The sequence below is a fragment of the Ursus maritimus genome, unplaced genomic scaffold (genome assembly GCF_017311325.1).
Source record: "Ursus maritimus isolate PB19 unplaced genomic scaffold, ASM1731132v1 scaffold_17, whole genome shotgun sequence".
NCBI classification, from domain to species: Eukaryota; Metazoa; Chordata; class Mammalia; order Carnivora; family Ursidae; genus Ursus; species Ursus maritimus.
The window spans coordinates 41,496,056-41,561,336 of NW_024424119.1; the positions used below are offsets into that span (position 1 = coordinate 41,496,056).

The 65,281-nt window shown below is 43.7% G+C and overlaps 1 protein-coding gene and 1 long non-coding RNA gene across 2 annotated transcripts in view; one reads left to right on the plus strand and one right to left on the minus strand.

Moving 5' to 3' along the window:
• Nucleotides 1–24,667: 24,667 nt before the first annotated feature.
• On the plus strand, nt 24,668–27,650 carry LOC103670388. Its single transcript, XR_570569.1, has 2 exons — nt 24,668–24,768; nt 26,401–27,650. It is a non-coding gene; the product is annotated as an uncharacterized LOC103670388 (long non-coding RNA).
• A 19,422-nt stretch (nt 27,651–47,072) lies between these two features.
• The window catches only part of TNFSF8 (TNF superfamily member 8), a 29,117-nt gene continuing 10,908 nt past the window's right edge, over nt 47,073–65,281 (minus strand). Inside the window, exons 3-4 of the mRNA XM_008698846.2 lie at nt 52,390–52,461; nt 47,073–50,933 (exon numbers count right to left, since the gene is read on the minus strand). Coding sequence (XP_008697068.1) covers nt 50,539–50,933; nt 52,390–52,461 — 467 coding nt within the window. The 3' untranslated portion in view covers nt 47,073–50,538. The remainder of the gene's footprint in view (nt 50,934–52,389; nt 52,462–65,281) is intronic.

The window sequence follows — 65,281 nt, forward strand, 5'->3', positions numbered from 1 at the left end:
AAACTCGAGGCAACTATTCATTCATTCAACTGATTTTTTTTGAGTGAATATTGTGGGCCAGGTACTGTCTCAGGGCCTTGGGATCCAGCAGGGGACAGGAGAGATAAAATCCCTGCTTTTGAGGCACTTAGAGACCAGCAGGGGGTCAACTTTAGGCCTGGCGAGGCCCCTTTCCAGTGCTTCCCCAGAACATATTCTGAGGTTCTAATGCTCGGAAAACTGGGTGATAATCACGCACTCTCCTGCATCGGCAGGCCTTGCCCAGACTTGGCAATCCCTGCCTTTGGAGTTAGCAAAAGTCCCTCTTCCTTCTTGTAAGACAAGATGGGTCACTGCTTCAGCGAAGGAAAAGTAGCCCTGGACCCTGTCTGCAAATTGTTTCCCCTAGCAGGCAAGAGGACTAGGAGAAAGGTACGTACGTACATGGTTTCCTCAAATTGTGGTTTCCTATTTGGGTTTGTGGTTCAAATCCCTATTTTTGGCAGTCACCTCTGCTGTAGACCAGCCAATCCCAAGGGTGGGTCCCTTCTATACCCTGTGGGACAGATTTCGATGTTAGAGGGGAGGTATCTGATCTATTATTATTCTGTCCTCCTTTTGGGGGAGGGGAAGCAAAGTTAGTAATTGGGGGTTTTTGTTTTGTTTTGTTTTTGCTTCTTCAAGGGCAAGGTTAGACCATTCTGAATGCTTGACTATAGCCACACTCAAATTGCCTAAGGGGGATATTTTCTGAAGCCTCTATTTTGGCTTGAAACAGACAATAGAACCCTTCGGCAGGTAGAAGAGGTGCAGTCCGCTTTGATCTTTGTCGTGTTGATTTCCTTAGGCCAGCTAGAGTTATTCCCTCTGTCATGATGGTGGTAGAAATGTCTTGAAAACCTGTCTCATTCGAATGTGGTTGATTTTCAGTTACCTGAATTTTGGGCTTTCCATGGCTGTCTTCTCTCTCCCTCTTGCTGTTTGTAAAGAGAGGTGAGTGGTGATTCCACTTGAAAAGCATGCCTGGAGGATGGCATTCATTCCAGCTGGATGAGGAGAGTGGCAGGGGCACTGGGACATGGCAGGCTGGGAGTCTAGAAATGAAACAGAGGAAAGTACCCAGCAGAGCTGGTGAGGCGTGAGCAAGGAGAGTCCCAGCCTGGCAGGGAGGGGCTGCACAAGCAGGTGCGGTCTGAGCCAAACTGGTCTTCCAACTCGGGCTGCGTCCTTCTCCCTTCCATCAGGGACATGGCCAGATCCTCTTCTACAGCCCCTCCCCCACCCCACCCCAAAGATGGGCCTGTTTTGATCATTCAGGCAAATGGTGCTGTTTGCATTTGCTGGAATCACACACCTTTCTGTCCTCCAGAATTCTTGACTTTTGTGTTGCTTTTGATTGCATCTACCCCCTCTCCTTTGAAAGCCCTGCCCACAAAGAGCTTCAGCTCTTCCCCATCAGAGGTGGTCTTACCATGCTACAATTCTGCTGCCTGACAAAACTCTGTTTTGAAAGATGTTTCCTGCTAGTAATTTATTTTCCTAGTCTGCACAAACCAAAAACATGGGAGGGGATGATTAGAGCTTCCGAAGTGCATGAGATAATCAGATTGACCGCAGCAAGTTCATTACTTAATAACTGCAAAATCTTGGGCATCTCTTTCCGTGTAAGCTGCTGTTATTTAGGCAAACATAATAACAACATAATGGTATACAGCCCAAAGAGTTGTTGAGTAGATTTGAAAGACAATGAATATAAAATGCTTAGTATCAAACCCAAACTTGCTGTGGTCTCTCATTATCTCAAGCATGATGGATTAGAAGAACAATATTCTGGGAGAGCCTACTCTGTGCCTGACCCTGAGTTTGGCATTAGAGATTCAGTGCTAAGCATTCCTGTTCACAGGCTCCCTGTTCTCTTGGAGCTTTGAGTAGAGCAGGGAAGGAGGTAAAATCAGAATAAAATCAGTGGGTAAGACTGCCTTCCCCATGGACTCGATGTGATGTGGTTCGGGTGTCTCTCCCCACCCTCCCCCCGCCCCGCTCCGCACCTGACTCCTTGTGGACAATGGAAGACTTTTCAAAGTCTCTTTTTCTTACTGTGACTTATCTCCTGAGAGTTTCATGTTTCCAACTTCCTAGTGAACGTGTCCTTAGCTGTACAACCATCATTTTAAACTCAATGTGTCTAAAAGCAAGTTTATCCTTTTCTTTTCCCTGTCGTGACATTCCTTCAGAATAGTGCTGACGTTCCCTTGTTTAGCTTGTTAGCTGGGCTCTCTGAGTTATCTTTGGTGCTTTTATCCTCTCTTCTCTCTCTGTCCCAACATTCCTTCTGGAAGGCACTAACACTCCCTGGTTTAGACGGCTAGATGGCTAACTGTCTTGGTCATCTTTTGTCTGTCCTCTGTCTTGTCCCATCTGTCCTCTTAATCACTAAATCTTGTAGGATTCCAAGCCATTATCCCAACCTTCCTGTATATTATAATCATGTCCTGCCTCTAATCCATCGTGCATACCCACTTCTAACAGATTAACTTTACCCAAACTTGACTTTGTAATATGACTTGACAGCTACCGTTTATTGAGCACCTATTATATGCCAGGTTCTATGCTAAGCATCGTATATTCATTGTCTTTTAAATTTCACTGAACGACTCTCTGAAGTGTATATTATTATGTTCACCTAAATAACAGAAGTTTATAGGAAATGAGATGTCTAAGATCCTATAGTTATTAAGCAACCGGTTTTTTTTTTAATGATTTTTATTATATTATGTTAGTCACCATACAGTACATCCCCGGTTTCTGATGTAAAGTTCGATGATTCATTAGTTCTCTATAACACCCAGTGCACCATGCAATACGTGCCCTGCTTACTACCCATCACCGGTCTATCCCATTCCCCCACCCCCCTCCCCTCTGAGGTCCTCAGTTTGTTTCTCATAGTCCATAGTCTCTCATGTTTCATTCCCCCTTCTGATTACCCCCCTTTCTTTATCCCTTTCTTCCCCTACCGATCATCCTAGTTCTTATGTTCCATAGATGAGAGAAATCATATGATAGTTGTCTTTCTCTGCTTGACTTATTTCACTTAGCATTATCTCCTCCAGTGCCGTCCATGTTGTAGCAAATGTTGAGAACTCATTCTTTCTGATAGCTGAGTGATATTCCATTGTATATATGGACCACAACTTCTTAATCCAGTCATCTGTTGAAGGGCATCTCGGCTCCTTCCACGATTTAGCTATTGTGGACAATGCTGCTATGAACATTGGGGTGCATATGGCCCTTCTCTTCACTACGTCTGTATCTTTGGGGTAAACACCCAGTAGTGCAATGGCTGGATCATAGGGTAGCTCAATTTTTAACTTTTTAAGGGACCTCCACACTGTTTTCCGGAGTGGCTGTACCAACTTGCATTCCCACCAACAATGTAGGAGGGATCCCCTTTCTCCACATCCTCTCCAACAATTGTTGTTTCTTGCCTTGTCTATTTTTGCCATTCTAACTGGCATAAGGTGGTATCTCAGTGTGGTTTTGATTTGAATTTCCTTGATGGCTAATGATTTTGAACATTTTTTTCATGTGTCTGTTAGCCATTTGTATGTCATCATTGGAAAAGTGTCTGTCCATATCTTCTGCCCATTTTTTGATTTGTTTATTTGTTTCTCGCATATTGAGTTTGAGAAGTTCTTTGTAGATCTTGGATACCAGTCCTTTATCTGTAGTGTCATTTGCAAATATATTCTCCCATTCCGTGGGCTGCCTCTTAGTTTTTCTGACTGTTTCCTTGGCTGTGCAGAAACTTTTTTTTTTTTTTTAAAGATTTTATTTATTTATTCGACAGAGATAGAGACAGCCAGCGAGAGAGGGAACACAAGCAGGAGGAGTGGGAGAGGAAGAAGCAGGCTCATAGCAGAAGAGCCTGATGTGGGGCTCGATCCCAGAACGCCGGGATCACGCCCTGAGCCGAAGGCAGACGCTTAACCGCTGTACCACCCAGGCGCCCCATGTGCAGAAACTTTTAATCCTGATGAAGTCCCATAAATTCATTTTATCTTTTGTTTCTCTTGCCTTTGGGGATGTATCATGAAAAAGGTAAGCAACCGGTTTTGAATATAATGTTTTCTCTGATTCCAAAGACTGTGTTTTTAACTGTCATGTTAAATGGCCTGTAGATTTTTTTTTTTTAATGTCTCTTATCAGCTAAAAATTATTCAGAGGCTTCCCATTGCTTAAAAGTAATGTCCAAATATCCGGTCAGGTTCTCTTGTTGCACATTCTCTCTTACGATTTTCTGACATGAACTTTCTGCTAGGGCAGGCCAGTGTTCTGAATTCCCCTTCAATGTCTGGTTCATTGCAGCCTTTCCATTTTTGGTCATGCTGAGAGCTATCTGAAAAGTCAAGAGATTGATAAAGGAACCTGATTTAAGCACTGTTTGGAAAGCAAGAGAAACAACTCAACTCTACTTAAATTAGAACAAGAAATAACTGAGTTTAATGAAGATGGTAAATACCATAGAATGAATTTGCATCACACGCCATTGACTTGTGGCCACACGAGGTCAGTCTGTCTTTTGAGATTTGTGAGCTAATAAGATACTAAGGAGTACAGGGGCTTATGAAGTGTTGCTTGAGTGAACAAATAAATTTCAGTGTTGCCTGAGTGGATGAGAAAGCAAAAAGGCAAGACAAGAAGATGGAGATGTGTATGGGGAGAGGGGCTGATGTTGGGGGGACTTACTGTTCAAGTAAAGATGTAAAAAAATATATAGAATTTGTGTTATTTTAAATGTAAAGATTCAACAACTTAGAATTTGTAACACCAAAAATCCATTGCTATGTGTTTGTGCTATTCATAGGATGAAATAGACTTTATAAAACGTGTTAAGTGTGTATACCCCGATATAAGGCAAGGTCTTTACCCGCTCACTCCCTGATTACCCCTAAGGGAAGGGGGTTTCTTCATCCTCAACTCCTCTCCTTGTTAAGTATCACAGATTATGGGATGCGTTCAGAATGTGTTTTACTCCATCACCAATATAATGGTGGAGGAAGACAATTGAAATCGGAAATGACCTCAAACAATGCAAAGTTCAGATGCTTACTGAGCTCATCTGATGTAGTTAGAATCTAACCCAGATTCAAAAAGTTTTCTTGGGTTCTGCTTTCCAAATGTAGACAATGGGTGAAAGTGCAAATGGGCTTTTAACAGATGGCCTCATAAGCAATAGAACTAAGTGGTTATGCTTTGAGTATCACAGATACATACCAGGAGACCAATGAAAACAAAATCTTTGAATGTTTGGAAAATGGGTACTGTTGCTAAGGTTACATTTGCTGCGTGACTATGATTCGTGATTAACTCATAGCCCTTAAGCAGAAGTGTTGATGATATGCTCCAGAAAACTGAGTTAGGTAACGCAAAAAAATGGCTCTAGTGATGACAAAGACACTGATGTTGAAGATGCATGTGGGAGAAAGCAGTCTTTCCACATGAGTAGGATTTTATATGGGAGATTATTTTAGATGTGTTGGTATAACTTAATTGTCATAATAAATATTGTGAACAGAACTATGAATCTTTTTTGTGTATCCCTAAAAAGTTATATATTCATCTTGACCAAACTTATATTTTTTATTGGTATTTTTTAAGGAAAAATGGGGCCTCTCACTTATATTTGACTTACATGACAATCACCAAGCTTTCTAGAAAACACGATTAGGTTATTAGCCAAGTGAAAAGTTGTATAATGAGCACCTTCTTTCAATCCCTACAGCACCAGTCGGTGATGTATAACTGTGATTGGAATTAAGGTAAATAAGTCTACATGGTGGGTCCTTCATGAAGCTGGGGCCTTGATGTGATTTCTGAGAGAAGAGAAACCATAAAAGAGAGTCAGGTGAGGAGATCAAAAAGGTCTTCTCTTTAAAGTTCTAGATCATTCTTTTCCTTCCAGGCCTCCAATATCCAAGAAACCCTCCTTCTTATACCATGTATCTGGGAATCAAGCTCCTCAGTCCTCCCTCTCTCTATTCCAGACTTTCTCAACTGGGAGCCTCATCTGAGCCATGGAACACAGAAAATGATTTGAGTAACTATTTTCTCATTTCTGCCAAGGGTGCTTCATTACTAACCCCATCTGGATGCTGAGGAGAGACGTTAATGGATTAGGTATAATGGATACCTTAGGGCCTCTCTATTGTATCTCTTGGGATTTCCTTCTTTCCCAGGATTCCTATGTATGAAGCCCCCATATCCTCATTAAATGAGAGATACTACTCATGCAACGCTTACTGTGGTCTAGGGCTATGGAGACATTTTACATACATCTCATTTAATCTTTTCCAACGAGACCATGACCTATGTACTGTAAATTGCATTTTGTGGCTAAAGAGACTGGGGCTCAAAGAAGTTAAATAATTTGGTGATGGTAATGGTTTGTTACAGAGCCAGAATTTGATCCCAGGTCATCTAGACTCCAAAGAGAGTTTTTGCTATGGCTCTATATTGCCTGTAACTTGGTACACATGACACGTCTTCTCTTTTGATGATGAAGAGTTAATAAGACTAAAGCTTATAAGAATCATAAGTAAACTCTCAGTCTATTGCTTGGTCTTCATTGCCTGTCTCATATCTCTTATCTGAGTCCCTTCTTACCCAAATCTATCTACATGGCTCCTGAAAATTTGACTGAAATTGATACCTACGGGTACCTGCCATGAGCTGGGTGCTGTGCTGGGTAGTAGCAGAAGAGCATTAAAAACCAGTCCTGAAACTCCCCCCTAGGGAAGGTAACTCTCCTTAAGGAGTATCACCTGGGGTGAGGGAGCCCTTCCCGAACAGTCTAGTTAGAGATGAGGGAAAAAAGCTTGCAAAAAGATTATGTATAAGAAATCANCAGGAATTTGGGCATGGAGGGGTGAGAAGAGAAAAGAGGGATAAAGGCTGTTGGGAGAGAAGTAGCAGTTGACGAATTTGTTTGAAAATCAGGGTTGCCCGCTATAGAATTCTAACCCACTTAGGCTGCTGTAATGTAATATCACCTTCACTCCTATCATCTCCATAAACCTCTCATAAAGTCGGCTTTCTGTACCAAGTGAGTGCATGCGTTGCCAGTAAGATTAGTCAAATGCCAGATCTGCACCAACTTGTAAGGAAGGGAGAAAGCGTGTATTAGATAAAAGGACAAAGTGTAAAGTGAAATGGCTCAGTTGGTAGAAGCTGGGACTCCGAGGTTTCAACTTCCTACTTCCCTGGGAATTGTCCCCGTGCTTTCCTCAAGATGGGTGATGGAGGTTCAAGACGGTCTCATCTAGATCTTAAGAGGTGTAATGCCCGTAGCTCTGAAGCTGTTATTTGGGTTACTCAGAGACCAACAAGGTAGATATTCTGTCCTCAAGAGACTTATGGCCTAGAGGGAAAGGCAATTACATAAAGAGATCATCTCAAAGTCATGTCCCAAGGCTAAGGGGAAGGGAAAATTACTGGGTCCTAACCATGCAAAGGAAGGACAAAAAGATTGGTTGTGCGAGGGCCAAGAAAGTCTCCTTGGAGGAGATAGCAAGAGTCTTGAAGGAGGATTAGAAATTACCCAGGTGAAGAAGAGTCCTTTCAATATTCTGGGTAGACAGGTTAGTCTGAGAATACCACCACCACCACCACCACCACCACCGCTAGTATTATTACAACTTCTACTACTATTACTACTGTTACAAAAACTATTAGTTAACATTTACTGAGGGTAAACTGTATGTACCAGGCCCTGTTCAAAGCAATTTACACCTCATTGGAACCTCTCGACCCTATGAGATAGGTACTATCATTGTCACCATTTTATATATGAAGGATCTAATCAGGTAATTTGCCAAGTCAACGGTCATGCATTGAAACCACACAGTCTGACATGAGAGCCTGGCAAGCTTAATCACTATGCAAGAGTGACTGCCCATACTGGTAGGGACCTTTAGGGAGTCTGGTATCACTGAGAGTAAGGATAAATGCTGGAAGTGGTCGGAGATGAAGCTGGAGTTGGTAATTAAAGGCTAAGTCATGATGTCCTATTGGCCTTTTCCTCTGGGGGTAAGGGTTCCTAGGATTTTTCTTCCCATCTCTACCAAGAAATCTCTATCCAGTTAAGATGGACCCAAATGTGTGTATTAGTGGGGTGTTGTATCAGTCTTCTATTGCCACACAAATGCTGTGTAACCACCAACCACTGACTATTTCTTTAGCTCAGGCGTCAATGGGATTCAGATGATCTGCGTTACACTTGATCTTGCCTGGGCTTGCGCATGTGTTTGTGGTCAGCTGTGAGTCAGGTAGTAGCTCTGCTGATCTTGGACAAGCTTGCTCACATGTCTGGGAGTAAGCCGACTCTTAGTTGATCAAGGCTGGGTGCTTCCGCTCGGTTCTACTCCACATGATTTTCATCCTCCAGCAAGCTAGCTCAGGCCAGGTCACATGGCAACAGTAGATATTACAGTAACAACTTGAAATGCTCAAGCCCTTTCTCAAGTCTCTGATGGCATCCTGTTTGCTAACATCTCCTTAGCCAAAGCATGCAATTAGGCCAGCTCTGATTCAAGGGGTGAGGAAATAAACCAAGAAGCACATGACAAAGGACACAATATATGGATGCACGAATATTGGACCATGAATCCAACCAATCTACCATATATATTCCCCTGCTGTCATCCTTCTGCTACAAGCCATTTTCATGACCACTTGAAGGAGTTGCTTGAGGACTGTGTTTATTAAAGCAAAGAAAGGAAAAAAGAGTGGAGAGAAAAAAAAATAGGATAGCATTCATTTTGGAGGAAAGGGGAAAGAAAAGACATATCATGGAAAGAAGTTGTGATTTTGCATGTTTTTTTAAAAATAAGCCTTTTATTTTAGAAATTTTAGAATGGTTTTAGATTTACAGGAAAATTATAAAGCCAGTACAGAGAGCTCCCATATACCTATTACCAATTTCCCCCTTTTATTAACATCCTACATTAGTATGGTACATTTATCATAATTAATGAACCAATATTGTTACAATATTATCAGCTGAAGTCCGTATTCTATTTGGATTTCCTCAGTTTTTATCTAACGTTCTCTTTCTCTTCCAGGGTCCTATCCAGGGTCTCCCATTACATTTAGTCATCTTGTCTTCTTAGGCTCCTCTTGGCTATGACACTTTTTTGGGCTTTCTTGTTTTTGATGACCTTGACAGTTTTGAGGTGACTCGGTCAGATGTACTGTGGAATACCCCCCCCAATCAGAGTTTGTCTGACATTTTCCTCATGATTAGACTAGCGTTATGGGTTTTGGGGAGGAAGACCACAGAAGGAAAGTGGCATTTTCACCCTGTGATATCAAGGGTACATAAACTTTATATGGAAGAACAAAGAGAATCTCAACCATTTTAAATACTGCTCAGATTACATAAGACCAGATACGTGCGAACTTAAGTCAATGAGTTAACTATTATACGCATGAGAAGTCAGTGTAATTTCTCTTAACAAGCATAAGGTGAGTCAATACAATTTCTCAAAGAGAACAAAGTGTTTTAGTGTCAAGGTGACTACTGAACCATTGTGGTGGAGGGAGTAGCTCATGTGAAGTTTTCCTATAAATAAACAACTTTTCATGGTGACTTTGTATAGGGATCAGGGCTTTAATTTTCAGGAAGATCTTTCTTTTCTCCTCTTGACTAACGCTTCCCTCCAGCCCAAGTTATTTCTAATTGTTGGAAACACGATATGGTCTAGCCAGCACGTTTCATTCTCAAAAGCACTCCTGGCAAGAATTTCTTTTTATTCCTCCAGGAGTCTTCATTTCCGTGCCCTCCTTACTACCCATTACGTATTGCATGGTGCACTGGGTGTTATACGCAACTAATGAATCATGGAACTTTACATCAAAAACCAGGGATGTACCGTATGGTGACTAACATAATATAATAAAAAAATATTATTATACGAAAAAAAAAAAGGAGTCTTCATTTCCTGCCGTAAAAGCATGGGGCCTCCGGTTTTAAGACAATACCAGCCAAAGCTGAAACAAGATGTTGGAACACATAATTCACTATTTCCTTAGCCTAGGGGCACAGGCCAAGAAGGCTGCAGGCAGGGTGAGCAGTCACTGATTCAACAACTATTTATCGAACAGCAGTTAGGTGACTGGCTCTGACCCAGGGGACAATGAGACAGTCGCTGCCCTGAAAAAGTGCAATCAGGATGTGGAAGCAATGACAAACCAGTGCGAAGTGTGATAGGAAGGAAGCCCTTGTGTGGGGGCTACGAAGCAGAGATGCCGCCCTCTGGGCAGGGGGCTGTACGCACCTAACAGGGACGCTTTCTCAGAGCCCTTGACCTCTGAGATACCGGAAGGATGAGTAGGATTAGGGGAAAGAGGCGTTGGCGTGCATGTGTGTGAGGGCACACGTATGTGCATGTGTGTGCACGTGTGTGTGTGCGCGTGTGTGCCTGGGAATAAAGAGTATTTTCAGTGGACAGAAAACCATACTCATAAAACCTAGAAATCAGTATGGCTGTGGCACATTCAGAGAGAGGCAACCCTGTCTCTGTGTTTAATTTAACCTGAAGAGCCTGGGGCGTAGAAGCTTTTTCTGGATGCCCTTAACTGCCCAGCTGGTCTTAAATGACGCGCAAATAACTCAGGCAGACCAGAAAATAGATTGGGGGTGGGGAGCAGTGTCCCAAAAGAGGAGAGATGGGGGAGGTGACAAGAATCCCAGGGCTGCCACTCACTGGGCTTGAGGTCTTGAATGACATCTCTGAGCCTCAGGTTTTTCATCTTGAAGTGGAGATAACAGTAACCACAACCACAGCAGTAGACCCCGCTGCCCAGGTGGTTGTGAGGGTGAAATGAGATAAGCCTGCAGACCACCTAGCAAGGTTCGCCCCTGGAGCTGAGAAAGCGGTAGATTGGATTGTCGTTCATTATCTTTGAATGGCTAAGTCACAGATGAGTGACCATTGTTGGCAACTGGAGGTTTCTGAAAGTCTCCCAAATTTCCCCAGGGTGCTCCTTGGAGAGAGAGCCTCCGCTGGGCACCGTGCCTGGTACATTGTTGACAGTCAAGGGCTAGGCATAGAGGTAAAGTGAGATGATTCTCTGGGTTTCAACCACAGGAATAAACTGCAGTCCTCCCCAGGCTCAAGTTAAATACACGGGAAGGTTCCATAGGGCTTTGGTTCTTTCTCACCGTGCCCGGTACATTGTTGACAGTCAAGGGCTAGGCATAGAGGTAAAGTGAGATGATTCTTTGGGTTTCAACCACAGGAATAAACTGCAGCCCTCCCCAGGCTCAAGTTAAATACACGGGAAGGTTCCATAGGGCTTTGGTTCTTTCTCTTGACCGAGAGATTTCAAGCAGACGTGACTCCTTGAATGCCACGCTGGGTTCCTGTACACATTTTATTCCCCTCTCCCTGACTTTTTATCCCCTGAAATAAGAATGTGCATGTAGGAGGTAGGAAGCGGTGTTACGTGCTGCTTTATCATTTGGCAAAGTACTGCTCTGCCGAAGATTGTACTTGTGGTTTTCCTCTTTCCAGTTAAGTGGCTGACTCTGGGTGTGTAGCACGTTTAATGAAACAGAAAACTTTGCACCTTTAGTCTTCACAAGAGTGAAGGAACCTCTAGAGGGAACTTATCTCCAGTGCACGTGAATGTTTGCGGCCCTCCAAAATTCAAGTTGGAATCCTTAATCTTAACCCCCAATGTCATGATATGGGGGTGTGGGGGCTTTGGGGGGTGATTGGGTCCTGAAGGTGGAGCCTCGTGAATGGGATCATTGCTCTTATAGAAGGAATCCCAGAGAGCTCTGGCCCTCGTGGGAAGATATGGTTAAGTCTTCGACACAGAGGGGGATCCCCACCAGAGCTGGACCACGCTAGCAAACTATATAAACAGCTCCATCACTTTCCTTCCAGCCCTCGCTGTATCATGACAATCTTTCCTGCTAATAAATACTGCTGTTGTAACAGCTGCACCGCACTACAGATGAATTATAATTTATCCAATGCTTCTACGTTTTTCTTTCTGGTTTTTCTTTTTCTTTTTTGCTGTTTTGACTAGTGCCATAGTGAGCATTTTTACAGAGAAATATTTATGCACGTTTATGTTTTTCGTTCCTTCTTTAGAATACATTCTCAAAAGTAAAACAGTGGGGTCAAAGAGTATGCGTATCAGTTTTAAGATTTTTGACACATCTCGTCTCTTTGCTATGGAGGAAGTTCATACCATCTGTATTATCATTGAAGGGACTTCTTGCCAGCGCTGGGCATTCTCCATTATTTTTACTATTTTGCAATTAAGGGAGTAGAAAATGGTATCTTATTTTCAGATGCATTTCTCTGATGATGGATCAGTTCTACATCGTATTTATGTTGGTTGATCATTTGCTTTTCTTCTTTCCTGCTTTATCTATTAATGATCTTTGTTTTCCAAATGCTGGGTTCACCTTTTTTCCTAATTATCGATGATAATACTAATATTTGATTGGGGCACACTATTTGATAAATGTCTTAGATCAGTTCTCTTAGAACTCTGGGGCAGGTAAGAGGCTTTTTTCCTTCTGGCACCAGATACGTGGTGTCTTTTCCAACACCACTTCTCTAACTTTCGTCACCAACGAGGTGTCCTAAAATGCGATTCAAATCTGACACTAGCCACCCGAGTCAGCATGAGACTTAGTAGGTTTAAAAGCTCAGTTCCACAAGGCGGCCTTCACTTCAGACACGAGTCGCAAGTATCGGGTCACTGATAGACCCGCTGTAATTGGGGGTTCCCAATACCACCTCCTCGGGTTGGATGGTTTGCTAGAACGGCTCACAAAACTCAGGAAAGCACTTTACTTACAGTTCCTGGTTTATTATAAAGGATAGAAGTGAACAGCTCAACATTTGCTGCAACATGGACGGCACTGGAGGAGATAATGCTAAGCGAAATAAGTCAAGCAGAGAAAGACAATTATCATATGATTTCTCTTATCTATGGAACATAAGAAGTAGGAAGATCGGTAGGAGAAGAAAGGGAAGAAGAAAGGGGGGGGGGTAACCAGAAGGGGAATGAACCATGAGAGACTATGGACTCTGGGAAACAAACTGAGGGCTTCGGGGGGTGGGGGGTGGGGCAATGGGATAGACTGGTGATGGGTGGTAAGGAGGGCACGTATTGCATGGTGCACTGGGTGTTATATTCAAGTAATGAATCACGGAACTTTACATCAATAGGGATGTACTGTATGGTGACTAACGTAATATAATAAAAAATTATATAAAAAAAAGAGAAGTGAACAGCCAGATGAAGGGGTGCATAGGGTAAGGTTCAGAAGGGTTTGGAGAGCAGGAGCCCTGTTCCTGTGGAGTGGGGGTGTTTTAGGCTCTCAGCACCTTGATGTGCCCACCAGCTCTAAAGCTCTCAGAACTCTGTCCTTTAGGAGTTTTCATTATAGGCGCGATTGATTAATTTATTGGCCGGTGGTGATTAACCCTGTCTCCAGCTCCCTCCCCTCCCTGAAGACTGGAGGGCGGGGCTGCTAGGTCCAAGCTTCTAATCAAGACCTGGTCTATTTAGGGACCAGCTCCCATTCTGAAGCTATCGAGGGGCCCACGAAGAGTTGCCTCATTAGAACAAAAGATGCTTCTATCACCCTCATTACGCAGGGTTTTAAGGAGCTCTGTGCCAGGAATTGGGAACAAAGACCAAATATTTTTCTTATTATACCACAGAAAAGCATTATCCTCATTTTTCAGAGAAAGCAACAGAGACAAAGAGAGAATACGGGGCAAGTCATACATTTGGCAAGAGGCAGCCTTGGAACTGACCCGCTCTCTGTCTGCAAAGTCCATTTCTGAGCAAAAGGCTACCTGGCATTATTAATATTTATTAGCTTTCCATATATTAAATACAATAGCTTATGTCTGTGGTAGATGTCGCAAAATATATTTTCCTTTCGGTATATTATTTGTGTCTTATTCTTTTGACTATAGAAGTTCAGAATTTTGAATTATTTTATTATTTCAAAAGCTAATCTACAGACTTAAAAGAGGACAATGACAAGTTATTCTCATTCTCACTCCTGGCCCCCAGACTTCAGTTCTCCCAGGAGAAGTTAAAAAAAGATTTTTTTTTTTTTTACAGCAAATCCATTTATTATCCCTTTTGTTTTGGGGCTACTACTTTAAAAAGTTCCATATTTAGACAATATATCACTACTCTAAGATGTTATGAATATTCATTTGTATTTTTTCTTACTGCTTTTATAGTTTTCTAAGATCTGATTTTTTAATCTTACAAAATTTATTTTCACTTACAGCATGAAATAAGGTCGTGTTCTTTTTCCCGGGTAGTTAACTAACATTTGAATTTTAAATTTGGAGGAAGACAGAACATTTTTCATGTCCAGTTGCAGAATCCAAGAGAATTAATGATGCAGCAACAGAAACGAGCAGATGCCTCATCTGGAAGGAATGAGAAAGAACTGCTTCTGCGAGAGAAAGTGGATGCACTCATGATCTCACCAGTGGAATCCACAAATTTGAGCAGGACTAGTTTGAACAAACTTATGTGATGAAAGAGGAATCCACAGGGCGACTCCCAGCAAACTCGCCCACTTGGATTCCTGCCACACGTTGTACTGCAACACCCAGGGAAAATGACGGAGGGGATTCTCCTACACATACCAGATTTGGGGACTTTCTCAATTCTCCTGGGTGGAGATCCATCCCCTCTCAGGATTCATGTCATTGCATCCTTTGGCGAAAAGCCAATCCTTTGTACCACGAGGGGAGCCCTTGGCTTTGTAACCTTATGTGGCTCAGCCCATGCCAAATGAAAACCAGGACTTGGGGAGCAGTACTCTTGGAAAGAGTGATGAGTTAGATGGAGAATGGGCTGGAGAAGTCCCAAACCTGTTCTAGTTTCCATCTTCTCACTGATTCCTTGGGTGAATTTGAACATACTAAAAAAATCTATGGGATCTCCAAGACCTTCCCAGCTTGAAGTTTATGATCCCTCTGGGCACTTTCCACTGTCATTCTCTTAGGCGTCAGGCATTCATTCATTCACTCGGCAAATACTTATCAAGCAGCTCCTCTGTAGGTAGAAATTTGTTGTTACCAGAAGCTCAAATGATATTGAGAGCTTTCTAAGAAACTAAGACCCCCAAATAAAAGTGACTTCAATAATAAAACAGAAAAATAATCTTACATAACAAGATATCCCAAGATAAGAAGATTCCAAGATAGATTAATTCTGATGCTGAACAGCAAATACCAGGTTCCTCCATGCCATTCTCATATATTTGTTTTGTCTCCTCATTTTCTCAGTGTAGTTGCAGCAACTCCAGCCATTGCATCCTCAGGCATCTAGGGGCAAATAGGATGGGGATTGAAATGTTTTCAGCTCTCTTTTTAAGCTCTAAGAAACTATTTCTTTTTTTTTTTTTGAGATTTCATTTATTTATTTGACAGAGAGAGAGGCAGCCAATGAGAGAGGGAACACAAGCACGGGGAATGGGAGAGGAAGAAGCAGGCTTCCTGCCGAGCAGGGAGCCCGATGCGGGGCTCGATCCCTGGACCCTGAGCAGAAGGCAGACGCTTAACGACTGAGCCACCCAGGCGCCCCTAAGAAACTATTTCTTAGACCTTTCTCATCCATCTCAACATGTTTCTGTCACATATCATTAGCTAGAATTAAAATATATGTCCCCTCTCAAGCCAACCACCAACAGAAAATGGAATCACCAATTTTGGCTCAGACTAATCAAGGTTCTTCTCTACTGGGGGAGGAGGCCTGGGTTAGGACCTAGAAATATAGAACTAACTGGAAGAGTCTGGATAACAGAAAAAAGTCTAGAGTTTTGCTGGCAAGGAAGGATGCTGTCATGTAGTCTGTCTTACCATTCTTTCTGTGTTTTGCACATCTTAGAGGCAAAAAGTGATAGCTTGTGTGTTTGTTTGCTTCTCAATTCAGCTGGGCATTTTCTTCCATATTTCTTTTTTTTTTTTTTTTAAAGATTTTATTTATTTATTCGACAGAGATAGAGACAGCCAGCGAGAGAGGGAACACAAGCAGGGGGATGGGAGAGGAAGAAGCAGGCTCATAGCAGAGGAGCCTGATGTGGGGCTCGATCCCAGAACGCCGGGATCACGTCCTGAGCCGAAGGCAGACGCTTAACCGCTGTGCCACCCAGGCGCCCCTTCTTCCATATTTCTTGACCATTTTTATTTCTTCTTTTATGAATTGGTTGTTCATATCCATGGCACGTTTTTTTACTGGTATATTCCTTTTTCTTATTGATCAGTAAAAGTTCTTTGCTTATTATTTTTCTAGTGGGATTATTTCCTTCCCTATTCCTTTACTCTGAATCAGGTAATCTCGAGTTCTTTCTTTTCCTCAGTCCAATATAATTTCCAGATTTCCCTTTTTGGAGATGTCTCAAAAATTCTTTCTTTTGTAACCCAGCCCTGGTCTAGCATAGGGTAGCTTTCCACCTACACATCTACTTAGTCCCCAGTCGTCTGGATTCTTTTTTAAAATATATGTCACATCCTCCTTTCCTTTTCCCATCACAAATGCTCCAACCACTTCTCCCTTTGGACTGTTGTCAAGGCTTCATAATTGGTTTCCTCTCCCTTAGTGCCTTCCTTTACACCCATCCTGCAGTAATCAATGATAAAACACCAAGGTGTGGATGACATAGCTTTATACCCATTCTTGCTCATCTCCTTTTTGCCTGTTGAGTGAAGTGTAGACTTCTTGGCCTAGCATGTAAGACCTGCTCCATTCAGTTTCACTCCGGCCTTCCGCTCTTATTAGATCAGTCTGTCATGCCTCTTCTTGCTTTCTGCTAGCATGGTTTCCCTTTCTCTCACACATTTTTGGTGCAATCACACACATCTTTCAACACCCACCTCAAAAGCTACCACCTTGGCAAAGTCTTCCCAGATTCCTTAAGTCAGAATGACCTTCTCTTTCCTCTTTCATGAGCATTTTTGTTATTTGTGCTTGAGTATTTAGGACATCTTTCTTGGATCGCTGTTCCATACACATGGAGCTTTCCATCAGTCCCTGAGGGCAGGACTCTGGTCTGCTCCAAGCTGCTCTGAGGTGTCCTCCTCACCTTCTGGGGTTGATGTGGACTGATGTTCAATGCGTGCTTGTTGAATCTGTTAGTGCTCAGTAAATGCTTGACATTAACAGTTCCTCTTGGTGGGGCGCCTGGGTGGCACAGCGGTTAAGCGTCTGCCTTCGGCTCAGGGCGTGATCCCGGCGTTATGGGATCGAGTCCCACATCAGGCTCCTCTGCTATGAGCCTGATTCTTCCTCTCCCACTCCCCCTGCTTGTGTTCCCTCTCTCGCTGGCTGTCTTTATCTCTGTCAAAAAGATAAATAAAATCTTTAAAAAAAAAAAAAAAATTCCTCTTGGTGCACAATTAACCCAAGGGTTAACTTAAATTTAATCGCCATTTAGTAATTGCTAGAGCAAGGCTGATTGCTACTGTAAGCACAGAAACTTTTGGGGAAGGCAGTATTTATCCACAGTTTGTAATAGTATAGATTTTCTTTTTCTTTTTTCTTTTTTTTTAAGAGCAGTTGTAGGTTTATTTATCTATTCACCTACTGAAAAATGTCTTGGTTGCTTCTGACTTTTGGCTCTTATGAATAAAGCTGCTATAAACGTCCACATGCAGGTTTCTTTCTTTCTTTTTTTTTTTACAACAGACTCTAAATTTAATACTATCATATGCTTTTAACAGAAATTTTACATCATTTCGGATTTTCCCCTAAAACCTGTCTTTTTATTTTATGTCCCTCACAGGATTTGGATCTTTTTTTTTTAATTTTTAATACGTGCCCTCCTTACTACCCATCACCGGTCTATCCCATTCCCCCGCCTCCCTCCCCTCTGAAGTCCTCAGTTTGTTTCTCATAGTCCATAGTCTCTCATGTTTCATTCCCCCTTCTGATTAGACCCCCCCTTTCTTTATCCCTTTCTTCCCCTACCGATCTTCCTAGTTCTTATGTTCCATAGATGAGAGAAATCATATGACAATTGTCTTTCTCTGCTTGACTTATTTCACTTAGCATTATCTCCTCCAGTGCTGTCCATGTTGTAGCAAATGTTGAGAACTCGTTCTTTCTGATGGCTGAGTAATATTCCATTGTATATATGGACCACAACTTCTTAATCATCTGTTGAAGGGCATCTCGGTTCCTTCCATGATTTAGCTATTGTGGACAATGCTGCTATGAACATTGGGGTGCATATGGCCCTTCTCTTCACTACGTCTGTATCTTTGGGGTAAATACCCAGTAGTGCAATGGCTGGGTCATAGGGTAGCTCAATTTTTAACTTTTTAAGGGACCTCCACACTGTTTTCCAGAGTGGCTGTACCAACTTGCATTCCCACCAACAGTGTAGGAGGGATCCCCTTTCTCCACATCCTCTCCAGCAATTGTTGTTTCTCCCTTGTCAATTTTTGCCGTTTTAACTGGCATAAGGTGGTATCTTAGTGTGGTTTTGATTTGAATTTCCCTGATGGCTAATGATTTTGAACATTTGTTCATGTGTCTGTTAGCCATTTGTATGTCATCATTGGAAAAGTGTCTGTTCATATCTTCTGCCCATTTTATGATTTGTTTATTTGTTTCTCGTGTATTGAGTTTGAGAAGTTCTTTGTAGATCTTGGATACCAGTCTTTTATCTGTAGTATCATTTGCAAATATATTCTCCCATTCTGTGGGCTGCCTCTTAGTTTTTCTGACTGTTTCCTTGGCAGTGCAGAAGCTTTTAATCTTGATGAAGTCCCATAAGTTCATTTTATCTTTTGTTTCTCTTGCCTTTGGAGATATGTCATTAAAAAGGTTGCTTTGGCCAATGTCATGGAGGTTGCTGCCTATGTTCTCCTCTAGGATTTTGATGTATTCCTGTCTCACATCAAGGTCTTTCGTCCATTTGGAGTTTATCTTTGTGTATGGTGTGAGAGAGCGGTCAAGTTTCATTCTTTTGCATGTAGCTGTCCAATTTTCCCAGCACCATTTATTGAAGAGACTGTCTTTTTCCCACCGGATGTTTTTTCCTGCTTTATCAAAGATTAGTTGCCCAAAGAGCCGAGGGTCCATTTCTGGGTTCTCTATTCTGTTCCATTGGTCTATGTGTCTGTTTTTGTGCCAGTACCATGCTGTCTTTGTGATCACAGCTTTGTAGTACAGCTCGAAATCCGGCATTGTGATGCCCCCAGCTTTGTTTTTCCTTTTCAACAGTTCCTTGGCGATTCGGGGCCTTTTCTGTTTCCATACAAATTTAAGGACTGTTTGTTCCAGTTCTTTGAAAAATGTCCTTGGTATTTTGATCGGGATAGCATTGAAAGTGTAGATTGCTCTGGGTAGCATGGACATTTTAACTATGTTAATTCTTCCGATTCATGAGCATGGAATATCTTTCCATCTTTTTATGTCTTCCTCAATGTCTTTCAAGAGTGATTTATAGTTTCTAGAATATAGGTCCTTTACGTCTCTGGTTAAGTTAATTCCAAGGTAACGTATGGTTTTTGGTGCTATTGTAAATGGGATGGATTCCCTAATTTCTCTTTCTTCGGTCTCGTTATTCGTGTATAGAAATGCAACTGATTTCTGAGCATTTATTTTGTATCCTGCCACGTTACTGAATTGCTCTATAACTTCTAATAGTTTGGGAGTGGCTTCTTTTGGGTTTTCCATATAGAGTATCATGTCATCTGCAAAGAGAGACATTTTGACTTCTTCTTTGCCAATTTGAATACCTTTGATCCCTTTTTGTTGTCTGATTGCTGTTGCAAGGACTTCTAGTACTATGTTGAATAATAGTGGCGAGAGTGGGCATCCTTGTCGTGTTCCTGATCTTAAGGGAAAGGCTTCCAGCTTTTCCCCATTGAGAATAATATTTGCAGTAGGCTTTTCATAGATGGCTTTTATGAGATTGAGAAATGTACCTTCTATTCCTACACTCTGAAGGGTTTTAATCAGGAAAGGATGCTGTATTTTGTCAAATGCTTTTTCGGCATCGATTGAGAGGATCATATGGTTCCTGAGTCTTTTCTTGTTGATATGATGTATCACGCTGATTGATTTGCGAATATTGAACCACGCTTGCATCCCAGGTATGAATCCCACTTGATCGTGATGGATAATCCTTTTAATGTACTGTTGGATTCTATTAGCAAGTATCTTGTTGAGGATTTTGGCGTCCATATTCATTAGGGAAATCGGTCTGTAATTCTCCTTTTTGAGGGGGTCTTTGCCTGGTTTGGGGATCAAGGTAATATTGGCCTCATAGAATGAGTTTGGTAGCTTTCCTTCTGTTTCTATTTTTTGAAATAGCTTTAGGAGAATAGGTATTATTTCTTCTTTGAATGTTTGGTAGAATTCCCCAGGAAAACCGTCCGGGCCTGGAGTTTTGTTATTTGGAAGGTTGTTTATCACTGACTCAATTTCTTCATAATTAATTGGCCTGTTTAAGGAATCAATTTCTTCCGGTTTCAATCTTGGTAGTTTATAGGTTTCCAGGAAGGATTCCATCTCTTCCAGATTGCTTAGTTTATTGGCATATAGCTGTTGATAAAAATTTCTAATAATCCTTCCAATTTCAATGGTGTTCGTCGTGACCTCTCGCTGTTGATAAAAGTTTCTAATAATCCTTCCAATTTCCTGGTGTTGGTCATGACCTCTGCTTTTTCATTCATAATTTTATTAATTTGGGTCCTTTCTCTATTCTTTTGGATAAGTCTTGCCAGCGGTTTGTCAATTTTATTGATTCTCTCAAAGAACCAGCTTCTAGTCCTGTTGATCTGCTCTACTGTACTTCTGGTTTCTGCTTGATTGATTTCAGCTCTAATTTTGGTCAACTGCTTCCTCGTGCGTGGATTAGGCCTGTCCCTCTGTTGCTGTTCCAGCTTCTTGAGGTGAGAATATAAAAACTGCATTTTAGATTTTTCTATTCTTTTGAGTGAGGCTTGGATGGCTATGTATTTCCCCCTTAGGACTGCCTTTGCAGTATCCCATAGGTTTTGGACTGTTGTATTTTCATTCTCATTGGTCTCCATAAATTGTTTAAATTGATTTTTGATTTCCTGGTTTATCGAGTCATTCCTGAGCAGGATGGTTCTTAGTCTCCAAGTGTTTGAGTTTCTTCCAAATTTTTCCTTGTGGTTGAGTTCCAATTTCAGAGCGTTGTGGTCTGAGAATATAATTTCAGTCTTTTGGTATCGGTTGAGACCTGTTTTGTGCACCAGAACATGGTCTATTCTTGAGAATGTTCCATGGGCATTAGAATAGAATGAGTATTCTTTGGTTCTGGGGTGTAGTGTTCTATATATATCTATGAGGTCCAACTCGTCGAGTATGGCATTCAAAGCCTTTGATTCTTTGCTTAGTTTTTGCCAGGGTGTTCTGTCTATTTCTGAGAGTGGAGTGTTGAGGTCCCCTACTATTAATGTATTTTTATTTATATGTCTCTTTATTCTGGTTAAGAGTTGGCTTGTGTATCTTGCTGCTCCCCTGTTGGGGGCATATATATTTATAATTGTCATATCCACTTGTTGAATACTTCCCTTAAGAATAATATAGTGCCCTTCTGCATCTCTAACTATAGTCTGTAGTTTAAAATCCAATTTATCTGATATGAGAATTGCTACCCCAGCTTTCTTTTGAGGTCCATTTGCGTGAAAGATGGTAGAATGTATCTTTAGGTTCAAAATGAGTCTCTTGTAGACAGCAAATGGATGGGTCATGTCTTTTTATCCAATTTGCAACCCTGTGGCATTTTATGGGGGGCATTTAGGCCATTTACATTGAGACTGACTATTGAGAGATATGATTTTAATGATGCCATGTTGCCAGTAAAGTCTTTGTTTCCATCAATTGTGACTTTCTGTTCTGTATCACTTTGGGGCCTTTTTACCTTTATAGAACCCACCTTAATATCTCCTGTAGGGCTGGTTTCATGGTTACGAAATCGGTCAGTGACTGGTGATTCTGGAAGGTCTTTATCTCTCCATCAATTCTGAATGACAGCCTTGCTGGATAAAGGATCCTTGGCTGCATGTTTTTCTCTGAAAGAGCTTTAAAAATGCCCCCCCCAACCCTTTCTCTCATTCCAAGTCTGTGTAGACAGGTCTGAAATAATTCTGATACCTTTGCCTTGGTACGTGAGAAATTTCTTTGCCCTGGCCGCTTTCAATACTGTATCCTTGCATCTAATATTTGCGAATTGCATTATGATGTGACGTGGCATAGGTTTGTCGTGGTTGAGCTTGGGAGGGGTCCTCTCTGCCTCTTGGACCCGAATGTTTGTTTCCTTTGCTAGATTAGGGAAGTTTTCAGCTACAATTTGTTCAAATATCTCTTCTAGACCTCTGTTTTTCTCCACCCCCTTGGGGATGCCGATGATTCTGACATTGGAACGTTTCATTGAGTCAGTAATCTCCCGTAACCTACATTCGTGGGCGTGGATTTTTTTAAGACCATCTTCTATTTTCATTTTTTCCTCTATTAACCCATCCTCCAATTCACTAACCCGTTCCTCTGCTTCTGCGACCCTGGCCGTCAGAGCCTCTAGTTTTGCCTGCATTTGGCTCATAGAATTTTTAATTTCTGTCAGATTCGCTCTCATTTCTGTCCTTAGGGATTCTATATTCTCAGTAACCTTTTCGTTAATAGTTTTTTCAATTCTACTCATCATTTTGACCATCGTTACTCTGAATTCCATTTCTGATAATTTGGTTACATCCATATCCATTATTTCTGTGGCAGAGGCCACAGACTCACTGTCTTTTCTTTGCTGGGGGGGGCTTCTCCTTCTTGTCATTCTGATGAAGAGAGGTTGCGGGGTTTCCAGAGCCCAAATTATTGACTGGGTCCCAGGCCGTGCCCCTTGTTTTATAGGGATCTTAGGGATGTGGGTTTCTTCTTTAAAGATTTTATTTATTTATTTATGTGGCAGCCAACCAGAGAGAGAGGGAACAGAAGCAGGGGAGTGGGAGAGGAAGAAGCAGACTCCCAGCGGAGGAGCCCGATGAGGGACTCCTTTCCGGAATGCCGGGATCACGCCCTAAGCCGAAGGCAGGCGCTCAATGACTGCGCCACCCAGGCGCCCGGGTTGTGGGCTTCTTGATTTTTCAGCCTGCCTTCTGTGTTCTGGGGGAGGGGCCTGCCGCGCCAATACTCAGGCAACCCTGTTTGGGTAGAGTCTCCATGTCCCCTGCGAGGGGGGATGGGGATGGGCACACTGTGAGCCGGTGTTTCCAGGCTTTGTTCTCTGGTGGCTTTCCCTGGCGGTTTGCTGTGCCTCTTCTGAGAGTCAGAGCAGCAGTGGCTGAATCCCAGCCTGTCTCAGAACAGAGGGATCGCGGACCGTTCTCCACTGATGTTCTGGCCACTTTAACTCTGTTTCTGTTGGTGCTGCTCAACCCTGCAGCGTCCCGGGATGTGCGCCCCACACCCAACGTCCCTGCCCTCACTTCCAGGGCCGGCGCGTCTCTGTCCTTTGTGTTTCTAACGCCGCCAGCCGCCCCGCGCGTGCTCCAGAGCTCCCGGTCTCAGTCTGGATCCAGTGAGCGCACCGGAGCTCCGTTTCAGTCTGGTGGTGCGTGCGTTCCCGGCTCACGGTCTCAGTCTGCTCTCTCGTGGGTGCCATCAGCGAGTCCACCTGCTCCCCCGTGCAGGTGGCTACGGCTTCCCGGCACCCGAACGCTGTGGCTCCCTCCTCCTTCAGTTTATCTTCCGACATCTGTGCGCGGATTCATGGCTCCCCGCTTCGTACCTCAATACTCAGCGCTGGAGATGTTCATTTGTAGAGATCCAGATGCATCTTCCTGCGTCTCAGGCTGGTTCCATGGATGTTCAGGCTGGTCTGGTACCTATCCAGCTCGACTCAGGGGACCGGCTGAAAAAGGGGTCCCCTACTCCTCCGCCATCTTAACTCCCTGATCCCACATCAATAGTATAGATTTTCTAGCCCCTTTTTTGATTTGTTAGCATATGACTCCATAATGGTGCCTCAATTAATTGATCTTTTTAAGGTAAGGCTATTTTAAATGAATTCAGCCTTAAAATTACTACGACAAACAAATCTTTAAAAATTATGCTAAATTATGGGGTAGAAGGTTCACCACAGAAATGTACTTGTTCTTTCTAAGAAAATTTGAAAGATATCTAATAGCCAATAGTTACCGACAATTTGCTACTTGTCATGCACCACTCTGAGCACGCTACATGTATTAATTTATTTAATCCTACTAACACTTCTAAGAGATAGGTCCCATGATCATTTTCATCTTAGATGGGGGAAAACTGAGGCAAGAGATCTTAAGTAATTTGCTTTAATTCACACAGCTAGTAAGTGGAGAAACCCCGGGCAGTTAGATTTCTGAACCTGCATTCTGTGGTGAGCTCTAAGCTATATTTTTACTGACTACCAAGGAGACAAGCAGTCAGTTCGAGGCCATTCATTATAAATTACTTTTTCAACAATCTGAGGCTGTAAGGGACAGGAGGACAAAAAGGAGAAACACTAGATGGTGAAAACTTTGGGCTCCATCTACAGTTATGGAAACTAACAATCCTATTCATTTACCATTTTATGCCATACTTGCTTTCCTTGCTAGAACACCTGCTGCTTCGGGAGTCCCAGGAAAAAATGCAGAAAGATGATAAGGTATAAATTAGAAGGGCCATTGCAGAATCTGTGGTTTCGTGCTGCCACTATGAATATTCTGTTTCATGAAGGTAAGCTTTTTGTGAATTTTATCATCTACGATATTTTTGTCATTTAATGAGAATATGCATTTGAATCTCTCTGCTATGAATGCTAGTGGAGAAGGATTTATCCCAGTGAGCTAAACAGATCCTTTGATTAATTTTCCCTCCTGTGTGTAGAACTTGTATAATGAAATGTGTGGAGCAATGGTTCTCAAAGTATGGTCTGGGGATCCCTGGGGGTCCCTAAGACCCTAGCAGAGAGCCATGAGGTCAAGACTAGTTCCATAATGATATTAAGATGTCATTTCCCTTTGTCACTCTCATATTCTCATGAGTGCACAGTGGAGTTTTCCAGAGGCAACAGGTTGAATGCAGAAACAGACTTGAAAATCCAGGTGACTTCCATTACGTGGAACATTAAAGAGACGTGCAAAACGTAAAATAGTGCCTCTCTTCTCGTTAAATTATTTTTGTTTTGGAGAAATAGCTATCTTTTCATAAAAATACATTATTTTTAATGTATTTAACATGTATTAATGTATTTAAAAAATACATCAATCCTTTAACACATAGTGGATTAATTACTGTTATTTTAAAAGAAATAAATATTCTTAAATGATCAGTTTTAATTTTTAATACAGTCCGTATCAACGGGTATAACCCACATAAACAAAATCTTTAAGATCTTCCATAATTTTTAAGAATGAAGAGAGTTTCTGAGACCAAAGAGTGTGAGGACAGCTGGTATAGAAAGACCAGAACAAATCCAAATCATGAGTTGTATCTAGGTTAACTTCTAAGATCTTAATTTCAACTCTGTATGTACTGAAGTATTTAATTTGAAATATATTCATTTATTTATTCATGTATTCAAAGGGTATTTATTTAACAGTTGTTGTGTGCCAGGGCCTGGATTAAGCACTGGGGGTTCAATGAGGAGCAAGAAATCCTTGGCATTCATTCCTCAGATTTCCCTTTAGCAGCTAGACTCAGGGTCTACTTTTGTCTTTGCACAGCCCCCCAGGAGCTTATAATCCAGGGCGGCAAGACACCTGTATGGAATCTTTAAGCAAATCCTAGTGAATGGAGTTAAGATGTCACCATTAGCCATTCTCTTTTAGCCATTCTCATGAGCAGGGGCTCAGAGAAGGGATAAATTGTGTGGGACGGTAGGGTAAGGGATTCTGGGACTTGACTTAAACCAGGAAATACAGAAAGACTTAAGACAGCCAAGTTGAGTGAAAGGGGGCAGGCCGGTGGGGGAAGAGATGAGCAGGCTTGTGGAGTTAGGTCATTCATTTCTCACTGCATAGGATGTAGGGAAGGGCAAGGGCCTGCCTCCATGGAGAAAGATGCTTATGGTGGGGAACTCCTGGTCCAAGACTGGGTTTTCTTCTGTACTGATGGAAAGCTCCTATGTCTTCTAAATTATTGGTCAGCGAATGTCTCTTGGGTGTGATTAAAAGTCCATGCCATCATTCCGTGTTTCCCAAACTTGCCCGATCCTAAACTTTCCCAAGTAACAAGAATTATCTGTAAATACTTGTTAAGGACACAAATTCCGGGGCTCCATCCAAGATAAACTGATGTGGGGGGCGGATCTGAAGTTCTGTGCCTCTAAGTCATGTCAGATGATTTTCTCTTCTTTTTTTATTACAGGTAAGCTTGGGAAATATAACTCAACGCATTACCAGTGGTTCCAATCCTAAAGCTGCACAGTGGGAAACTCAAACAAACAAATAAACAAACAAACAAAACAACAACAAGAACAACCCACGGCTCAGGCTTATTCACAGTGACCTAATTTAATTAAAAAGGATAAAAGTGAAGATAACTAACAATAATCATAATGAAATTATGAGCAGTTTCTGTCCGTAACTGTTCCTTCAATTGCACCATATTCTCTATAGCCAAGAATCAGCCAAGAAAATCACATCTGGCTCCATTAACAGTGTTTTTCTTGTTCTCAGAGGCTAAGAATACGGCATTGCAAACTAAGGGTGTGATCGCCGGTGGTGGTATAGGTAGGGCTGATACAGCTTGCTTTGGAGAAAAAGAAAAGAACACATACGGTTACTCTGGGCTCTCACTATCTGTTCAGGTCACAGCAAATGTTAAGAGCAGCCCACCGGGACCACGTGGGAAATAATCCTCTTGGTTCCACTTAGCTGGAACCTATGGGAGGAAGCAGAGAAACCAAAATCACACTAGAATTGTCATTGTTACTGAGAACTTTCTGAGTAAATGCAAAGCATGTGCTGTTTCATCCCACAGGAAAATCAATTCTGTTTTTACTGCGGAAAGTGTTTGTATTTTTCCGTTTATGAAATCATGGACTCCAAGTTTTGGGAAGTTGCAGAGCCAGAAGATGTTTCAGAGGCCGCTTGGCTCTACTGCTTACACACCCTCTCCGTCTTTCCTCATGTAAGCTGGACTGGGTACCAGGAGATGTGAACTTTGAGCTGCCTCTGGCACTGGCTTGCTGTGTGGTTTTGGGCAAGTCCCTTGCCTTCTCTGGGCCTTGGCTTCCCATCTGTTCAAAGAAAGATGTGTTTTAGTTTGTTGAGCTCTTCTAGCTGGAACCTTGCAAAAGTATAAGACTCTATCATGGCATCGTTTGGGCACCTTCCTAGACAAAAGACACCTAGCTCATAAAGGTTCTACCACATCTAGAAAGAACTATATTTGTTATGTGGGCCAAATTGAACAAGATCTGCTCAGGGAGCCAGAAAACACTCTTCTCATTCAGAAAACCTTGTCTGATACTCTGAAGAAAGAAAGGATTTGAAGCTTGGCCTTCTTGATTCAATACTCGGTTGGGTTGTATTGTCTTGGGCTTGTGAATTATTCTCATGGAATCCCTCGTCTTCATTCATGAAATGGGAATAAAGATAATAATATCTGTCTCATGAAGTTGTTCTGACAAGTAGATAAAATAATACACTTATAGTTTCAACAAAAATTAGATATCATTATTTTCCCCTTATAATTTTGGTCCCCATGGGTATTTTCTCCTTTCCTTGGTACTGTTCTAGCTTCATTTTGTTCATGCATATTTATTGTCTTTCTATTCTGTTATTATTTAGGCTTGGTTCACCTAAGGGAAAGGAGAAAGGAAATGTTTTTTAAGGATCAGTTTTTAAAGAAAAATAACATACCTGGTGGTAAGCGTCAAAGCAGGTGACAAACCACCAGCATTTTATTCTATCTAACAAAGACAGAGGTAGAGTCCAAGATCTGTGCCAGGGAGCAGGTTTCTGGATGAAGGGTTACCCGCCCCCCGCCCCCCACCAGCACTGTACTTTACGATCATTTCCTGAGTACGAACTTCCTGTTTGAACCGTTGGCATGAGTTAAAGGACATTCGGGTTCTCTCAGAGGCAGCTTCCTAGAGCAGGGCAACAATCAAGGCTTTCTAGTCTTTTCCTTCCACTTCTCACCTGCCCAGCACAGTCCTCTGGAGAGGAGCAGTGGTGGTGGGGAGTTCGCTGCAACAGCACAGCTCTGACACAGCTGCCAGGTGTCAGGGCTGGAAGTCCAGACTTGGGATCTGGTTCTAGTTGTTCAGCTTCTTATTCCCCATGGGTCCTTGAAGGGGTTTCTTGCCCCGTCAGCCCTACTCAGGATCTGCATCTATGAATGGGCAGGTTAGACTGGATGCACAGAACGACCTAAGGGCATTTTGTTAAAAATACACGGGTTCAGACCTCAGTCTCAGAGGTTATGGCTCAGAAAAGCCAAAGATGAGTTGTCCTTGTGAATCACTACTTCTGACCCAAGGCACCTGCACGTAAAATCCTAGATGTCTTCCATTTGTGGTATGTGACGTGACTCACCCACGTATTGGAATATGAGAACTCAAGCAAGTGTTCTTTTTCGCAGGATTGTCACCCAGCCTGTGGCTCTGGCAGTGTGGTCTATAGGTCTCCAGATAGAAACAAGTGTGAGTCCTTTCTTTACGTTCAGGAAGTGAATGACATACATTTTCCATAAGTTGATATCTTTGTGTATGATCAAGGGCTACTTGCCAAGAATCTACTATTCGAATTTGCGCCCCCCCCCAAAAGCAAAGCCTAAGGCAAAGACAGGTGAATTTATTTGGTACTACCGTTCTTTCCTCTGGTTTCATGATATGTGGGTGGAGAGCAAAGATGACAGAAGTTGGAGAAATGAATTTTAGTTCCAGGCTGAACTTTGTCATTCACTGGCTGTGGCTTTGGAAAACCACTTTTCTTCTCAATTTTCACATTTATAAAGTGAATATAACCAAGCCCTGACTCACTGTGTTGCTAAGAGGATTACATGAAATGGTATAAGCAAAAATGTTGTAGGAATTGCTAAGGGGTATCCATAGTTTCTTGTGTTACTTGCATGTCCACTGTTCTCAACTCCGTCTGGGACCGTGCAGATTTCTGAGTTTTAGCCCTCTGACTGCTGAGTGTGCCTGGAGGGGGACCAAGGGAATCTGTAATACAATTCTTTCTAGTCAATGGTGCTAATTAGCCAAATCTGAGAACCACTAAACCACACCGTGAATGCCGTGGAGCAGCGATTGTGTCTTATGCAACTTTGTGTTCCTACCGCTTGACATAGTTCCTAGTATACAGTGTAGTCAATACATATTCTTTGAATGAAGAAAAGGCCAAACCTTTATACTTAACAAAAAAAGAGCAAAAGTACAGCTGTCCAGGCGTCACCCTGTTCCCCTGATTTGCATGTCTGCCTGACCTACCTTCCTCCACTGAATTAGTCTGTTTGTCCCAGAAATTCCTGGGCTAATTTACACCCATTACTATAATACTTGTAGTACCTTATGCTCAGAGTCACCATGGGTGACAATATCTTCTTTTACTATTTTAAAGGTGGTTGTGAAGTATAAGGGGATAACAAATGAAAAATGATTTTCAGGTTGCAGTATGCTATAAATATATGGGGAATTAATGTTATTAAGAAGAATATGCTAAGTAACTTCATGGTTCTTCAAAGCTCAATAGATAATGTGGTTATAGAAGAGAAGATCCTTTAATCAGAGTCTCTAGGCGCACAGATTCACTACTGAGCTCCCTTTAAAGAGATTCAGAGAACAGATTTAAAATAAAGAAACATGGAGAATTGAAATTATAAGACTGAGCAGAGGTATTACAAGCCAAGGCAATCCAAAATAATACAGAAGGATCTCAGTATTAATAGCAGGAAAGTGTAATTCAAGGCCAAAGATGTTGAACAGGTCGAAAAGGAACTCTTTATAATGATGGAGTATGTGGTTCATGAGGGAATATACTGTCATGAATAGTCATGCACCAAAGAACATAATACTAAAATGTAAGAAGCAAAATCTTCAGAAAATACAAGGAAGAAGAAGAAGAGGAAGGAGGTGGAGGAGGAGGGGGAGGGGGAGGTGGAGGAGGAGGAGGAAAGGAGAAGGAGGGGGAAAGAAGAAGGACTGGGAGAGGCAGAAGAAGTTGGAGAAGAAGAAAAGGAAGAAAGGAAGGAAGGGCCCTGACAATCAAATTTGTAATGGGAAATTGTTACACCTCTTTGGAACTTGGGCAGACCCAGCAGTTACAAAGGTAAAGATAAGGAGAGTGTGAACATAATTTACAAGCTATGTTTAGCACAAGTATATTGAATCCTACAAACAAAGAACAAATAGTTATGAAAGCATCTATAGAACAGAACCTCACCATATTTTAAACTTAAAAAGACCCTAATAATTTCTTCAAAGAGAAAGAGTATTGACCTGGGCTGTCCAGTATAGTAGCTATGATTCATATCTGGCTATTGAGCACTTAACATTGTAGAAAATAAAGAAATTAGAAAAATAAGAACTATGCTGTCTTCAAGCTCTACAGTCAAGCTGGAGAAAGACACCTACCACTGTACAATGAATATCTAATTGCTCATAGTATTGAGCCCCTACTGTGGGCCCAGCAGCAGGACCTCCCCTCTATCACCTGTAATCGTTTGAAACACACTACAAGGTTGGCATAATTATACCCACTTCTCAGATGACCAAACAAACTAGCCAGGTTAAGTGGCTTTGTTTAAGGCCTCAAAGCAAAATAGTAGATGTGTGATTGGAATTCTGGTTCTAACGCCCATTGCACTTCCAGGTCATCACTCTGGTTCCATAAAATGTGTGGCGACGTGATTGAAAGTCCACAGGTTAAAGGATAGACATTTGGAGGTGAGAGAATTGAAAAGCCCAAATCATTACATTTGCCTTGATTTGGCGGGCATATCTTGGTTCAGTTTTAGGAACTTCAGTCTCCTCCTTTATAAGACAACAACAACAGGTGATTGTTTAAGGCCCCTTTCAGAAGGTAGCAATGAGAGGCACTTTGGGCACGTGATGGGTGTCACCGGTTCTTGCTAGAAAAGTCCTCTTGTCCGGCATGTAGTCGCACATAGGGGGCAGTCCTGACATGCGTCCCATTAAGAGTCTCCTGGAGTTTGGGTTGTGTCCAAGGAAGACTCTACTAGTGACTTCACTTTTGGATACATTGCAGTGAAATCTTCATCAGCTGCAAAATAAACTTTGCCAGAATTTATTCCCTCTTTAATTTGAAGAGAAAGGGGGAAATCATACAAAAATCCAGAACTAATCAATTTCTTGGAGCTTTCTGGTCAGTTGAATTCATTTCGACATATGCTTTCCAGGTTCCTGCTGTGTGTTGGCCCCAGGGACAGAATTCTGAACAAGACAGAATAGTCACTCCAGGAGGGACCACATAGGTTCTATCAGTGTGTTATTTTTCCAGTTGTAAGAACAGAGACACTCCCAGGTCAATTCAGGAGATGATATTAGAGTACTACTTGGATAGATAACCCAAATTCAGGCAACTCAGGAGATCCCTCAGCCTGCTATAAGGACGTGCATAAGAATCAGGAAGAGTAGAATCTCAGTACACAGCTGACTCCTAAAAGATTGGCTCATCATGAAAGTATTGGAAAGGTCAGGACCTTTCCAGAACAGCACTTGACCACTGCTGCTGTTTCAGCTACCATGTACACATTTTTCTTTAATTATAATCAGGCCTGTTAAGGGCCTATGCCAAACACTTTCTAATTCTGATGATTTCTATTTTTCTTATTATTTACTACTTCTTGCCTGTGATCTTACCTTCCTTTACGTGTGTGCTTTGGTTTCTGGTTCTGTTGTAAATTTCTCAGCTCACTGTGCCTGGATTTCAGATGATCGTAGAATTCCTTGATAGCTCCACTTCATTGATTCATCTAACCAATATTTATAGTCCTCCTGTTAAGTGCCAGTATTGAGCTAGGTTCCGGAGATTCCAAGTTTAATGAGTTAGTGGTGGGTCCTAAAGTGTTTGTGTGTGTGTGTGTGTGTGTGTGTGTGTGAGAGAGAGAGAGACAGAGAGAGAGACCAATAAGCCAACATGATCCAATTGTTATTTTATTTTATTTTTATTTTTATTGTTTTTAGAGGGGGAGGGGCAGAGGGAGAGAGAGAACATTAAGCAGGCTCCACGCCCAGCATGGAGCCAGAAGCAGGGCTCCATCTCACAACCTTGAGATCATGACCTGAGCCGAAATCAAGAGTTGGGTGCTTAACAGACTGAGCCACTCAGGCATGCCAAATCCAATTTTATTTTATTTTATTTTATTTTATTTTATTTTATTTTATTTTTATTTTTCCATTGTCATTTAATTTTCTTTTTTTCTTTTTTTTTTCTTTTGTTCAGTTAGCCACTGTATAGTACCTCATTAGTTTTTGATGTAGTGTTCAGTGATTCATTAGTCATGTATAACACCCATTGTTCATCACAACATGATCCTTCTTCAGGAGTGGAGGATGCATCAGGGGTGGGGAGGAGGCAGCAAGGAGGAGGTGAGAACAGGCAGGAGCCTATTCTAGTAATCCGGGTGAGAATGATGGTTTGATTACAGTGCTGATAGTAGAGATGAAGAATGAGGAAAAGTGTAAGCTCGCACTAGGGGATTGTGGGTAGAACAAACCCCTTGTTGGTTGCTTGGTTGTTGGATATCAGTGAAAGGGTGACTGAGTTGATGGGATAACTCTGAAGAAGTCTAGAGAATGGGAGGTGGGGTGGGGAATAGAAGATGTGAAGGAGTTTGGTACATTTTGTATTTGAAATTCAGGGAGAATCTGTTAACTAGTCAGTTGAATTTGTAAGAGTGGATCTCACAGGAGTTATCTGGAGTGGAGATAAAAATTTAGTAGTCATAGCATTTAGATGGCACTTGTAGCCATGGTCATAGAAGAGATAATGGAAGGAAGGACTATAGAGGGAGATGAGAAAGATCTTCTGAAGAATGATAAGTTCAGGGAGGTGAGGAGGATCCAACCAGGCGACTGAATAAAATATCGTGGTGAAGTGGGAGAAAAAGGTGAGGTGTTATGGAAGCTGAGAGAGAAGCCCAGGGTGGAATTCAGAGCCCAAGAGGAGGGCTGACCTTTAGTAGGCTTGAGAACACTTCCCCCATCATGGTAGGCTAAAAGAAGGAGAAAATGATCACGAATACTGTAGGCTTGAGCATGGGTGGTGAGAAGTTGAGGGGGTTTGCTTCCGGTAATTTGTATTTTTCTCAACTAAGTATGAGGCAAGGTCATCAGAGGAAACTGTGGATGGAGGAGGAGGTGTGGGAGGCATGAGGAGAGAGAAATTATTCACCTCAGTGAGTGGGAAAGTTAGCCTGTGAGAGAAAGATGGTCAGCCCTCTGGGCAGTTGTGAAAGCCCACTGATACCTGGGACTATTACATTCATGGGAACCCTGTCAGCTCAGTTGTGTGATTGATTTCTCCAGAAATCTCTTGAGAACACCATAGAGAGAGGGATGGCTGGTGTGTGTGGGCCGGAATACTGGAGGGCACTATGTGAAAGGAAGTTGAGTAGATTTGCCAGGAAGTAATTAAAACAAATGTTCATGCAATCTAGCATGGGCAAGAACGGAAGTCAGGAGACTAAAGGGTGGTGAGAAAATGGTAGGGATTGAAGGATAAGGTCAAAGAATTGTGGTGGGGGGAGGAGGGCTGCTGTGGAACATGTGATTTGGAATGATGGGGTAGGGTGGTCAGAGTGTGGGGTGTATACACTGATATTTTACGTATGATATAGTTTCTGCTGGTGGGAAAATCCAGGCTGTGACCATGGCGGTGGGTAGCCTAGACAGAGGGGAGGAAAAGGTAAAGGAGTGTAGGAGGCCAAAGTGCTGGATAGGTGCATGTGTGGATGTTGAGACCAGTGAAAATGATACAGGAATTGGTGTGAAGAGGAAAACAGTAGGGCGCTCAGGTCTTGAAGGGTTAAGGGGGTGATTAAGAGGTTAGTAGATAATAACAACAGGGAGGTGTGAGTTCACCAGAGCCTGAGTGTTTTATAAGAGTAAGGGTGAGGAAGGGTGTGGAAGAAGGAAAGGGGAACAAGATGGGGGAACCCCATCTTAAGACTCTGATGGTGTGGGGTATGAGAGAGTAAAGCACCTTCCATTCAAGGGGCTATGGGAGAAATGATGTCTCAGAGAACAGCCAGATTTCAGCTAAGGCAAAAAGGCAAAAAGAACTTACGAAGAAAAGCTGATGATTTACAGATATTTACTGACCCCAGCGTAGGATTTTTAGAGGGTTGTAGTGGAAGGGTTTGTTGGGGAGGGATTGAGTGAGATTAGGACATGTACGATGCAGCATAGAGATGTATACCCAGCCAAACTTGCAAAACATAGGTAACCAGACATCCTGTAGGCTCAACAATGGGTAACCTGTCCCTAGTTAAATCCCCTAAAGCCAAATGGCAATGACTTGGCTCCAGAATGTGGTTCCTGCATGTTAAGATGCTACCAAGAACTATGTTCCTCGGCAAAGGCTAATGACAGGACAGATACTCTTAGGGCAATGAATCCCCATAGAAAACCTTACACAATCCCAGCCGCTTTTCAAAACAGAAGCCTTCTCTACAGCGTGGTCAGTAGCTTATGCTTAAGCATGTTTCATTAATATGGCAATATTTCTAGAGTCTAGTTCGTATTAGCATAGATATGTGACTAAGTTATTTTTAAATGTCAAATATAATGTCAGTGAAAGGTCATATAATGCCCCTTAGATTAGCAAGAATAATACAGATTGGTTGTACTCATGGCTGGTGTAATTGAGGGAGGTGGGCACCACTCTACACTATTGGGTGGAGAGTGAATTGGTTTAAAATTTGTGAATGATAGTTTATGATCTCTTAAAATCTTAAATGCCCATATCCATTGACATTAAATTCCACTTCCAGGAATCTAATCTATATGGGGCAGCTGAGTGGCTTAGTTGGTTAAGCGTCTGCCTCTGGCTCAGGTCATGGTCCTGGTGTCCAGGATCAAGCCCCATGTCTGGCTCCCCGCTCAGTGGGGAGTCTGCTTTTCCCTCTGCCCCTCCCCCACTCTTTCTCACTCTCTCTCTCTCAAATAAATAACTAAATAAAATCTTTAAAAAATTCTCATTGTATTTTAGGTAGCTAGTGATGTATTTTTCAGGGATGTTGATGGCAGGTCTGTTGAAATAACAAAAGCCACAAACAAGGTATTCATCAATGAAGAAATGGTTTGAAAATTACCTTTTTACAAAAAAACACTAGGTGTTATTTAAAAGAATAAAGAACAATGACAGCAAGGACAGATCTGCAAGCACCGCTGTGAAAGGATGTCTTTGCTATGTTCTTCAGCAAAAAAAGTAAATCACAAACCAATATGTATGGCATGATTGCATTTTTGTAAAAGAAAATGTATTATGTGCCGTATATATATATATGGTTATGTGTATATGTGGATATATATGTTTATATGTATAACCCCAATTCTAAGACTTAAATTTTCATTTTTTCTAGTCTCTGAATTCAATATGTATCTTACAATGCGTGGTGTGTTACAGTTTAATTGATAGTGGTATTCCTTTCTTTCTTTCTTGGTGGCACAGAAATTGATGGCACACTTTACAACTGATAGAGATTTGAGTGTGAGGAAATATGGCAGGTAAATAGATGAGTAGAGAGAAAAAGAAAACACTGAGTAAGCACAGGGAAAAGAATACACATCAAATAATTACTAGAGTTATCTTCAGGGATGGGATTGAAATGACAATAGGTGGGTTTTTTTCCTTTCTTCTTTCTACAAATATTTCTTTTTTTTTTTTTTAAAGATTTTATTTATTTATTTGACAGAGAGAGAGACAGCCAGCGAGAGAGGGAACACAAGCAGGGGGAGTGGGAGAGGAAGAAGCAGGCTCATAGCGGAGGAGCCTGATGTGGGGCTTGATCCCATAATGCAGGGATCACGCCCTGAGCCGAAGGCAGACGCTTAACTGCTGTGCCACCCAGGCGCCCCTACAAATATTTCTAAATTTAATTAAAATTTTCACTTGTGGTAAAAATGCCTAAAGTTTAATTGAACACTTCGATGAGTTTTCATAGATGCATATGAGCTGTGTAACCATCACTCAGGACAGATTTAGAATATTCTCATCTCCCCAGAAGTTTCTTTCATACCGCATCAATCAATACTTACCCCTCCTCTCCACAAACTCTATTTTGTCTTCTATCCACAAAGATTAGTTCACCAATTCTGATACAGTCATACATGAATGCGTTCCTTTCGTCAACTGCAATCAAGTGAAATGTACTCTTTCGTATCTGGCTTCTTTTTGTTTAATGCAATGTCTTTGAGGCTCATTCATATTATTTGTGTGGCAGTAGCCTTTCTTCCCTTCGTTGATGCCTAGGATCACGTTGTAGGAGTATACCACTATTTATTTATCCATCCTTCTGTTGAAGGACATTTGAGTTATTTTTGTTTGGGGACTATTACAAATAAAGCTCATGTATTCACGTACCTGTCTTTTTCTGGACATACCATACGACCTTAATTCTCGTAGGACTGACTATGCCTAGGAGTAGAATGGTTGGATCATAGGACAAACATATGTTTAACTTTTGCAGATAATTGCCAAATAATTTTCCAATGTGATGTTACCACTTTCATTTCCCCCCGTAATCAGATTTTCAGTTGCTTCACACCATCATCAACACTTGATATTGTCCATCACCCTAATTTTAGCAATTCTGGTGCATGTACCGTGGTATCTCATGGTGGTTTTAATTTCCATTTCTCTATGAATGATATCAAACACTTTTCATATCCTTATTGGCTGTACAGATATTCTCTTTTCTGAAGTCCTGTTCCATTCTTTTGCCCATTAGATTGGTTTGTTTTCTCAGTTGACTTATGGAAGTTTTTATATATTGTGGGTGTGAGTCCTTTGTTGTATATATATAGCAAACGTCTTCCCAAATATTTGTGGCTTTTCTACTCACTTTCATAATGGAGTCTTTTCATTAACAGAAGTTCTTAATTTAGATGAATGCCAATTTATCATTCTTTTATGGTTGTGTCTTTCATATACTATCAAAATATTTTAATAATAACATTTAAAGACATTAAAAAATATATATTTTTCTTTCCTTATTGCTCTGGCTAGGACTCTGGCTCAGTATTGCATAGAAGTGGCAATAATGGGCCTCCTTGCCTTGTTAACAACCAGTGGACAAATGTTTACTATTTCACCACTGAATATGCACCACCACGTATGCACAGCTCTCTCGTCCTCTGATGCGCCATGGTTGAGGCTCTGCAAAGCCAAATCTCACAGTTATTACAGATGTTCCATCCCCTTTTTTATTAATAATTTTTTATTATGCTATGTTAGTCACCATCCTTAGTTTTACAGTACATCCCTAGTTTTTGATGTAAAGTTCCATGATTCATTGTTTGCGTATAACACCCAGTGCTCCATGCAATACATGCCCTCCTTACTACCCATCACTGGCCAATCCCAATCCCCCACCCCCCTCCCCTCTGAAGCCTTCAGTTTGTTTCCCAGAGTCCATAGTCTCTCGTGGTTCATTCCCCCTTCTGTTTACCCCCCCTTCCTTCTCCTACTGATCTCCCTGCTTCCATCCCTTAGTTGGACATTCCCAGACAGGCCTTAAGGTAAATAAACCTCTCAGGGCTTCGTTTCCATATCTTTAAGTGGGAGCTAGTAATAGGACCACCTTCACTGGATACCTGTGAAGATTAAAAGGGTTATTTGAATGTAAAAGCACTTACACTAATGTCTGGTTCAGAGTAAGCTCTGATTATATGTTAGCCCTTATTATTATTAGCTGGTTTTATTGCATTTGTTGGGCTTTTCAATATATCATTTTATACTTTAATCAGGATGTTTTAGGTATGTGCAGCTTATTTTCCAAATTAGTTTTTAAGCTCTATAAAAGCAAATCTGAGTCTTGTACTTTTCTCGAATTTCCTTTGCGCTAATCAAATTTACTGTCTGCAATAGCACAGCAAAATCATAGTATTGGGATTGTTTTTCTACCTGTATTTCTTTCTTTCTTTTTTTTTTTTTTAAGATTTTATTTATTTGAGAGAGAGAGACACAGTGAGAGAGGGAACACAAGCAGGGGGAGTGGGAGAGGGAGAAGCAGGCTTCCCGCTGAGCAGGGAGCCCAATGCAGGGCTTGATCCCAGGACCCTGGGTTTATGACCTGAGCTGAAGGCAGACGCTTAACGACTGAGCCACCCAGGCACCCCTCTACCTGTATTTCTGAAATAACATTGGCCTGATCTTTTTTGAAGTGGTGATATTTTGGGTATCATGGTTGTGTCTCTAATACACAGAGATTTTACTTTCTTTAAGTATTCAGAGAAAGAGATGAAGAAGGCTTTCAAGAAGTAGAATAAAAACTAGTTTGCTGAAAATCTGGATTGGAGTCCTGGGTTTTCCATTTATTTATTAGCTAGGTGATTTCCATCTCTGAGTCTCAATTTCTCTATATCAATAAGATGGGCCTAGTAATATCTCCTTTTTAGTGCAACATTGAGCTTTCTTCCATATTTCAGTATTCAGATTACAATACCAAAATAATCATATTTCTTCAACGAAAATATTACTTAAATGTAGCTGAACCACTAGACTACTATAAATCCGTACTGTTATCATGTGTGAGTGTGTGTGTGTGTGTGTGTGTGTGTGTGTGTGTGTATCTAGCATTGTCGAATTAATTGCAGAAAAGGGTATAGACCAATGTTTATTACAGAAATTTCCCTGGAGATGCTAATAGATGTTCCTGGGTGGGGGACAGGGTTACAAATAGATGAAAAACTTGCAAAAGTGGTCAATATCCACAGAATGATAATCAGTTACAGTGCACGAGACACAATTTGAATCTTTATGGGTGAGAATTATCTGCATTACTATGGATTTTCTACAATTCTAGGGTGGTAAAAAATCTGAGAGACAATGAAAGCTTAAAATAATCTGAATTCATGAACTAGTCAGTACTCTCTCTAAATTTTAGTCTTTCACAATTGTTCCTTATACCACGTCTTCTCAAACAGAATGTTATTCTTGCTGATCTTTTATTTAAAAGGGGCCTGGAGTTAATTATTTTAAAAATATATGTACATACAGCTCATTTAATGAGTATTTGGATAGAACATCTTCAGCTGGAAAGATATTGAACTAAAAGGGAAAAATTCAACATAGCAAGTTTTTTTAAAAGGTGATTTTAGCTTCTATTCAGATCAACAAATTTTTCATAAGTACCTACTTTGTGATTCAAAGAAGAAGAATAATGGTATCTGGTCTTTTGGGGAACTTACAATGTTCTACCATCCACGATATTGGGTTTCACCCCATGTTTGCATAGGATCCCATGCCTGGTAGTATATTTCTGGAAGTCTAGATTATTCAGGCTAGAAAATAGCCATAAAGAAGTTTCCATAATTCAAGGAAAGTTCACTTAAGTCACCTTTACTAATGTAAATGGAAGACCCTCCAGTTATCATGTTGTCTCTGCTTCCAAACTCCCCTGGGAGGCTGAAGGAAGAAAAACAGACAAATCTAAGAGCGGACCATTGTCCTAGAGCAGTACATTCTGAATCCATAATTTAGAAAGAGACATCTTCATTAAAAATCTTTTCATTATTGTAAAGAAGCTCAGTTCCTCACATTTCAAACCATTTTTATTAAAAACATGATCTTTACTTTGTTTTTGTGTAACTAAAAGGTCAGTTAGTGTTTTTTTAATTTATATTCAATTACAGTACATCATTAGTCTCTGATGTAGTGTTCAATGATTCATCAGTTGCATATAACACCCAGTGCTCATCAAATCACGTGCCCTCCTTAATGTCCATCACCCTGGTTACCTCATCCCCCCACCCATCTCCCCTTCTGCAACCTTCAGTTTGTTTCCCAGAGTCAAGAGTCTCTCATGATTTGTCTTTTTTTCTAAAAACAAAACAAAACAAAAAACACTCTTGTCCTCAAAGGTTAATTTAAGCTTCTGATATTAGAAAGCTCCTGGCTGCTTTAATCATCAAGATTAAATAATAATAATAATAATAATAATAATAATAATAATAATTGTGCAGGAATTTCCTTGAGCTAAGAAGTCCAAGTTGTGATTTTAACATTATTCTGTTTTTCGTGGTTCTTCTGTCCCTTCTGATTGGAAGTGATCCCTTCTCATTGCCTTTGGTTGGACTTGACTCTAGACCTTCTTTAATGTGTCACTTCTTCATATTGTTAGGATAGATACCACAATGGTCAAAGCCCATGCATTTGTCCATAGAACCTCTTACTCAGCACTTACCGACATGGTCTCTGCATGATTCCAAAACACTTCACATTCCCCTCTCACCTCTTGAGAAGTTCAAGTAAAGGCAGGGGCCAAAAGTTCTCTTTGTGGATGAGTTTAGGATGTATGGTATGTAGGTATGTATATCTGAACATATATGGAGCCATCAGTAATATATAGCAGAGTCCACAAACATTTTCTATAAAGGACCAAATAGTAAACATTGTAGGTGTTGCAGGCTATGGGGGCTGTCCTGCATTCTGGCACTACTACTTAACTTGTAGTCATCACAGCACAAAAGCAGCCCTAGACTGTAAGTACATGAATGGACACAGTTGTGTTCCAATAAAACCTTATTTACAAAAACATGCAGACGCCCCAGAGGCTATAGTTTGCTGACCCCAAAATATAGTATAGTCTGGACAAGAATTCAGAATGCCAGGGGACCCCAGCTTTGCCCCGTACCAGCTGAGTGCACAGCTTAGTTCTCTCATGTCACTTGAAATAATCATTTTGTAAGCTCGAAAATACTATACCAACATCTAAGATGGTATTCATTCACTCATTCATTTATTCAACAAGTATATGTCAAATGCCCACTGTGTGTCAGAGCTGACCCACAACAACAAGGTGGTAGTAGGTAAGAATGATTCACATACATTTTGGAAAGGGTACCGATATCAGACTATTGGGTGATTGTCAGGTTGGGGTCATAGGGTAAGATGACAGCCTGGTGGGAGTGGGGGGTTCCCCTGCAAGGAATTGATGTTCACACAGTCACTCGTTTTGGGAAGTGGTTAATTCTGGGCAGGAAATGAGTTGGCACTTTGGGTTGGGGGTGTTCATACGTCTTTCTCTCTCTGGGGCCAGGAAGAGTTGGGCCAAGATCCTAAGTCACAGAAAGGCTTAAATAAATCTCACTGGGGAGTGAGATGTATCTTAGCTATGTGGAGTTAGCCCTCAAGTGATTGGTATCATCAAGTTTATGGTTTTCTCCTTAGTGGAGCCAGCAACCAAGAGGAGAAGCAATCAGTATTTCTGGAACAGCCAGTGTGAAGGCTCAGGGGTGGAGAGTCGCTGGCCTCCAAAAAGCAAGATCCCATCCAGTATCCAGAGCAGGGCATGAATGGTGCAGGATCAAACCAAAATAATTTGGAAGCAAGAATCGTTTTATTTTGTAGATATCGGCAGAAAGTGAACTCCGTGTAAACATTGTTCTTACAATCAAACAATTTTGGTACAGGGTGGTAAGTTTTTAGACAGAAGAGAGGATGTCAAGGCAGAAATTGGATGCCTAACTTAGCCTGGGAATGATTCTTGAGAAAAAAGGTCTGAGTTGAGATTTAATGAATGGGGTCAGGTTAACCAAGCAGAGAAGGGAGGGCAAGGACCACGCAGACAGAGGGATTCGCATGTGAAAGGCAAGTGGCTTCAGAGGGAGCCGCGCAACGTCCTTAGGGATGAGACTCTGGAGTCAGACCGTGGGCATTTACATCCTGGCCTCTGAGCTCCTTAGACAGGTTCATGCATTTCTCCGAGCCTCCGTTTCCTCCTACCACGGGAATGGAAATCTTGATCTCATAAGGCAGTGTCGAGGATGAAACAGACCACAGTATTGAAGGCTTCAGTATGATGCCCGGAACCCGGTAAGGAAGCCCTCGGTCAGAGTTAGCAGTGAGATCTATTTATGTAATACGAAGCTTTTTAAGGAAACACACCAGAATTGATGAAGGAGCAATAATGAAAAGGTCAGATTCCGTGGACGGCTGTGTATTTGAGGGTACGAAAGTCATTTGGGCAGTAGGAATTAAGCTTCCTCAAGCATTTTCTTGCTTTTTCCTCATCTCGATGTGTCAATCCCATGACGGGTCGTGGCCTTTCTTCCCTTGACTAGTTCTGCGCCTGATGCTGAGTGCGCCAGGCCAGCTGTTAAAATGAAACTAGTTGCGAGAGCAGAAGGCAAACCCAGAAAGGTCACGGCAGTTATGTTCTCTGTGCCCCCAGCAGTGGGAATGGAATGATGAAATAGTTCAGCTGGTTTTCCCTTGGAGCTTTTTTGTTGACGAAGCTGGATCAGACCCCCATTCGGCATGTTCCTAACCAGTTTAACGGATACCCTCTGCCGCTAATTCCCTGCCTGGCTGCGAGGGCGTCTACGCATCTCCCGAGTGCGGGCTCTGGGTCAGACCTGCCCTGGGTGCTGGGGCTCAGAGTGGATTCTTGCTTCTAGGCGCTCCACTCTAAGTGGGGAAAAGACACCCAATCACCAGCACTCCAACGTGTGAGTAGTGTTGTCCTGAGGGAGACGGAGGGAGGGGACCCCCAGTAGTTCCATCTCTCAAATATTTATGCAGGCTTGTCCAGGCTAGTTTTCCCTAGAACATGAAAGCATTCATGGGCATTTGCCTCATGAACACCTTTGTTCGTCCAATGGCTGGTTTTTCTAGATGCCCATGGCGCCGGCTTCAGTGAGTCTGAGGAAACATCATTCCTCTCACCTTTACCCTTGAGCGTTTTCCTGCTTCTCTCCCGCCACGAAACTCCTTTGCAGATACGGAAGTTAATAAAAGACCTCCCCATTTGTATACTTTTCAAGCTTATTGTATGTTCTTCCCACAGCTTTGGAAAAGATTATGCTTCTTGTTTTACAGTTGAGGAAATTTGGAGAGTGTCTGTGACTCATCAAGAAGCCATGTTAATCACTGCCCAAGCTAGGATTCAAACTCAGGTTTCCAAACCATCCGTTCCCATCCGCCACCCCCAGACTTGGTTCTCTCTTTCCTTGGCCATAGTAGAGTACATCCCCTCCTCTGGACTACATCCCAAGCTTTCAACATCCTGGCTACAGTCTTGTCCCAGCTCTTGCCCAAGATACCCAAGGGAAAGAGCTGGACCAAAAGCAATTTTTAAAAATTCAGTGATAATTACAAAAGAATACCATCATGGTGACTTAATGATGCTTTTGGTAGTGTCTAGACCCTCATATTTGCATAAAGAGTAGAAGGGGAGGGAGAATCCATTTCCCAAAGTCAGCTGGGAGGAAAGAGGGAAGCATAATGGAGTCAGAGAAATCTACACTTACCAGGGAAAATCATCTGAACCAGCAGCCCTCAAAGCTTTAGGTGTCCATGAATCTCCATCTTGTAGATCTTATCAAAATGGCGATTTTGTTTCAGTAGGTCTGGGTAGAGGTGAGATTCTGTATTTTTAGCAAGCTCTCTGGTGATGCCAGGGCTGCTGAGTTCAGGACGCAGTACGGATAATGAGGATTTAAACCACTGACTCTTGAACTTAAGGTTTGGGAGCTTAAAATAATCCTGATGCCTGGGCTTTAACCCTAGAGATTCTAATTTAATTGATCTGGGCTCTGCGCCGGGGACCAGGGCATTAAGAAATCTTTCAGTTGATTCTAAAGTGCACCAAAATTGCATTTGAACTCTAGGGAGAGTATCCCCACCTACCAAATGATTAGAACTGCATAGAGCTGTCTCACAGAGACAAGAGGGAGATAGATTATATAGCGAATATACTACACCTAGCTCATAGAGGGGGTTCAACAAACCAAGTGAATGTTTGGTTGTTTTCCGTTCCAAATTCTCAGATGGCACAGATGGGTTCTGGCATCTGGAAATTTCCCTTTTCTTTAATAGCTGTCTTACTCTCCTGAGCGCTGAAAAACTTTCCTAAGAAAAAAGGTAGCTTAATTCACATTTCTATACTTTTTAAAGAATTCATAGTCCTTTTTTTTTCTCTTTTGGATGGCTTCTTTGGTGTCTTTCCTCGAATGTGGCCTATGTTTAAAGAGATTTTCTTTGAGTATTCACTTAAGAAATAGTTATTGAACAGCTATTATGTCCCGGGAGCTGTGCCGGGCTGTGAGGACCCAGTGCTGAATAAGATTGATAGGATTCCTGCCTTCCAGGAGTTTGGATGCTGGAGAGGAAGTATAGAGAGAGCCAGAGGGAAGAACGTCATGCACTAAAGGATGGGACAAATGGGGAAGAAGACAGCAGGGAATCAGGTGAGGCCAGAAGAATCAGGAAGACTTCTTTAAGGAGATCAGGGCAATGGCAGGAGTTAACCAGGCAAAGAGAGTGAAGTGAATATTTCAGGCAGAAGGAAGAGCACCTGCAAACACCAGGTGGCAAGGCTGAGCACGGAAGGTTTGAGAAACTGGGAGAAGTTCAATGTTATTTGAGTATCAAGCCCAAGGTGGGAGGTGGCATGAAGCGAGAGAGGAAGGAAAGATCTTGATGGAGAGGGGGAGAGCTTAGATTTTAGGAAGGCTGGGTCCATAGTGGTTGGAGAATGGAATGTTGGGCGGGGATGGTCACACACCAGGGCTTGACTTCCAGCTCTAGCTCCCACTGGCTGTGTGATGTTGGCCATGCCACTCAACGTCTCAGAGTCTCAATGTCACTGTCTGGAATGTGGGGAGGACAGTACTTGCCTCCCAGGCTGTTTAAGACTAAATGAGGGAGGGGCGCCTGGGTGGCACAGCGGTTAAGCGTCTGCCTTCGGCTCAGGGCGTGATCCCGGCGTTACGAGATCGAGCCCCACATCGGGCTCTTCCGCTATGAGCCTGATTCTTCCTCTCCCACTCCCCCTGCTTGTGTTCTCTCTCTCACTGGCTGTCTCTATCTCTATCAAATAAATAAATAAAATCTTTAAAAAAAAAAAAAAGACTAAATGAGGGAGTGAGCAAGTATGTGAAGAGTGCAGACCCTGTGGGAGCTTGGTAAGCGGAAGGTATTGTTATCAGTACCCAGGACGGTGGTGCCACCTAGGGGTGGGGTTTGTAAGGGGTAAGACGGGATCCAGGTTGTGAGTCAGGAGGTAACAACGGCAACATGGTAACAGGTGACATGGTGCTGGTGGGGACAAAAGAAATGGGTGAACTGGACAGGTGTTGATTGGATGGGAAATAGGAAAGAAGGGTCATGAGAGACTCAGATCGTCCTTGAGATTTAGAACGTAGGGATAGTGACAAACTTGGGATGAGTCTTGTGAAGTCAGTTTTAATGTTGAGCTTGTATCCATCAGGGATCGTTTGCAGAGAACGGATGTCACTCCAGCTTGTTAGCAGGAAGGCACTTCTCACAGCGTGTCAGGTGGCTTACAGACTCGCCGAGAGGGCTGAGGAAACAGAATCCGGGCTGAGCTTTCAGGAGCGACCTCTAATGTACCCCTCACAACGGGGCTGCTAGGGTAGCTGCTGTCTCTTCAATCCTCTTGCAATCAGGAAGCTGCCCCTTTAGAGCCACAACCCGGCTGTTTCAAACAGGAAACCACCGTGATCAGGAAGCCGCTACTGCTGTCAGATCTAGAACCACTGCGAATCTGCAACAGATCATGTCAGCAGAATGGATGCTCCCGTCCCTACACCAGGCTCACCGCACCTACCAACCTAGTATCTGACACTGGAACTTCTGCAAAGACACCTGCAGAGAAACCAAACACCTCCACGGCTGGGCTTGCTGGCAGAGTGGACAACGGTGTAAAATCTTGTCCCCCTTGGACTACACACCCCTAGGACTCCAGCTGCCAGAGAATTAGTAAAGTATATTTTGAGCCTTCCAGCTTTTGGAGCAGGGAAAGTCACGCTAGGACAGTACTTTGCAGACTGTGGGTTGTGACTCATGACAGCATCATGAAAATCAATTCAGGTGGTCACGACAAGATTTTTTTCTTAGTCACAAGTCGTAAGTATTACTTAATGTAACCTTTGTATTAGGGATTTTGTGTGTGGGTGTGTGGGTGTGTGTATATACACATCTTTGTTTGCAAAGTAAAGCATTTCTTCCTCTGAGCCATGGTTAACAAACAAACAAACTTGAAAGTCACTACCCTAGATGTGGAGGGCCAATCTTCCATTGCAAGATCTTAGAAAGAGCTCCTGGGTAGAGCCCAGTGGCTACTGAAAATATGGGGTTGCATTTTGGGAGCAATCAAAACTGGAGATCTAGATTATACAGTCATTGACAAGAAGATGTCATTGAAGCCAAGGGGAAGTTGAGTAAGCCATCCAGGGAGACAGCCTGGAGTGTGAAGAGAAAGAGGTGGGGGATAGACACCTAGAAATACAGACATTTGGACTTGGGGGAGAATTTTCCATCTGGGGTTGTGCTTATCCTTCCTGCACTCTGGTATTTTTCATTTGCTCTCCAGAGAGAGAACTGGATCCAGGGAAGCCCCAGAATGCTTTGGAAAAACCAGCAGCTGGCACGGGGGCTGGCCCTCAGGACTTGTGTGTGGAATGCGTGTACAGAGCCAAAGAAATTCTAAGAACGATGGAAAGAGCTTTTTAGATTCCAAAGCTCCAGCTCGTGAGCTGTGACCACAGAGGGTAGTCTAGACTCACTAGCAGAGGGTGACCCAGTAGCCTTAGGGTACTAGTTATAATTTTCAAAGAGTATTTCTGCATATAGAAAAATGGCAACAAGGGGTGTGACCTGTACAGGGACATATGCTCATTGTAGCAAAATCGGGAGGCAAACAAGGTGTTCACCTGTAGGAGCATGGCCAGTCCAGCATGTTCAAAAATGAAATAGGATATCCCAGTTAAATGAGTGTGCTAGATCTGAACAGGTGTCAGTCTGTATATATCTCAAAAAATTTACATTACCTGAAAAATTTCAAGTCACAAAATGTGATATGAAGTACGATATCATTTATTGAAAAAAGTTTCATTTATTGAAATTGTTAAAACCACACAAAATTATACTATAGATTCTTATGGGAAAACAAGTATGAAATTATGTAAGTGAAGGGGCTGGGCAAACTTCCAGGCAGTGGCTATCTCTGGGGAGGGTGGAGGGAAATGGATTTGGAGGAGTGAGGCTTTGCTCTATCTACAGCGTTTTATTTTTAAAAAGAAGCAGAAGCGAATATGGCAAAATATTAATAGTTATTAAATTAGCAGTGAGGCATGGGAGAAATATTATTTTCTGTTGTTCTCATAATTAAAAATAAATACAACTGTACATACATTTTGCAATGCCCACGGCAAGAATAAAGCTTCCTCCCCTGACTGCAGGTTAAGCAGATGACCTGAAAACAATTACAAGAGGAAAGCGGGGACACTCACACACACAGAGGTACACACATGTGTATACACACAGTACACACATGTTTATATGTAATACACATGCATGTACATACATACATATACAGATATATACAAGCACAGACATGAATACATATACACACATATATGTATACATTCAGATGAAAACAATAAGCTTTTAATTTGTAAATTGTGTCTTCAGTTTCTGAGAGATCGAACTTTTATATATGGGGACCCCGGCCTTTTTCTGTAATTTGACCGTGTACTGAACCTAGATTCTATCTGTGTCTCATATTCAAACGATAATCCTGGAGGATCTGAGTGGGGACAAAGAAGAACAGAGGAAGTCCCTGAATGCTGGGGACCGCCCCAGTACAAGGGTAAAGATGTGACCCAAAGAATTACAGACAGGCTACAGGATGAGCGCAGTAAAGCCGGGTGGGAAATAATGGAGGGGGAGTCAGGCGACTGGGCCCCACTGCCAGCTCAAATCCCAGCTCTGCCACTAACCACACGTGAGCACTTGACAAGTCTCTGCCCGCTGCGGGGCATGCATTCCACCACCGGCTTAGCTCCTCAATCAGCATCTTTCCAGAGACGACACTGACTGACTTCGCAATGCTCTTAATGTAAGTGTCAGAATAATCAGTGGTATTCCAGGGATTCCAGAAGGCTCTCCTGTTTGGTAAATTCTGCCCAACTCTCTTCAGCATTTCCTCCCTTTAGAGACTGCTGCTATCCACTCTCCTGGGGGTGCAGGGACCTCCTCTGAGCCAACCTTTGTGTGACTGGGGAATTCTGAGAGGGAATAGGGTAGGTTAAGGAGGCATCAGTGGGTGATAGACAGATGGGGTGAAAAAAACGTTACTAAATGTGGAGAAAGAAAGTCTTATGAATTCCCCAAGGGCAGGAACACATTTAGTCTACACTGACTTGTTTCTTATCAACTTACACATTGCCCTTCTCTACACTTTCTGCAAGTATACTGTGTTTTGTGGTGTGTGTGTCTGTGTGTGTGAGAGAGAGAGAGAGAGAGAGCGAATTCCGGGTTTTTCCCCAGGGGACATATGTTTCGGGTAGCCTGAGTTCCCAGTTAGAAAAATTATTTATTTTACTTGCATAGACGCTACCACATTTCCAGGGGTTGGTTAACCCTCAGGGAATAACAGAACCTGGTTTTAAGCTTTCCAGCGTAGCCACACCCTATTATCTTCAGTTGCGTTACTAACGATTATTCTCTTTTCCTTTCTTTGTCTTGCTACAGGACTCCTTCAAATGCTGTGCCCCCTGTGTCTTCAGCGGTCTGCTTTCAGAGCATTGCTTGAGAGAGACTGAGAGCAGGAACCAGTCAAGTATAAAAGTCAGGTGCCTCTGCTCAGAGAAGGAATGGAAACTTCCTCAAGTATGAGTATGAGACAGTAGAAACCTTGCTTAGTGTACACGAGCTTAGATTGCAGATATCGCCCCAAGAATGCACGAGTTGGCTTACGCAAGGTTCCTTTGTCCTTCAGAGTCTGGCCATAGCTCAAATGCCAGGTGCTCTCTCACCTGCTAGGTCTGGGTCCTCGGAACCTGTCTCTGTGTTTACGTACTTGGCTTGCTGAATTCAGCACCTCTTCCAATGCCCACTCCTCCCAAAGAATCTACTCATAGAAAGCATTAGGAGAAATGTAGATTTTACTGACTGTTTCATAGAGGAGGCCTGGAAGGGGGTTAACACAGCACACTGCTCAGAAAAGGACTTCAATTTTTCCTCCAGCTATTTTGTTTTCCCAAGTCCTTCTCATCCACACCAAAACTGCTGGGTTTCTTTGTTCTTTTCTTCTTTTAAATTTTTTCTAGTCTTTCTCTGACAAACTTTCCTGATTTCCTACATTTTTCTTTTCCCTCCACCTTTTTGGAGAAAAATGCAAATTTTGCTCCATTCTTTCGCATGGCAGTGAAGGGTCCCTTTTGCTTCTGACGCATAAACTCTGGGGCTTTATACTTCAAGCTCCATGGCTTTTTAAACAGGTAAGGTGCTCCTTTGGAAATGATGGATGGATGTAAAGGGAGGTCGCTGTAGCTAGAGAAATCTCACGGTTGCCATTGTTCAGAAGTCCTCACCATTTGCAGGGTCATCATCATTTATCAGCAACATTTGGGGGCTTTAATGGTCCTCCACAGAAATGGTTTCCTGAGAGGCATTTGAAGCAGGGAGCAGAGAGAGAGATCATGCGAGAAATGGCAGCAGCTGGTCCCTGACCAAATGGCGGCATCACCATGACCACTGCGTGCTGACGGAGTGCTTGCTGAACACACAGCCCTTCCCTATAGGAAACGGAAGCTGTCTGTCGTCGATGTATTGTCAATCTTAACTTGAAAGGAGTCAAGCCCGGTCAGATGGTTTTCCAAATACCAGGAGGCCTCTTAGATTTGGGATGGTCAGTTGCACAGTCCTTTCTTTTACACGGTTTAGATCCCACAGTTCACATCATTTGCCAAGGTACCCTGAATCCCATTTCCAAATTCTGACTCTGTTTGTTGAGGTGACATGTGGCCAGACCCCACTAGTTCCATCAGATTTATACTGGTGTGAGGTGAGGGCCTTCCCTTCGGTTGGGGCTTCTAGAACACTGCCTGGAATCTTAGTTCACAGGTCTGGGATGAGAGATCCTGGTCTTCTGAGATGGAAGAGATTTTGGAGAGATTCAAATCCAGCCCCTTCATTTTTCAGACATGAATCCAGAGTTCCAGGGAGGGTAAAGGGATAGCTCCAGGTCATACAGTGAGTTAGTTAGTGGTTGGGCCAAGACATAAATCCATCCCTTCTGATACTCATTAAGGCTTTTCCCACCATATTGTCTTGCTTCCCTGCCTTCTATTTGAAAAAGATACATCACTCAAAACTGTTTTGTTTTTTTTTTTTAAACCCTGGAGCTGTATCTTCCCAAGAGACAGATGGAGAAGCATATTATTTAATACCCCTGTGGTTTCAGTCTTGGTCTAGAGTTTTCTTTTTGCCCAAGTGTTTGGATGGATGAAGTACTGTATGGTAGAGAGTGGTTTTCTTCCTGAAGGCCAGAAGAAATGGCTCAGTCTGAACTACTATATAAGAAGATAGACAACACGTTCTCAAGAGGAAAGGTGTTTGTGTCCACGTACTGGAATTTATCCACCTTGACTGATATGGTGGTGTTGACCTGGAGGTGTTCCAGCAAAAATTGAGAGAGATTTTGGTATATGTTTTTGGTTCGCGCTCCAGACTCACACACTGTCACCAGCGTCTGCTTTTTCACGTCTTTGTTGATGAGAAGCTCCAACTTCAGGTCAACAGAATGTTCTGGGCATTTCACGAGAAACTGCAGTTGGCAAATGATGACATACCAACCTGGGAACTGGATTACCAGATTCCCATCCTGATATCTGACTCCATGGACAATGCCGTCTTTGTTCCAAGACAACTTGGATTTGTTTATATGCTTTGACACTGGAAAGAGAAGGACAAAAAGACAGAATTATTGGGCATATGTCAGGTGCAGATCGGAAAGTGTGAAGGCTTTATTCAAGGTTTCCCATTGCATTCGAGACCTGTGTTTTCTATAACATTGCCTGCTGTTCCAACCATCCGGAACGTCTTCCATGTTACTCTTCTAGACGCTGCTTAATATTCAAGGCACAGGGGCTTCCTTTTCTCTAATGCTTCAAGCTGGAGGGTCAGAACACACATGGTGATGGACTCCTACCTCCTATAGAATCACTTTCCACTTATTTATTATATTCTATTTTTCTATTATTATTATAATTATTAACTACCCCTGTCAGACCGTGAGCTCCTGGACTATATTCCCCAAAAGTTCTGGACTATCATGTTCTATCAATCAATCAATCGATCAATGCTCCATCACTAAGGGACTACTATTGGGTAGGCATTGCGTCAAGTATCTGAGATAGGATACTCAGTTTTGTTCAGTTAGTAACCAATTTAAGATGTCCAGGAGAATCTCAGCCTGTTGATCTTCACATGAACATGCAGCCTTTACCAATTCATTGTCTCCATTTTTTAATGTCTTCCTCTCTTGGAAAGGGCAGCCAACGTAATTGTGTAGATTACGCAGGTGTACAGTGAGGGGCTTTTCCCAGCTGGGATTTTTCGAGAAGCAGAGGATTGGCAGACCCTGTGAGCCGACATGTTCGTGTGGAAAGCCAAGTCTCTCTGAGTTCTAACAAGTGCAAATCGGCACTGATTAGTCAGGCTGCCTTTCAGAACTGGAAAGCTGGCCTTCGCTTTAATTGCCTCCCTGCCTTCCCTTTAAACCTCGTTGCAATTCAATTGAAGAGTGAGAACTAATCCAGCTGCAAAACTGAATTTTTAAAGTGGGCAGAATAGCTATTCAGAGGATCTTGGCCATCCTCTCCGTATCTCGGCTTTCCCAGACTAAGTGGCTCGCATTATTTCGTTTAGAAGGGGCCTCTTGGCTGAACATATTGCAATACGCAAACAGGCCATGTGCGAGCGCGTTCATTAAGTTGTCAATCCGGGGACAAGGCAAGTCTGTGGTTCCCTTGGGAATAACCTGATAGAGGCAGAGACTGAAAACCTCCTTCTCTTTCGTGCGGAAAAGTACTGTGCACTTGGCCCCAGGCTTGCAGGTGGCTGAATAGAGAGGGGGCATGAGGTTCAGACACAGATGCCTTTGGAGGCCAGGTTGGCAACACAGAAAAGTGAGGGGGGCTGAGGAAGGAGGAGTCTTGTGGCTCTCTCCCCTTTCCCCCTAAAGTCTTTAAACTCAAATTGTAAAAAAAATAGCATGCAGGCTAGAGACCACATCTGCAGGTCATATTTGACCAGGGACTTCTCCTTGTGACCCCTCTGGCTTAGAGGTTTCCGAAAGGCCACAGGAAGTGACCCTCAGGTGGCTAGAGTTCCTGGATTCGTTACTGACCTTGGAGGTAGGCCCATGACTTCTTGAATGGAGCCTTTTCCAGTATACATGAGATGTCCTCTGAGCAGTTTCCTAAAAATAAGGAGATCACACATTAAATGTCTTTCTCTGCTCTGGGGAACTGGGGACACCGGATCCTTTTCCATGACCCTTGGATGGAGACAATTCGTATTCTGTTTCCATTTGGGGGCCTAAAAGGAAACCGGTTTATTTCTCATTTTGCTATCAGGTCCTTTAGAATTCTTTGGAATGGGTTGATTCCACAAAGACTGGAAGTTGGGGGAAGGGAAGCAAAGATGACCTGATCTCCCCTAGGTAACAGGCGCCCTTCCCGTCCCTTGACTTACTTCACTTCACTCTTGCAGCAACCCAATGAGAGTGGTATTATTATTATTTTTTTTTTAAGATTTTATTTATTTATTTGACAGAGATAGAGACAGCCAGCGAGAGAGGGAACACAAGCAGGAGGAGTGGGAGAGGAAGAAGCAGGCTCATAGCAGAGGAGCCTGATGTGGGGCTCGATCCCACAACGCCGGGATCACGCCCTGAGCCGAAGGCAGACGCTTAACCGCTGTGCCACCCAGGCGCCCCGAGAGTGGTATTATTAAGTCCCTTTTACAGATGGGGAAAAGCCTGGGCACCGGACAGATGCAGTATACTGTTCCACGTCACTCAGCCGGGCAGTGGTGGCCAGAACGACACCACCAATAGTAATTCTGCTATCCTCCTTTTGAGAGAGCACCAGATACTAATCTGTGCACTTTTACAAATTTCTGCTGTTCGAATTCTCCGAATAACTCTGCCAAGTGGGTGCCCTGATGCCTAGACAGAGTCAATGACACGAGGTCAAGCAAGTTGGCGGTAACATTGGATTCACCCCCATGTCTATCTGATTCCAGAGACCAGTTTTCCATCTCAAAGCCATTTGCTAGACAGTAGAGATAAACACATTCTTGGGCTCAATTTTAAGAGGATATAGGATTAAAGACACCTAAGCAGGAAGCCTGCTATCTGGAGCTTCCTTGGCGGGGGAGAAAGACGGTGTTTATGTCATTATGGTATTTAAGAAACAAAAATATTTTTAATATATTCACTGGTGATGCTGGCTTAGCAGCTTTTTATTATAGAAACTATTTTATATGCAAAGAGCCAAGTTATACATTTCCTGCGGTGACTCATGAATTCAACTTACTCTGGGTAAATTCCTTCTTCTCTTTGGACGTCGGTTTCCTATCTATAAAACTGGGAGATCTAAGACCTGACATTGACATCTTTTTGATGATGTCATCAGAGTGACCATTCATTCCATCCAGAGACTAGGCAGCCATGGGCCCGTTCGGTTGAAGAAGCCACACGCTGATGTGTTTGCTCCCTGGATCTCCGAGTGGTATCTGTTGGGCTCACAATATTCCCCATTTGCCTCTCTGCCCCAGGCCTGAGCAAATCCCTCCCGGCCTTGGCCTTCCTCACTTCCCCATGGAGACTTGGAGAGGTTAGAAGTTAAGCGAACAGTTCCCTCTGCTGTCTGAACAAGCTCACTGCTCGCGGCAACCCCTGCAGAAGCAGTGGGGGGTTTTGATCCTTGTCTGCCCTCAACCCATAAAGACGCTCTGGCGCAAAGGTCTCCTTGGTGATGAGGGCTGGTAGACCAGCTGCCGTTTTCTGGATCCCATCTCTTTACCTGGCCTTCTTGTCCTGCCTGTTCCAGCCACAGCCCACACTCTTGAGGTGTTAGATTCAGAGTTAGGACATGAGGGCTGCTCATTTTCTCAGGCACTGTGAGTGCTGTTAGGAGAGTCCCCCTGGCCAGCTTCCCCTTTTTGGAGGTGTGGAACATCGAGTCAGAAAACATTGCAGCGAGGCATATCTGGCCATGTATCTTCTTTGCTGGGAGTCCCTTTCAGACTTTGCGGTGCCTGCTGGATCAGGGCCCAGATCCTCCACGGGCGTTCATGGTCCCTAGTGTTCTGTCCCTCCTGCATTCTCCAGTCTCACCCGCACCTTCCCTCCTTCCCCCGTACTCCCAATCCCCATAGTAGTAGCAATAGTGCAGATGACAATAATAGCTAATGCAGACTGAGTGATGGCGATTTTCCGGGTCCTCTGTTAAGCATGCTCCATCCAGTCTTTCCCTTAATTCTTACAACCACCCCATGAAAAAGGTACTACAGTGACTTCTGGCTTGTACATAAGGAAACAAAGGCTTTAAAAGGTTAATGACTGGGGCGCCTGGGTGGCACAGCAGTTAAGCGTTTGCCTTCGGCTCAGGGCGTGATCCTGGCGTTATGGGATCGAGCCCCACATCAGGCTATGAGCCTGCTTCTTCCTCTCCCACTCCCCCTTCTTGTGTTCCCTCTCTCGCTGGCTGTCTCTATCTCTGTCGAATAAATAAATAAAATCTTTAAAAAAAAATAAAAAAAAAATAAAAGGTTAATGACTTCTTCACATTTGCACAGCTCGTCAGTGATAGAGTGAGGTTCAAACCCAGGCTGTCTGACTCGAATGGCCCGGTTCCATTGCTGACGACTATGTTGGTGTTTGGGGGCCGTGGTGCGTGTTAATCTGCCTCTCCACCTGGAAGCCCCCCTTCACCGAGAAAGTTATTCCTTATTTAAAGCATGGCCTGGAAGTCATCTCTGACCTTCCCTCTGTTTGCCTGTTTGCCTCCTCCGTTAGACCGTAAGCCCTCAGGGCAGAGACAACTATTTATATATCCCCACTGCTCAGCCCAGAAGATGCTCTGTCAATGTTTGTTGAATTGAATCATCTCGTCTCTCCCTCTTACTTCCCTCCGTGGATGTCAGCTGAGTTCTGGCATGAGTGAGGTGAATGGGGATGCTTGGCTTGCCTTTCCCCTTGGGGCTGGAATAACACTAGCCTCGTTCCCCCATAGTTCTTCAGGTTAGTGTTGATTAAACGGGAGGAGAGGACTCATGCCCTGGGCTGAGGCCAACACGTCATGCCAAGAACAGGTGCTGCTCATTGGCTGGAGGCCCCCTCACATCATGTCACTTGTGGTGGCATCTGTCAGGTGAGCTTCCGTAAACAGGTGGGTGGCTGGAGAAGTACAAGCCTGGGCTTGCCTCTCACACATGCAGGTTCTGTTTTTCCTTTCCCCTTTGGTCTTTGTATGTTTGGTTGGTTGACCTCAGCTGCAATTCTGAGAAACCCAAGGATGGAAAAAAAAAAAAAAACAAAAAACACAACAACCCTCATTCTGAAGCATCTGCATTTCCTGAAGTCAAATGGCAAGGTGTATTTTAGTTTTTCTTTAAGAATCTTTTAGATGGTTTCAAGCAAAAGGAAAAACATGGGCGACCCTCTCCAAAAATGGCGTTGCTGGAGCTGCCTGAGGGAAGGGGCCTTGGAAGGGGACACTGGTGAAGCTGTTGGTGGAAGGGGGCGGTTGAATGTGGAGAGGAGCCCAGAGGAGGGCACGGTTGTCGGCCTTTCGCATCTGACAGGCTGTCAGCAGGGAGGCGGTGCAGCCTGCTCTGTGGGGCCCAGAAACCACGGCTCTACATGGAGGTTTGAAGGGATGACGCGCTCAGCTCATAACGAACATGGCCCTTGTCCCCATTTCTCAGATGAGTCAACGGGAAGACCTCTAAGGACACACATCACACTGTCAATCACAGAGCTGGCAGTCAAACATTTGGCCAGTTAGTGCTATTCAAAGATGTGTTGGGCTGTTTTGAGGGTCACGAGTTCTTGCCAAGAGCCAGATGGGCACTTCACCAGCACGTGTCACCCTGAGAGTCCATGATACGACTTTCTTTTTTGGTTAGGAGGACAGGAAGGAGGGATTTACAAATAGGTGGTGCGACCTGCAGCTGGAAGCCTGTGCTGTCCCTGGAATTTTGAATGCTGGGAGCATGGGGAGCAAAACACCCCTGTTTCACTCACTTCCCAGCTGAATGTGATGTCTGGAGGGGTTTAGTTGGAAGCACGGACCACTCAGGTGGGGGAAATGAGAACTGTTTGCAAGTCATGTCTGAGTTGGTGGTCTGGGAGTTAGAATCTAGGAATTTCCCCTCTCTGGGCCCTGGAACCCTTAGCTAGATGCTAGATGAAGAGCAGGGTGGGTTTGATGGCCTAGAAAGGCCCTTCTAGTGTAGTCTACCAGGCTGGGCAGACTCAGCTCTACAGAGCTAGGCTTGCTGCAGCAGGGGAAAGTCAGTCCCAGTTCCAACTGTCTGTCTTTGTGGGCATGTTGCTTTAGCCCTTCTAGGATATTTCTAGACACCTACAGTGCTAGAACAGAACATTTTACATCTGGGGACAATCTAAGTCATGAACAGCCTGATTTTGTAAGGATTTGCCCGGTTTGTAGAAATGGAAGTTCCTGGAGAGGTTACTTGTCCAGGCTTAGTAAACATATAACACATGTGTTCCCCAACGTCACCCCCATGGCACACTTGTCCTAGGTCACCCCGTGAATTAGCGACAGAGGTAGGACCGCAGCCTGGACACCTTACCCCTTCTATGGGGCATTTCATCTTTCAAACAACTTAAGTGCTCTGTGAATTTTTCTGAGGACTGAGGCCTTTAGATGGGCAAGATTTATAAGCCCAAACTTGGCCTCCTCTAGGATCATGGAATTTTTCTGGGCATTGTTTGGCAGCCTGGAGAGAAGTATGTGCCAATGAAACCCTCTTGGCCAGTTTTACAGAAAAGAGAGATAGGGAGAGAGAGATATTGCTTAAGGTGGTTGAAAAGACCGTGTCTAGGGCCGCCTGGGTGGTTCAGTCAGTTAAGCTACTGCCTTCGCCTCAGGTCATGATCCCAGGGTCCTGGGATGGAGCCCTGCATTGGGCTCCCTGCTCAGTGGGGAGTCTGCTTCTCCCTCTGCAAACTCCCCCCACTGCCCTGCTCATGCTCTCTCTCTCAAATAAATAAAATCTTGAAAAAAAAAAAAAAAAGAAAAGAAAGATCATGTTCTAGAAAGCAGCATAATGGCAACCTGAAGACTGCACCCTGCCTTGGGATCTCAAAATGCTAGACTTGAATGGGCGATTTGATGCCAACTTAACCAAGACCCTGTTCTACGAGTGGGGACATTGAGCCCAAAAGAACTGAGGGTCTGGCCCACGATGTCACTGCAGATTTGTGGCACAGCTGGGTCCAGAGCACATGGCTCCTGACTCCTGGCCCAGGGCTCTGTCCTCTGTTAGTCTTTCCATGGAGGAGGAAGGGTTAAATGTAGGAAGAAGTGGGTTTGCAGCCACCATACACAGTGGGCTGAAAACTGACGAGACAGCTAGAGGTGCTGGGAAAAGAGCACCAATGAGCCTTCTGGACTCCCTCCCACAAAAGAATGCCATCAGGTGACTTCAGGGCCATGTGCTGAACCCTGCCAAGTCATAAGTCATAAGCCTTGACTGGGCTTCCATCAGGATGCAGCAATGCCCACAGTGGCAAAACAAACCACGCCAACGACTCCGGCCAGATGGTATGTGGTCAGAGTGCCTGGCACCTTCCAGGCTGATATTAGGACAAGATAGACACATTGCATCTGGACTCTGGTCAAGGCTTTTAGCTGTCCCTTCCCCTTATGGACCCCCAGTTACTGCATCTGTAAAGTCCGATGATAATAATCAACCTAAATGAATGATCGTTGCAAAGATGCAATGGATGTAAAAGGTGGCCAGTGTAGCACAGAGTGTAGCTTAGAGGAGACATCCAGGAAATGGTAGTCCCTTCCTCCCCTACTCCTCTTGTCCTGTTGCAGTAGACAGCTTAGCCATGCCGCTCGGCAGAGTGAACTGGCTGACGAAATGCTTATGAAAGCAGAGCTCATGGCGCTATCTGATGGATGGAAGCTTCTCAACTATGTGCATAAATGCTTGAGGCTGTCTGATGGCTTCCAGAAGTGTGTGTAGAATGCTCCTTCCATCTGCTGAAAATATTTTAAGCCTTCCAAGAAGGAGAGGAATTATCTTAATGACTGCATCTATCAAGGTCCTGGCAGTCCCTTCCTCTGGCGGAAGAGCCAGGAAAGTCCCAACAGTGACATCTAGGGGAGAGTCTCTCCATTATCAGTAGAATTTAGTATCAAAGTGAATCTTAGGGGCGCCTGGGTGGCTCAGTCGTTAAGTGTCTGCCTTTGGCTCAGGGTGTGATCCCGGCATTCTGGGATCGAGTCCCACGTCAGGCTCCTATGCTGGGAGCCTGCATCTTCCTCTCCCACTCCCCCCTGCTTGTGTTCCCTCTCTTGCTGGCTGTCTCTCTCTCTGTCAAATAAATAAATAAAATCTTAAAAAAAAAACCAAAAACAAAAAAAGCCCCCCAAAAACAAAACAAAACAACAAAACAAAAACAAAAAACCCACAAAGTGAATCTTTAACCTAAGGGTCATTTCAGCTGGCTTCAACTAGACCATTTCCTCAATGCCACAAAGCCAACTAGTGGCGGAAGGACTCCCAGATGGGCTATTTGTTAAACAAAGGACAGGGAGGTGACCCTGGATTTACAAACAGCACTTGGGGAAAACTCATCCCCGCATGCTCAGTGTTGAGCACATAGACAGTGACCAGTAGATACAAACTGAGGTCAAGCAGGAATTCATTTGAATTTCTTGACAGTTTTTTAGAATTTAGAGTCTTTTCAATCGTGAGGTATTATAGTATGTAAGATCAACCCATCTGACTCTCTGGGTGGCTTTTTGGAATTCACTTAATCTAAAGGCAGGTGGAATTGATATTATTGGGGGTAGTTAAGAAGCATATAAAGTGTATAATTCAAAAGGCAAACTGAATCTGAAGTCGCATGGTGAAATCTGCTAACATTTTAAATAATTTTTTAAAAACACCTCCTAGCTCCTCTAGGTGTAGGAGTATGACAGCACGTGTGGGAAGTTAGGCTTAGGATCAAACAAGCTTGGGTTCACATTCCACCTCTTCCGCTTTACTAAGTCCTATGGCTTTGCATAGGTCACTCAGCCTTTTCGAATCCTCCCCCCTTGAAGAATTCCTGGAAGATCAGATGAGATCATGCATAGCAATGAGCCTGGTGCCCACCAACCAAAGGATGCTAGGTGATGGTTGGCTCCCGTTCCCTGGTCCAGGGCTTGTGCTGCTGGGCTGGTAGAAATTCAAGCGTCCAGAGAGCTTGAGTAAAATATATCATCCAAGTCCTGCCTTCTCTCTCTCCTTCCTTTTCTCCCTCTGTCCCTCCTTCCTTCCCCTACCTCTTTTTCTTTCCTTTTTCCTTCCCTGAAGTATTGGAAAGATGGGGGTTTCTTCTAGATTTAGAGACTTATAATTTGTACGTGCTAAATTCAAGTATACATTTTAATACGTTTCCCAGTGGTCTGAATATTTTTTCCTCTCCTCTCCTCTTGTCTCGACCCCTTTCCTCTCCTCCCCCACCTCTCCCCTCTCCTCCCCCACCTCTCCCCTCTCCTCCCTCACCTCTCCTCTCCTCCCCCACCTCTCCCCTCTCTTCCCCCTCCCTTTCCTCGGCAGAAGGGGTAGGGATTACACACAGGTCCCTTGAGCGCTCTGGATGGCCTCCGCAGGTCTTGACTCCACTGTATTCTGAGTGGCCCATTTTCTAGTTTATTTCTTACGGAGAGATTCCCGACTCCTCTTAGCTCTTCCTTAAGAAAAAGTCAGGGTGAGAGTGGGCTTTGCGTGTGTTTAAAGTAAATGGAGAAGCAAATAGGCTGTTTAAGGCCTGTGACTATCTGAAAAGCAATTTGCCCCCTGAGCAGAAGGACCCCCTCTTGTTGCGAAAAGTTAAAAAAAAAAAAAAAAAAAAAGGCGCACGACAACGGGTGAATTGGGCAATTGCGAACCAGATCGATCTATCTGATAGAAGTGAGGTTTCTGCTGTTTTCGGTCGTTCCAGGGGATGGGGGAAGCTGCTGCTTCTCTACCTGCCTCTTCTGCTGCCGGTGTGCTGTCCTGGTGGGGCTGTGACCACCTGGATCATAGAGCCACAGGACAGCGGGGATGGCTGGGGATCCCTGAGAAGCCGGCCTCCGTGGTGGTTTAGTTTCCTTGCCTTCAACGGCGGGTTTTATGGTCTGTGTGGGGGTGGGTTCACTAGGTACAATGAAGAGCCATCCTTACTTGATGTTTTTTAATGCCCGCGTTTTCTTTTTAGCAGAGGGAGTGGAGAGGAGGGTAGTCGGCCAAGCCACGTAAAAATTGTCAATAGTCCATTTGTCTAATTCTGGGAATTTCAGACTCAAAGCGAAATCCATGCCAGGGCGAGGTCATCTGGCTCACTCCCCTCACTCTTGGTATTTTAGATAACAGGACCCTCCTGTCCCCTGAGAGGGAAAAGGCATCGCTTCAAGTCCCAGGACTGGAATGTAGGTATTCCACAGTCCAACCCGGTTCTCTCTCTTTGCCCCTGTCTCCAGCTGGGTACTGGATTCTGGAGAGGGTATTCAGAGGAGGGCAGGGAATGTGCTAAAGGGGCTGTCAGGACCCACATGCGTTGTCTCCACTGTTTCCCCTTCCTCAGGGCCTCTAGGAAGCTGTGGCGAGGGGAACCCTGGGGCACAGGAAAGGCCAACATCTTCTAACAGGAGGCTGTGGGGAGGGAAGGAAGGACTCCTCCAGCCTCATGACACCTCAGCCACAAAGGTAGGGCTTAAATTCAGCTTCCAGATTCCCTACCGTGGGCTGTTTATGCCCCCCCACTGTTGCAGAACTCCGTAACAAGAAAACAAACAGCTGTGGGAGCAGGTGTCGAGGAAGCCATAGTGCTGGAAGGGTGCCCAGCCTTGGAGAACCAGCCAGGAGGGGCGCTGGAAGGAAGCGCAGTGGTGTTTTACTAAGCATCTGGCAATATAATCCTGGATGAGCAAAAGCGCTCCAAGGAGAGTGGGCCTGCAGTTTGAGGTCTTGCCCCATTCCCTTCTAGCTGTGCACTCTTAGGCAAGTCAGTATACCTCTCTGTGCTCCCGGTTCCGTCCCTATAACACAGCAATATCCCTGGGGCATGTCGTGAGGACTGCTGGCCGAGTCTCGAGGCACTCAGCCCGGGGCCTGGCACAAGTTGGGCGCCCATCAGTGTCCACCATTTTCATCCTCCAGAGCCTCATACATGTGTAATGAGGGAATAAAAGAAAAACTGGTTGAAAAGTTGTCTACAGAATTCCTCTGGTGTGGGAAAGACTGGCATTTACTCGTTGGGATATTGGGAAGGCCAGGGTCTGACATCAAGGTGGCCAAAACCTTTCTATGAAATAAAGACCAAGTTTGTGAGGAAGGGGGGGCTAGGGAATGAAAATGGGGAAGAAAAAAAGAGGTAGGAGGAGAGTGGGTTAGTACGCAGGGCAGAGGGCTGAGTCCCAGTGTGGAAAGCTGTCCCTTGAGAAATTCCCAGTGGCTGGAGGGGCAGAGGTCTTACAAGAACAGAGGGTTCTAGTACTCAGTTTGCATCGTCCCTGTGATGGGATGCAATGGCCTACCAGCTCCGCTACGTACCCTAAATCGTACGGCACATTTGGCTTGACACAAAGGTGGGGCGCTGTTGGAGCTCTGGTGGCATCAGGGCAAAGGGGCCTGTGTTCTGTGATTTAGACAGATAGGCCATATAACATGAGCACATGTGACATTCAAAACGTGGCAGAAGTGGAAAATTGGAATAACAAGTGAGGAGAGGAAGCCCAGAAGCCCAGGTTCTCCCTGGAGCCCGACCTTGGTCACTCACCCTCTGCGGGATGGGACAGAGTCATTTCATTTGGGGTTGAAAGAACAGAGTAGACTCTGTGTCCAAGGGACATAAGCTCAGCCAGGTAGCAGACAAGGGTCGTGTTTGCTGTCCCTTGTCACCCTCGTGGTGGCTCTGTGGGGGGGTCCTTATTAACTCTGTTTTCTAGATGAGAGGAGATGGAGGTGGGGCAGGGTTCTCCTCCCTGTGGTCTTGCTGGCCCACGGTCCCTGCTGAAGCCCCAGAATGGTCCCCTGTGTCCTCAGCACCATGGAATGAGTGTGAGGTGGCAGTCTGCTGGTGACCGGTCTCCTGGCTGGAGTGGGGACTTGTGTGGGGACTAAGAAATCCTTTCCTGACAAAACAGGCTTGTTTTCCTGTGGTTATCCTGCAGTGAAGTGTCATCCCGTGTTAAGGTGCCTCAGTGTGTGTGCGTGGGCCTGCTTCCCGGGCTCCGGGCTGCTGCTGGCTTCCTGCTGATGGCGTGGGGTTCGCTTTCGCTCGTGGCAGAGGGCTCCCTAGAAAGTGCCTGGCTTCTGCCTTGTCCACCCCAGTGACAAACCACGTGCTGCCTCTGGAGCCTCTTCCCAGGGCTTTCTGGGAGATGGCTCCCCTCTGCCAGGTCTCGCAGTGGCTTTTTAAAGGGGGCAATGTGCTGCTTGTATCTGTGTAAGAGGGGCTTCCTGCAGAAGGGGGCTGTGGCGACAGAGTCCCTCAAGATTACTGTTAGACTTTTTTTCTTCTCTATTGACAGAGTGAACCAAAGAATGGAAGTATCATAAAGTGTCAACGCTGGAAGATCCGTTTCATCTCATGTTAGTACGTTGTTATTACGTTACACATGAGGCCCAGAGAGGAGGAAGCCTGCCCAGAGAAACACGGCCTGCTGGCATGAAAATCCGTTCTGGAGCCTTGCTCCTTGGTGATATGCTTTCCACCCCGCCCTAGAACTGTGCCTACGGTTGGCCACGTTAGGAGAAAGGCAGGTGTGCGTTACGAATAGGAGACAGCCGGGGAGCACATCACAGCTGGCCACGAACATCTCATGGCTGAAGCACGCCATGCAGGAAACAGAGAGGGGGCCTGGATTCTGATGCCTGCTCTGCCGTCAGCTCCTTGGGTGACCCCAGGCAAGTCACCTTGAGGGCTTGGACCTCAGCTTCTCATGCAATATGGAAATACTAACCCCCACAATGCTCGCTCGCAGGACTGAGGTGAAGATCAACCCAGGGGAGGCATGGGAAGATCCTTAAGGAAAGTTTCACAGCCCTGGTGGGGATTACTATTAGCATTTCTAAAATATGGTCGCAGAAACTGAATTGCCAGCTGAGGTTGGTTTTGGGTTCATGCATGTCGTGCAACGGTAATGACCAAGACCAGAAGGGATTTGATGAGGGACCTAGTCCTTGGCTCCCACAATTTTGGGCTTCATGGACCAAAGAAATTCACCCCCAAATGAAAATTCGTGGCCAATATAGAGTGGGCAGCTTTTGATTTTGTCTCGTGTGCCCATTAAAACAAAACAGAATAACTCGGACAAAAAGCACGTGAACTTAACTGGCATCCATACCGGCTCCATGTCATAAAAGAAAGGACAGTTTTATGCTTGTGGGAAGGATGTACTCTCAGAGGAAAGGAGTGCCCCTTACCTTAAAAATAATTGACTATGGGAAGAAGGGGCTACCTTGTCCTTCTCTTCCCTATTTCACTCTGGACTGGAGAACATCAGCGCAGGGCCAGACCCGGCACTTGGCGACCTGTGAAGGAGGGAACTGTGATCCAGAATGGCTGGGGTCACGTTGCCTCATCACAACTACCCTTGACATTGAATCGCGTTCCCCTTAGAGACTGCCTCTCTCTCTCCCTCTCAAGAAATGAGAAGATCTGGTCTTAACTTGGAAGATCCGGGGGCATGTGGTGGTGGAATGGTGGGAGCGGAGAAGGAGAAATGACAGTGACTCAGTGTGCCTGGGTGTTTCGCAATGTGTTACACGTTCTGACTCCAGAGCCTATGCTGTTTCCATAATAGGGTCTCAGACTCTGTCTGCTCTGTGCGTCACAGCCAGCCTCTCACCTCATTCTAGAAATAAAGGTGTAGGGATCCACAGCTGTGCCTGCTGGTTTTCAGAGGCTAGGGCTGGTTCTGCCCTACAGAGGCATTATGGGAATTGAGGTCACTTGTGAAGTAATTCTAGCCAAGGTTAACATATTGTTACAAGGCTGTAGTTATTAGTCTTTCTTGAAAGATCCAGAATGCTTGCCTGTTTGCAGCTTTTGCTTCTACTGGCTAAACGTCCCTGTGACAGATAGCAGGAAAGGCATCCTGAAGGAAGCTCCCAGTGAGATGCTACTGGTATGCAGGGCTGTGTTCAGACACCGTGTCCCACGGACGCCCTGGTGTCTCTAGATGGGTGCCCATCATTTTCCACTTTTTTTTTTTTTTTTTTTACTTTTTTCTCTGAGCTGTCTGGTTATCTAGCTGTGATGTTACCTAGGTTCTAAAGTTTATAGGACAGACATGGGTTCATGTTCTGGGGTGGAAAAAAGCATTGGATAAGAGATGAGGACATCTGGGTTCTGGGTTTGGCTCCATATGACCTTGGACATGACACTTCACTGGCTCTTAATTTCCCTCTTCTGTGCAAGGAAAACATTCACCAGATGATCGCGAAGTTTCTCATCCTCAGTGTGAAGCTATCTCTGCGTAACCCCTCTGGGGCTTGTAGGGACGATGCGCTAACCAGTGACTGCAATGGTAGGAAAGGTAGGGGGTGAGGAGAAGGTCTGTTTTTAGAATATTCTACCTTCGTTATGCATTTCGGCTACTACCAGTTATTTAATGATTACAATATACCAGTGGCCATGCCAAGCAATTTATGGATGAGATCTGATTGGCTTCTCCGATTCCTTCATGAGGTAGGTAGTATTCTTCCCATTTTATAGGTTAAAAACTGAGGCTCCCAGGTGGGATGTGGAGCCAAGATTCATACCCACATTTGCCTGACTCCAGATTTCAAGCTCTTAACACAAGGCTGCTTGGCATTCCTGTCCGGGTCCATGTGATGGCCTATGTCACAGGTGGAATTTTCATTAATAGGAGAGCTGTGGGCACCAGCGTGCCAAACCGAGGCTGCTTGGATGAATCTAGAAGCACCCACTCAGCTCCGAGCAGCCACCACCTTCGCCTCCACCCACTTTTCTTTCTTTCTTTTTTTTTTTTTTT